Below are 60948 nucleotides of genomic sequence, written 5' to 3'. Positions count from 1 at the left end.
TAACTTTTTTTGAAGTATTTTTTTTAATACAGAGGCCTTGTGCAAGATCTCTTGCATTATTATTAAAGTCCGATGGAAATGGATGCTTGCAAACACACCCCTAAAGAAATAAATAAAGCACAACTCTCCACTCTGTTCATTGTAAAACAACATTAATAAGGGCTGGCATTGTTTGCTCTTGCTGTCTTGCACACTTGAAAACAAATTACAGTGGTGCCTCACAAGACGAAATTAATTCGTTCCGCGAGTTGTGTCGTCTTGCAATTTTTTTGTCTTGCGGAGCGCGGATTCCCTTGGTATTAACGGCTTTAAGAAAAAGGAAGCAAACTCGCAAGACGTTTTCGTCTTGCGAAGCAAGCCCATAGGGAAAATCGTCTTGTGAAGCAACTCAATAAACGAAAAACCCTTTCGTCATGCGCATTTTTCGTCTTGCGAGGCATTCGTCTTGCGAGGTACCACTGTAAAGATACACACTCACAGAGGCAGAAATACCTGTGTGCATGCCGAGTAATATGTTGTGGAGAGAGGGAGCGAGGTAATTGAGGGGAGGAGCCAGAACACACAAAGCTGAAATATTCAATCAACTCCCCACTGATGTGGACAGGAAATAGCAATATAACTGTGGGAAGCATATGACAAACCATGCATGCACAGATACAATCAGAATTAAACATCTCATTTGTGAAATATTGCCTCTGCCTGGAAGCATCTAAAATTAACCTAACAAATTCAGCTAGAATTCCCTCTAATACCATCTTAATATTGAAATAGTGTATTAACAGTATGCTTTCACTCAGAAATACATCTTTGACTCTTCCAGGGGTTTTCTCCCATTGCATGAATATGCAAGCAGATGGTGAGCTGTGCTATCTCAAAATCTTGAATATTGCATTGTGCACATGGGCTAGTCCTACTAAAAGTTTTATTTTTGTGACCTTGTGCATCTGGACTTGGCCCTCATTTGAATCACTGGCACCAGACCAATGAAGAGTCTAGTGTCACCTTTGAAACTACAGGTGAAACTCGGAAAATTAGAATATTGTGGAAAAGTTCATTTATTTCAGTAAATCAACTTAAAAGGTGAAACTAATATATGAGAAAGACTCATGACATGCAAAGCGAGATATGTCAAGCCTTTATTTGTTATAATTGTGATGATCATGGCATACAGCCGATGAAAATCCCAAATTAACAATCTCAGAAAATTAGAATATTAAATGAAATCAGCAAAACAAGAACTGCAAATAGAGCAATATTGGGCCTCTGAGAAGCAGAAGCATGCTTATGTACTCAGTACTTGGTTTGGGCCCCTTTTGCATCAATTACTGCCTCAATGTGGTGTGGCATGGAAGCTCTCAGCCTGTGGCACTGCTGAGGTGTTAGGGAAGACCAGGAAGCTTCAAGAGCAGCCTTCAGCTCTTCTGCATTGCTCGATCTCATGTCTCTCATCTTTCGCTTGGCAATGCCCTGTAGATTCTCTATGGGGTTCAGGTCAGGTGAGTTTGCTGGCCAATCAAGCACAGTAATTCCATGGGCATTGAACCAGGTTTTGGTACTTTTGGCAGTGTGGGCGGGTGCCAAAGTCCTGCTGGAAAATGAAGTTAGCATCCCCATAAAGCTCGTCTGCGGAAGAAAGCATGAAGTGCTCCAAAATCTCCTGGTAGACAGCTGCGTTGACCCTGGACTTAATGAAGCACAGTGGACCAACACCAGCTGATGACATGGGTTCCCAAATCTCTTTTCTAATGAGAGCAGCTTTTTCATCTCATTTGGAAACCAAGGACCCAGAGCCTGGAGGAAGAATGGGGAGGCACACAATGCCAGGTGCTTGAAGTCCAGTGTGAGGTTTCCACAGTCTGTGTTGATTTGGCCTTCCAGCCTCAAAATCCTGGAATACACGAGAGTCCACCATCTTCTGAGGCAGTGTACGTCCCACTGTCAGTCAGGTGGCACAAATCTCCCCTGTTGACCAGGGCTGAGGAACCTCCATATTACCCTCCAGAAACTGTTGAACTCCCACCAGCCCCCACCAACATGGCCAATGGTCAGGAATGATCGGGTGTCGGTGGACTCCAACTCCTGAGGGCCAAATCCCTACAGACCAATCTTCTATCACATACATACAAGGCACACCTAACAGATGACTATTTCTTAACTTCAATAACCGCGACAGTCCCGCAGTTCAACCGTGACAGTCCTGTAGAAAAACTTTTTTTATTTCGATGGGGAAACTTTAGCGCAGAGGGAGATCTTGGAATGGTCCCGATCCCCACCCGCTCGAGTTACAAGTTTCCAGGGAGCAGCCGGACACACTTTCTTCAATCTACCCCAAGTCTTTTCGGGAGGGATGCGTCCTCTTTTTTTCGGCTCCCCGCCCTCCCCCGGCAAATCCCGGGCCCCACTGACCACACGGCACCCAGCAGTGCACAGGATCCTACCTCTACCACAGCCTCACCGCGAGCCCTCCCCGTTTCCCCTCCACGGGTCCCACCGCTCACGTGGAGCGCTAAGAGCTCCCCCCACCGCTGCGCCAAAGCCCCGCCTTCCAGCCGTTGTCCGCCTCCCATTGGCTGCAGAGAGAGGCTGCCGCTCCGGCGGCGGGCGGGCCCCTTTGTGACGCCACGATCAGCTGTTTGAACGTTCTAATTTCTGAGCCGAGATCAACCGGGGATTCAGCAATAACAGAAAAAAATAATACCAAGACTACAGCCAGGGGAGGGAGGGCGTCCGGACGCGAGGGCAGCTGCTTGCAGTTTGCAAATGGTGCATATCTTCTGAGAAGACCTGAGACACCATTCACATCACCACCACCTCCTGCTCTTCCTCCTCCTGCATCCTTTTTTGGGGGGAGGGTCTTTTTTTTATCGTTTCTATTATTGATTTCAATTAAAACTACCTCACAGACTCTGCGTAAAGCTGGTGCTTAATAATAATAATCTTGTGGGTTTTCTTTTTGTGTGTGTGGTGTTGTTTACAAAACAGTTGATGACATTAAAGGCAAGGTAAGTGCTGTTCTACTCCCCCCCTCCGCTCCCCCAATTCCCTTTGCCCAGGGCGGTTGGTTTATTTCCAAACTTGTATTTTTGTGGCGAAAGGGAGCTTGCGAGTTATTTTAATTTTGTTGCTGTCGACGTTTTAAGAGTCCATCCTTTGCATGTAGGGTGTGTATGAGAGAGAGGGACGTTCATCTCAGATATCGATTTCCCTTCTGGTGTGCCATTTGAATTCCCTTTTGTATTTGACAGTCTCTATGCGGCCGGGTGCTTCGCTTTATGTTTCTCAATATGTTGTTATGGACGCGTTGCGATTTCATCCTCTGGTTGGCAGGGAACTCACGAATACATTATATTGAAGTAGGAGACCTTCTAAACCTCAGGAGGGACAGATCTTTGTGTTGAGTTTAGAAGCAGGCTATCTTGACCTCTAGAGTCACCAGGGAGAGAGAGACTGGGGGTCTGGAAGGGGGCGGGCGGCGACGAAGAAAGGCTCCTGTTTACTTCGTCCTTTGCTTCGGCTTGCAAATGAAAAAATGACATATGTGGTGCGTGTATCTATATATCTGTGTATTCTCATCGTAGGTTTTTGAGAGTAAAATATCCCACTTTAAAACCGGACCCCCGAATGTAAGTAATTACAGAATCATTAATGATCATGGTTGCTCTTTTATGATTTTGAAGAGCCTTCGGTAATAAACAAAAGGCTGCGCAAGAGACAGCCAGGAATAATAGGCTGGGGTTCGGGATCTGACTGGTTTGTAACTGACTCTCTTTCTTAGCTTCAAAATGCAGAAAGAGCCTTTTGTCTTGACTGTCTTCGGTTATTAACAACAACCAAATGTTGCAGATATTAATAATACACTGGGAAGGTGATGCGGGTGGGGAGGGAGAGGCGGAGGAGCGGAAAGAAGGCAAAACATCCCCTTGTTTGTGTGGAGCTTGTCTCATTGAGGTCATAACAGGCGAATGGAAAATGTTCATCATAATCAACTGCAGATCAGTGGGGTGGGTTGGCTGCCTGCTTTTTCGCTCAGCTGTTTCCTTGAGAGCAAGCTCTTGTTACCCACTGCAATCCTCCCAGCTACCGCTGCATATGGGCTCCTAATGCAAAATGCGGACTTGATTTGTTGTCCTTGGCGTCACTCCCGCCGGGTGTTTGTTCAAAAATAAAAACGGGAAGAGTTCTGACTTGTGTGTGACTCTTTGCAAGCGAACTACGAACGTGCCTTATTGGATCGCCTCTTGACTTATAGTTTATAAACCGAGCGTGCACTTGTGGATCGGGGTGCGGTGGAGGGCAGGGAAGGCGAGAACCCGCAGCGTCCGGCCTTCTATGGAAATGTATCTCCGCGCCAAGCGCAAAGGGCGAACGGATGCGCTGTTGTGGCGTAACAACAACAAGCTTTCGTGACCTATGCGAGTCCCCCCACTTCGTCAGGCTTGCAGGAGGCAGGATCGGGGCCCGGGTCTCTCCTCTTGACGTAGGTAAAAGGGAACAAAAGGCAGAGCTGTTGAAACGACAAACAAGGCGTCGCGTTTCCTCAACCTGGAGGACCAGTCGCCGCTCTGCGCTCAGTCAGTTTCACGGCCCTGCTTGATTCTTCACATTCCCTTGTCTTTGCCTCTTTTGTTACTTGTTTCTCCACCAGCGGATTAAGATTAAAGGTTGATCTCAACCCCCGCCCCCATTGGCTGCCTGGGATTGGAAGCCTGGGGTGACGTCGCCTTCATTTGCATATGACATTGAGACGTCACCAAGGCCGGCCCTTTCTAATCCTTCCCTCCCGCTCCCCACCCGCGCGTATTGAAGTTGTCCTCTTTTGACCTGCTGTGTGGAAGGCTGCCATATAGTGGAGAGCGCTGAAGTTCGGTGCATTGCATTTCTTTGATAATTCGGTGGGCAGAGGACTGCATGGAGCAATGTCATGTTATTTTGTATTTGCACTGCCGAGCAAGAAGCTCGTAGGGTCGGTGTCACAGCAAATAAAGCACCTAAGGGAAGGATGACGAGGGCTCGGTGTGCCTCTCCTTTGGTCCACTTTACTCATCATCTTTTTTTATAGCTTTGAGTGGTAGTTTGGATTTTGGGCTCATTCAGCATGTTATATTTTAACACACATAATTTAATTGTGGGCGTAGCTGAGAAGAGGAGGGGCAGTAGCTCAGTGGTGGAACATTGGCCTGGCTTGCAGAAGGGCTGTGGCTAAAGCCTCAGCCTCTGAAAGAGATCCCCTGCCTGAAACCTTGGAGAGCTGCTGCCAGTCCGTATAGACAATGCTGAACTAGGTGGACTAGTTGTCTGACTTAATATAAGGCAGCTTCCTGTGTCCATATCTTCCCATTAAAGCAAAATTCTTTACGCACTATTAAAGCAGAATAGCCAAATGTGCAAAAGAATGATGGGTTGCTTGTGGAGAATTCAGGGTGTGAGCCCAACAGAAAATGTGTTGATGTATTTATTATTACATTTATGTCCCACCTTTCCTCCACAGAGCTCAAGGTGTTTTTTCACATCTCCACTTTATCCTCACGACAACCATGTGAGGTAGGGTTAAGCTGAGAGACAGTGACTGGCCCATGGCCATCAAGTGAGCTTCATGGCTAATTCAGGATTTGAACCCTGGTTTTCTAGGCCCTAGTTCAATACTCTAATCATCAAACCACCTAGCCAGCATTTGAAACCATTGTTCATTCCTCCATATTAGTACATGAAAGGCCTTGCTTTGCTATGGAGATTTTTTAAACAGTTAGAGCCCCCTCCATTGTAATTAATGCAGCACACATGCAGTCATGCCCAATAATTTGGTTAGCTTGCTGCTTTTAACATCTGTTCTTTTGGGGGCCTTAGACTAGTGCAGCTTTGGATCACTTGCAAGAGGAGTGATGCTGACACTGACAATATATATGGTAAGGAAGTTTATCACATTCCCTTTTGATGTTCAGCTGGTCTGGTGTCTGTTTTTCACAAGTGATAATTAAACCTGATTTGCAGGGTGACAAAAAGGCCAGAGGCACCAGTGTTGGAGCTGAAGTGCCTGGTCCTTTATTGATTTGTGTGTTAAAGTTGATGGCTGTTGCAATGAAAATGAAGTGTAGTCACCGCTCTGAGTTTTACCCCCTGTAGTCGCATGCTCTAGGGAAAAGATTTAGATGTTCATTTGTATCCATAGGACTACAAGTGACAGACTCCTGCATATCAGCTACTCTGCAGATTAAATGCATAAGCAAACTGCAAAGTTGCAGATACCATATTCATCTATGACCGTTCATTTTACAGCTGTGTGACAGGAAGCTATGATGCAGCTGTGTACACACTCCCATTTACTCTGCATCCAGTGTGCTGCTGCCGTAGGCTTGCGAAATGGTATACAGTCGCAGATGTTAGCTGTATCTGTCCTGTCATTTCTTATTAAACCTGGTTTGTGGGTCCTCAATACCAGGAAAGGGCTATGAGCACTTAGGAAAGGATGCTGTGATTACTAAGACCCAGCATGGGTTCCTCACAAACAAGTCATGCCAGACAAATCTCATTGTTTTCTTTGTTTTTTGACAGAGTTACAGACTTGATGGATTAGGGGAATGCTGTGGACGTAGTGTATCTTGATTTCAGTAAGGTTTTTGACAAAGTCCCTCATGATACTCTTCTGGAGAAGCTGATAAAATGTAGACTGGATGAGGTAACTGTCAGGTGGCTTTGTAGCTGGTTGGCTGACTAAACCCACAGAGTACTCGCTAATGGTTCCTTGTCATCCTGGAGAAAAGTGGGGTGCAGCATACTGCTGCAGAGTTCTGTCCTGGGTCCAGGGTTGTTAAACATTGTTATAAATGACGTGGATGAAAGTATTGAGGGGATGCTAATCAAATTTGCAGGTGACATGAGACTGGGAGGTGTACCCATGCCACTGAAGACAGAATTGGGATTCAATATGACCTTAACGTATTGGAGAACTGGCTATAAACCAGCAAAATGAATTTCAATAGGGGCAAATGTAAGGTTCTGCACTTAGGCATGAAGAACCAGCTGTACAAATATAAGATGGGGAACATCCGGATTGCCAGTTGTACATGTGAAAAGGATCTGGGGGTCTTATAGACTATAAGCTTAACATAAGTCAACAGTGTGGCATTAACAGAAACCTTATACCCTGGTGCTCTGGATCATAGAGTCACAAAGAGTCGGACATGACTTAACGACTAAACAACAAGAAGTGCCCCAATCAAGGGAAGTAATAGTTCTGCTCTAATTCTGTCTTGGTCAGAGCACACCTGGAGTACTGTGTCCACTTCTGTGCACTACAATTTAAGAAGGATATTGACAATATGGAAGGTGTGAAGAGGAGGGCAAACAAGATGATCAAGGATCTGGAAACCCATCCTTATGAGCAATGGTTGAGGGAGCTGGGTATGTTTAGCCTGGAAAGGAGGAGACTGAGAGGAGATATGATAGCCATCTTCAGATATCTAAAGGGCTGTCACATGGAGAATGGAGCTAGCTTATTTTCTCCTGCTCTGGAGGATAGGACCTGAATCAATGATTCAAGTTACAAGAAAGGAGATTCCAAATAAATAACAGTAAGAACTTTCTGACAGTAAGTGCTATTTGACAGAGACTTCCATGAGAGGTGGTGGACTCTCCTTCCTTGAAGGCTTTTATGCAGGGGTTAGATGGCCATCTCTCATGTATGACCCAGTTGAGATTCCTGCATTGTGGTCCCTTACAACTCTACAGTTTTATGAGTCTATAATTCTATGAAACATTGAGGTTTGGTGAATTTCCCTCTAATCCAGCTTCCATCTGTATGAGTACACAGCCACTGTCCTTGAAGGTTATGGGGTAAGCCCACTGCATTAAGAAATGGGAGTTTTTGTGCCTTTATGCATTCTGAAGTTTGGGGTGAAGATTGTGCAATCTAATACTAAACTGTGACACATTAAATCTGCAGTATAAACACCAGTGTGACAGATGAAGCTTCCACCCTCCCAACCACAATGGCCATCCCCTCTTGAGTAGGAGGTGATGAAGATAGCAATTCTCAAGCATCATAAGCACATATTGCCATTCTACAGTGTCATGATGACAGTGGAGGCATTCTTAGATCTATTTTGGAATGTTTTCCTTGGCGAGTCTTGGCATTTGGCTCCAAAGAATTTGGAAAGGGTTTATTTTGGGGGAGCAACGTCTTGATTCTAAATAGGTATTTGCAAAGCTCGTAACAGTTCTGGAAGTCCTGTCCCTGTTAATTACAAAAACAAGAGCAGCCCACTCCTTCCTGCCTATTTTGTAATGTTCTTGTGCTTCATTGGTCTTGGTTTCAATTGTGCTTTCTCCCTCCCTCCCTCCTGGTCTTACCTAACAGGGTTATTATGGAGAGCCAGTGATTCACAAAAGAAGGATAACAATATATGCCAGGTTGAGAGGAAGGAGAATAGCTCATTTTCTTTCTGGTTTTAGTTTCCTTTTGCCAAACAAAAACCTCTCCGGAGTTCACTTGGAATTATCAAAATAATGTGCAGCCACCTGACATCATGAAAGCAGTCTCACTATATGCAGAAGATAACTGAAAAAAATATCCAGTTTCCAGGAAGGAGAAATACATAAGAAGCTAACAAGAGCTTGCTGGATCAGGCCAGTGGCCCATCTAGTCCAGCATCCTGTTCCCACAGTGGCCACACGGATATCTGGGGGATCCCTGCTGCCACATCCACTACCTCCTCACCAAACCCCCAGAATTTTTTTAATAGACTGGTGCCATATTTTAATCCTGGCGCTGGAGGATCAAAATCACACTTGAGTGTGATCTGCTCTCCTTTGGGACTAAACCGATATCTCATAAAGGTTAACATTTGACTTTCAAATTTAACATTTGACTTTCAAACATATTGGTCAAAGCACTGATATTCATTTGGGCATGCAGTTTCATCTTATTTTTGCAGTTATGCTACACACAGACATATATATGTGTATATATGTACACACACACACTATAAATATGGCAAATGGATAAACCATAAGCCAATGGCACAACCTTCTAAGGCCTTGAAGAGCATCCCATTGGCACTGACAGCAAGTAATTATGTTGCAATTCCATTGGGGTAGAGAAGGAAAAAGCACTCAGTACCCGACTGGACTCAGAATTCAAATACCTTGTCCTGTCAACACAAGGATTTTGGCTTGTACTCCCCACCCAGTTTGCGTGCACCCATTTCCCCCTCCCCAAATCTGCTCCAGATGGTTAGGGAAACTCCCAGAACAGATTTAGGGAGCACTGAAAGGCAGGAGATGGGAAGAGCATTATGCTGTGCAAACAAAAATCCTTGCCTTAGCACTATGCTGGATTCAGGATCCAGAGAATCTCAGATTTTTTGTTTTGGTTTTCATCTTCTTCACCTTCTTCAAGTTCCTAGCCCTCATGGCTTTGAATGTATGTTTGAACATATGTAGGAGGTGTTTATTGACAGTCAGGAGTTTTGCTGAACAAGATTTCCAAAGGATGGAGGCCAGGCTTCAGCATAGCTGAAGCATAGCTCTTCACCCATTTCCTAAATTATGCAATATAGCAAAATTTGAAAATAAAACTTATTTTGGCAAGAATTATACAAATTACCTTGCTTTGTATCAGTTACCTAGTATACATCTTTATGTTGCATATTATATTATATACAGTATAATAATTTCATACATTATAATAATTGCTATATTATATATAGTATATTAATGATTCATTATTTATGTGTTTGTTTTTCTTTGTGAACAGAATGAACAATTAACATTATCCTCTTTTCTTCTCAGTCACAGGGCAGTGTGTACTTCGTCATAACTTTTTTTTTTTTGAAACTTTATCTGCCCAGGCAATCTAAACCTATACACACATAGAAATTCTGAAATGTATAATTTTTATGCAGTTCAGCCTTTCGGGTGCAGAATTTAGGTTCCTTAGGCAGTTCCCTCCCCCCAAAAAATACTGTATTATTGCAAAGTACACACAGTCCTGGTAACAAGAAGAAAGATGATGTTAATGGTGTGTGTTTATTTTCCCTTTGTGAAAACATGAACAGTTACCATCCAGTGCAAAGGGTGTGCAAAAATGCAATCCCTGTGCATTGTAAGACAGAGTAAGGAAATTATTATTAACTAGGGCTAAGGTAGATTCCATCTATGCCAATAGAATCTCAAGCTTCCTTCTCAGTACATTTCCGAGCACAATTCAAAGTGTTGGTGCTAAGCTAGATTCCATCTATGCCAATAGCATCTCAAGCTTCCTTCCCAGTACATTTCCGAGCACAATTCAAAGTGTTGGTGCTGACCTTTAAAGCCCTAAACGGCCTCGGCCCAGTATACCTGAAGGAGCGTGTCCACCCTAATCATTCAGCCTGGACACTGAGGTCCAGCTCCAAGGGCCTTCTGGTAGTTCCCTCACTGCGAGAAGTGAGGTTACAGGGAACCAGGCAGAGGGCCTTCTCGGTAGTGGTGCCAACCCTGTGGAATGCCCTCCCATCAAATGTCAAAGAAATAAACAACTTGCTGCCTTTTAGAAGACATCTGAAGGCAGCCCTGTTTAGGGAAGTTTTTAATGTTTGGCGTTTTATTGTGCTTTTAATATTCTGTTGGGAACAGCCCATAGTGGCTGGGGAAACCCAGCCAGATGGGCGGGGTATTATTATTATTAACAACAACAACAACTTTTTGATAGGAAACACCAGCTGATATTGCATTCTCACCACCCTTTGCATATTGTAGCATTTCCCAAATTACTGTAACCGGGACATGCACAGCCCCAGTTAAAACAGGAGGCACACTTCAGTCTTGGATCTAAAAAGGTTTGCTTTTAGAATACATAAGAATAAAAATTACCTACCCTTTAGGGATGTTACCTACCCTTTAGGGAAAAATTACCTACCCTTTAGGGAGTTTTGGGCCTCTAGGTGTTCTAGGTTCCCATCATCCCTGTCTATTGACCCATGAGGATTAACTCTTATTACAAGAGATGTCCCTGAATGTTCTTCCCCCAGCAGAGGCTGTGTGGAAATCTTCCAGTTAAACACTGGGAGAAAGAGCCCTCTGATAGCTGTTCATCAGAAGAACAGAGTACCTCACTGTGCCTTAGCAGTTTCTCCTATGCATTGTTTGGGAATGACCACCCTGTGGCAAGAAGCTGAGATTACCAGGAGTCTTTGTCGGTGAATGGAGAGGGGCAGTTGCACACAGAAGGTTGATTCCCCCAGCAGAGCTTGGTGGCACCAGCCATCTCTTCCTTTGTGCTGGAGGAGGGGGTTGGAAAGGCCTTTGTCGCCTGAAAGTGTAATCCCCTCTCACTGTGAGCAGATGGCCCCTGCTAGGCTTACTGGCATACAGTCTGAGCTGCATCATGTCACTTTCTTATTTATACGAAGGTGGGGGGGGGGGGAGAAGTGGGGGCAGGGAGGTCATTCAGTTACCCCCTATTTCCCACATTATGCTGGGCCAAACTGCTGCAGAACTGGGTCACATCAAGACACACAGGATACAACATCCCAGCATGCTTGCTTTGCTCAGTAGTGAGTACCTCCTCAAGTCCCACTGCAATTTCTTTCTCCCCCGGTCACATTTCCTACTTTTCTGTCAGTTCCCAAAGCAAGTAAGGCTTGCCAACTCCCACTGTTTAAAAGGTATTACTGAGATATTCAAGGGAGATCTGGCATAACGCAATGGTTATAGCAGCAATTCTGTGCACGCTTAATTATTTTCAAGAATAAGGGAGCTTCTGATCCGTGTTCAAGCCAGCCAGTGATATCTGCCTCTCCTCATCCCTTGCCCCACTGGGATATTCTGTTCCATTCCAGTCTCCCTCTCCAACCCCAATGCTCACAAGATAGGACAGGGTGCCGCCACTGAGAAGACCCTTGCTCCACTGACCACCCACCTTTCTGGAGGTGGCAAGGGCACCCAAAGGAAAGCCTTACTTGGTGTTTTCAATACATGGGGAGGTTAATATACATTAGGGAGCAGGGCTGCTCTAAATATGGCTAGGAGGGATAAGTCACTTAGTGCCTATAAACGCCAAACATTATTCTTGCTTTAAAAGCTTTGGTTAATAAAATCAATAGAACTACTAGCCTTCTGTGTGTTTATAGAAGGGCTTTAAAGATGGGTCAGAGTGGTGCAGATTCTGTTCACAGTTCAGTCATTTAGGAGGATGTTGTGAAAAAAGAGCTGGTGAAATTTCAGGGCTATGTTACTGGACATTTCATGATGTAATCCTGTGAACTTCTGCTATGGGCATCTGCCATCATATTTACTACTCTGAAAGTCAGCTTGGATTATTGATGGCTTTTAGTGCCTTTTCTGTGAAGGGTATTAGCCACAAAGGTAAGAAACAGGAAAAGAATTTATTAGTAGTGCACCTTTCATGGACTTACACCAAACATTGGGCACACGTCTTTAGCAGGGATAGCTCATTAGGTAGAGCGTGAAACTATTAAACTCAGGGTTTATGGGTTTGAGCCCCACATTGGGCAAAAAATTCCTAATGAATAAATATAGATGCAAATTTAGAAATAATGTCTATAATTTAAATAGGAATTCAGTGCATCTTCCCATTGTTGGGGATGGGGGAGAAATTTGATTCAGTTCACATTTAAAGCCAAATTTATCAAATTGAATTTTTGATTCAATTTTGATGGTCTGAGAACCGAAACATAGCCATCCTTTAAAAATTGCATTTATCTGAATTTTGTGATACAGTTCTCTAAGTGACCAATGTTTACAAAAAATGCCTATATTAGGTAAAAGTGTGCATAAAAATGAATATATATGTGTGAACATAACATAATGCATTTTGTTAGGAGAAATTGCTTGCAAAAAAATGTATACATTAGTCAAAACGGTATACAAAAATGTTTTCATCTAGAGAAATTTGCACTAAAATAACTAAGAATTTTCACGAGGATTTTTAAGAAAACAAATAAAAATTTCAAATTGCTGCAGAAACATGGAGAAACAAGTTTAAGATTGGAACCCTGAGGAACTGAGAGGATGGCAATGGTCAGATTCTTCCACCCTTAACCATAATGGAGAAGGCTTTGTGAACAGGTGATCTGTGTACCAGCAGCTCAAGAGCTGTTGATGGGCAGCTTCAGCGGCCCTGCTCTCCCTCTTTACAGTTCTGTTTATTTAAACCACACTTGGACTAAACTTGGAGGGCACCTGCAAATAGAGGACTCCCCTCTGTAAGGTAGGACATGCGGGCTCTCTTTCGCACTCTCTCTGAATCATGCCCACAGCATGTGGCTATTCTGGTGGTTCTGAGTCAGTGAAATCTGGGCCTCTGTATTCTGTTTATCGAGCAGTTCAATGAGACTAATGGTTTCTTACTTCATTACACCCCCTGCCAGGTGCCTAGTTCTATAACTGAAGTTACCCCTGCGGTGTTATGCCTTGCAGGGTTGGTGTCTCACCCACTGTATAAATGAGTTAATCGGATAACTAGATCAAATAACATACATTCATACTAATCTGATCTCACCCATGAAATTCAAGAGGTCCTGCAGATTTACACTCTGGCTAGTGTAAAACAAAGCAATGGCCTGTGTGGTGAGAAACAGATAGAAATTTTGTTCATTTCATTTTCTGCCAAGAACGGCAGAGCAGACCATGTTTTTTAGCTCAATAGTAGGAATTGATTTATATAAACTCTTTGATAATTCAAATATTGTGGTTGTGTAAAAATGTATATAATGAAAGGTTGCCAAACACAGATGGTATGGCACACTGTATATTTAATTCAAATGTAAAGCACCTTTGTGACACTTGGGCTTCTCCCACACTAACTTTGAACAGACAGAGAATAAGGCAGTGTGGGCCGCACAACTTGATTTTCCACTAGGAAGTGGATGATGTAGAGATGTGTTTGGTCCATACTGTAGCCTTTCTGAATTGTGGATTGTACTGTGGGAGGTGAAGAAAGAGCTGAAAGATGATGCTGAAATTCGTGATGGGATGGGAGGAGAGATGACTGTGGCCTCTCCAGTTTCAACCAATGCAACTCTTTTTGCCCCCTGAGAAGCTCTTGAAAAAGTATTTGAATAAGTAGATGCTAGGCTCTTTGGTTTCAACAAAGGAAGTGTCAGAATATTCCAATAGAGGATTATTCAGGGATGGAATCTTGTTTACCCATTTTACCCAGAGTGCACAATGCACATGCAACACATCCACTGCAAAAGGCATGGGGGCATGTCTTGATTTCGGTGGTCTTCCCCCCCCCCCAAATCTGATTAGGGAGGTTTGTGATACCATGCAAAATCATTTTGTGCACACAGTGCATTATTTGATAATTAAGACTATGACAGGCCAATCCAGGGATGAGGAAAAGTTGAGGTGTGCAACAAACAATGCATAGGCAGGAAAAAGAATACATACTGAGCATCAGGATCTTTGCAAGTGAGTGAAATACTCCCCCCCCCCCCAAAAAAAAGTTAGGATATAACCCATATAATTTGTAAAACTGGAATCCTATATATCAAAGGTACAGAACCTTAGGCCACATGCACACCAAACTGGATGGATCAGTTTTGATCCAGCAACATCTCTGATAGCTAGTGGCTTCAGGATATAAAGCAAACCTCCACCAATTTGGCATCCTTCCTCCGGAAGCTTTGGATTACACCCCCCCCCCATCAGTCCCAGGAAGCATGGCCAATGGTCTGGCATGATGGTGTTGTTTCCCAAAAGTTCTTGGAGGGAAAGCCAATTCTTCCATCTCTCATGATCAGGCAGCCTCTCATTACTTTGCAGAGATTACATTTCCCCCAGATGAACATCCCGCCCCCCTTAAAGATCCTTTCCCTTCTTGTTTCTGTGATAAGGGAATGGCAAGATACAGGCAATGTCTTATCATGGGCAGACCTGCCAGCTGGAAGCCCCCCAAATATTCCCTGTGCTCTCTGGATGAACTGCTGTCTCCCCGACCCCCACCTCCTGTGTATTTTCCATCTGCATTGCTCACATTTCCTGTTCTCAGCTGTCTCAGTTCTTTGCAACATGAACATACAATCCCCTCCCACTCCCTCCCCCGGCCCCATACAATCCTCTTTTCAATGTCACTAATGTGACTGAATTTCAGGATGGATGTGCTGATTGGTTGAAAGGCAGAAAATCCATCATTGTCCCCCCTAAGAGCACAGCTGAGCTTGTTTGTGAAGGACTCTGCTCAAGGCTGGAGCCGAGTGGGCTTTGAAAGAGCCCAGAGCATTGCAAGGCTCACATTAGATCCCACCATTTATTTATTTACCGGTATTTTAAGTCCCCTTGCTGGTTTTCACATAGTTCTATCAGTAATTCTGTCACAAGGTGGATTACAGACAGAAAACGCAGTACTACAATGAGAATTATAAAAAGATCAGATTCATTCATTCATTCATTGCATTTATATCCTATCTTTTTCTCCAAGGAGCTCAAGGTGCCATACATGCCTCTGCCCCTCCTAATTTAATTCTTACAACAATCCTGTGAGGTGGGTTAGGCGGAGAGGCAGTGACTAGTTCAAGGTCACTCAGTGAGCTTCATGGTTGAGTGGGGATCTTAACTCTGGTTTCCCCAGGCCTAAAACAGCACTCTAACCACTGGACCACACTGGCTCTTATACCAGTAAGAACCATTTGGCAAAGACTCTCAGGTGTGATACTTTATTTAAATGTTGTTGATGGAACGTTCTGGTGGACTCAAAAGCTTGCTTGTCATTTTGCAGCGTTTTGGTTGGTCATAATAAAGTGGCTTCAAAAATTTTACACACCACAATTTAATCCTTAGCCATTTGTGCAAATGTAACCTATCCCTTCCTCTTCTTAGTTTATTTGGTGGGTTCTGTTGGGGGGAAGATCTTATTTATTTGGCATGCAAGAGACTGGCAGATATTAACAGCAGCAGCACTGCTGTGAAATAAATGGTGTGCTTCATCCCTGCCTGTCCCTGCCCCACCTCACCAGAGCTGCTATCTTAGCTTAGTGACAGATAAGACACTGTTGCTTACCAGAAGGAAAAGGGAGAGAGAACGAGGTGGTGAGGATGTCAGCATGGTGCAAACACACCAGCAGTGCCACTAGATTGGCTCCGCCAGTGCATTTACACTGTGCTGACCTCCTCACTGCCTTCCCCTCCTCATCCTGAAAGATGAAGTGACCCACCTGCTGGGAAGCTGGAATAGCAGCTCTGCTCTACCCCATGAGCCACTTCCAGTGGGATCTACTTTGTTTCTAATTAGACCCCCAAGATTCACTGAGAGAGTGCCTGGTGCAAAAGACATACATTAAATAATTCTGAGTCCAGGACTTTGTTTTGAGTACTGGAACCGAACAGAGCTCACAGTCCTTCCACCCAAACACCCTTTCCAGTTTACCCCCAATCTTTCTTCATTTCAAGTAGTATAATTTCAGGTGGAGAGGGATGATTCTGTTGTTGTCAAACAATTCATAAACATAATTCCTTGCACATCTACTGCAAATGATTAGAGATTGACCAGCAGGTCCCAATGTAACAGAAGTTCACCACTGCAAAAGGCAATGAGCTCAAGCAAATTCCATTGAAATAAGTCAGACACATTTCTAAGGAAACAAATACAGTCCCAGCTATATGCTGTGTATGAATGCCAACTTACTTGTCTCACAGATCTCTGAGATAAACTACCCTACCAGGCTTCTCCTGTGCTGCCTGCCATGCCTACAGGGTCCATCCATTGGTGCCAAGTTGTATATGTGTTTGCTGCCATCATAATGGCTTCCACTGCAGCTCCCTGCCTAGGTAATTGCAGCAAGCCATCACTGTCGTGTGTAGGCCCCAAAAGGCATTGAACTAAAGGCTCTGGATAGGAAAGGGGTCATTATGAAGGAGGAAGGAGCAACCATCTGCCTTTGAGCCAAATCATAGTCCTTTGCAAATCCAATTGGACAGAATCAGTGGGATGTGGCGAGATAACTTCTATAGTTAGGCAGAGGGGATGGAGGAAAACCAGGAGAAAAAGGCATCAGTTCAATAAGATGTGGGGCAAGTATTAACCTATTTGGAAAGCTGTCAGGATGTATTGACACTTCTGGCTGGGAAATCACATTCCACCAGCTGTGTTTTCCCTGGATTGACGTTTGCTCTGATTTAGCACTAAAGAGTGGGGGTTTTCCTGGGAAAAGTGTGGGGTAAGGGCAAGGGTACAACTAGTGCCTCTGAACTTCATTTGCTGGGGAACATGAGTGTGGAGAGTGCTGATGTGTTCAAGTGCTGTTTGTGGGCTTCCAATATCTATCTGGTTGGCTGCTGTGAGAACAGGACAATGAGCTATATGGGTCTTTGGCCTGATCCAACAGAGCATTTATGTTCTTTGATATGCAGGGAAAGGAACCGTATAGCATAATGGAGTAAGTAGGTTCATCCCTGAAGTCCCTAATTGAAAGCTTTCCTGGGCACATAAGAAAGCCTTAAGGCTAGCCTCCATGGGCAACTGAGTTGGGGAAAGATAATGTGATATAGTAGGGTTCTGAATTCAAATCACTGCTCGGCCACTCGCTCTCTTCTAGTCTAACGTACGTCACAGGATTGTTGTGACAACAACATAGGAGCACTTTGTTCCTCCATGAAAATGCTGTTTTCTATGGTCTTGAGACTACCAGCAGATCCCTCATGGGGTGGTTGCATGTCAGATTGATTTGCTATAGCCCTGCCCACGGGTCTGACCAGACAGCGCTTTGTAATAAGTGGGTGCAGTTATTAGTGATGCATTGTGCTGATTAAATAGGCTGCGCTGATTAATGGAAGCCCTTTGCTGTAGGAACAGATGGAAGCTGAGCAGATAAAGGCAAAGTGATAGGAAGGAATTTCTCTGACAAACAAATCCAAATGTTCCCTCTTCTAAAGGATTCTTGGAGATCCGATCCATCACAGTCTAAGATCCCAAAAGAAAAACTGGATCTTGATGTCTCTCCTCTGGTTCTGGATGAACGTGCTGCCAGTTTTCAAATACTTAAAAAGACAAAAGGGTGGAATCTACACACATATAAAAAACGGTGTGAAAATGCTTTTTTGAAAAAAAAGTTTTGAAAAATACATTGAATTTGGCAAAGCTCACTGTTGCCATCTAGTGTCACATTTGTATGTTGCACTTTACAGCACATTTAAAACGTTTTATTTGCAGCTGTATAGCTGAGTCCAAGAAAGCAAGCTATTTACCTCATTCACTGAGTTTTGACAAGTTCAGAGCCAGCATAGCACAGGGTTTAAGAATATTGGATAGTATTCCGCAACATGCGCTTGGCACAATGATAGTGTACTGGGCGGTGCATTTATTCTGCTTTATTAACAGTCCTTCTGATGCTTCTTAATGCTACCAGTTATGCTGTCCAGATGGACTATACTGCAGCAAAAGCAAGCCATGAAAACCAGAGCATTTGTTCTTGGGGTGGGGTATGGGTTGTCCTCCTTTAGTTGTGCTATAGCCCCTACAGCAATAATGTGGTGGATTTGAAGAAGCATCACAGAACAAACCAAAGCTAGGCTGAGGGGAGCTGACTGGCCCAAGACCACCCAGTGAGCTTCATGGCTGAGTGGAGATCTGAACCATAGTCTCCCAGGGCCTAATTCAGCACTCTTAACAGCTACACCACACTGGCTCTCCTATAGCTCGTATGGCTCTCGTACAGCTACTCCCATGGCATCAAGAGCACAAATCCTCATGACTGTGCAATGAAAAGGAAGACTGAAGGGCATCTTTAGTTACAAGCTGAATTACAGTGGAGCAAGGGAATGGCAGTGTTGTGCCAAATGCTTTAGAAGAATGGTGGGCTTTGGGGAAGGATTTAAAGAAAGGGAAAGAGCATCACAGAGGTGTTCAGGGATGCTATATCATGGGGGCAGCAAGGGAGGAAGTGCAAAGTCTTTGGAGGGAGCAAGAAACCTCCTAAGATGGTGAGGGATGGAAGAGCTGGAGGAACAAAGATCTTAGGCAGGGATATATCTGAATATAAATGAACCATGCCACCTATCTCCCACTGCTGTGGTCAGGGGGAATATGGAAAGGGGCAGTTGTCTGAGCTGTGACAGGCACACACAGAAACTCACACAATGGTGATCTACTTTTCCTTACAGTATTCCAGACTGGTGCTTAGCACATGCACCACAAGGCTTAGGGCAGGGGTCGACAAAGTTTTTGTGGCTTGGGCCGGTTCACGGTCCCACAGATGCCACGGTGGGCTGGAGTGCACGCGCATGCATGCGCAAATGCCATTTCCTGTGCTCTTTCTGGCGCAGAGGAGGCGTGCGGAGCTTCCTGCAGCCAATGGGAAGCTGGCCAGTGTTGCGGAAGGCAGTCCCCACTCTGTTCTGCTCTGGTTTAGCGTGGCACACGGGAGCCGACATAGTAGGTGATGGGGGTCCATGGGCTGGTTAAATTTTTCCCAAGGGCCACTTGTGGCCCATGGGCCTTAGCTTGCTGACCCCTGCCTTAGAGCCTCCTTCGCCCACCTGGTGCCCCCCCAGCTAGCTGGGGCTGGTGGGAGTTGGCATCCAAAACATCTGCAGGGCTCCAGGTTGGCATAAGAGAAGCCACACTTGTTTTCTTCCCCATGTGAGGGGAAGTAGGTTAACCATAATCAAAGAGAACAGGCTACTCCTTGCCTGGGGCACCCATAGGGTGAGAGAACTCAACTCAGCTGTCTTGCGAGGTGTTTATTTCTATAGTAAAAGTGAGGAAGGCCCATCAGGCAGCCCAGTGGGAATGCAGTTGAGAAGGCACTATGTGTAGGAGGCAGAATAAAGGGAAATGGCCATGATGAATTGGGATGACGGTTCATGCAAGGGTTCCCTTCTCACCCTTCCTCCGGGCCATCTGAGTTCCTCGTGATTCCATCAGTGTTTGGCCTGAATGAATTTTCCCTTTCTTTGGCAGGCCTTTGCACTGAAGCCAAGTGAAGAACCTTATGATTGCACTATCTACGTAACTCAACTCAGATAAGACTCCGCTTAGGAAAACAAGCAGCTCCCGCCCTTGGCAAGGAATCCGTCCACCCAACACTCCCCAACTCGTGCTCCTGCCTCCACACCAGCTTCCACACGCTCAAGCCAGCGCCTACAAACTCATTCCCAAGTCCACCTCCGAAATAATTCTCCAGCCATGTTCCAGCGCTTCACCAGCCTCTTCTTCAGTGACACCAGTGCACCTGAGGACCTTGAGGAACCTAAGCCGTTTGTCTCTAAAGAAGAAGAAGAAGATGGGTGGCTCATTATTGATCTTCCAGGTGAGAAATATGAGAGGGAATGATCAGGGTCAACCCAGAACGGGTGCTGGGGCGGGGCACTTCTGGCCCTCCAGATGTTGCTGAACTTCAACTACCATCATCCCTGGCCGTTGGCCATGCTTGCTGGGGCTGATGAGAGTTATATAGTTCAGCAACATCTAGAGCAGGGTTTCCCCAACCTTGGGTCTCCAGCTGTTTTGGGACTTCAATTCCCATCATCCCTGGCCACTTTGTCCTGCTATCTAGGGAAGATGGGAGGTGTAGTCCAAAACAACTAGACACCCTGGTCTAGAGGGCCAATGGTTCCCTATCCCTGACTTAAGAGCCATAACTCTCAAACTGGAGAATTGAGGAGTTGTGGTTTGTTGCTACTAGATTATAGAGCTCCTTCCTGAGGGCTAGCAGCTCAGCTTTCTTCAACAATAAGCAGTTGTTTCTGTGGGAAGAGTGTGGAGGATCTGAAGCTCAGTCTGGACAAGATTTGCCTGTGGGGCAGCACTGGCCAGGAAGGGGTAGAAAGAGGCCACCAGTCCTGAGCAGGAGCTGTGGGGAGCCTCCAGGCCCCTATTGGTAGGCGCCATGAGGGAGCCATGGAAAGAGGCTGTGGCTGGGGTCAGTACCATTTAGGTGTGTGGTTGCTTAGTGGCTAGAGTCCTCCCCAAACAAGTTTTTAAGTCTGTCCCAGCCTCCCTCTTTGCAGCTTACCATTTGTGTTTGCATTTTTCCAATCCTCTCCCACAAAATAGTACTGGGTGGTATTCAACTATGTTTAACTCAGAGTAGACCCACTGAAATTAATGGGCCAAGCTTAGTCATGTTCACTACTTTAAATGGGTGTACTCTGAGTAAAGCTTAGCTGACTGCCACCCCTAACTCGTACTCTGTCTTCTTCCTTCCCCTGTTTCTTATTGTCTCACACCCACATAGTCTCTGCTTCTTCAAACCTTCAACGCTGAGCACTAAAACTAGAACTCAGCTGCAAGCTGAGCTACCCTTGGCCTTGGTAGTGTTTCCCAAAATTCAGATCAGTTTAAGAGGTTGCAAAGGGTAGATTAAGAGGTTCCACAAAAGGCAGAACTTTCTAAGTAGTTTTGGTTCTCTAGGTTTTGGAATAAAAGGTGTTACTGTGCCCTCCTTGGATCAGGGGATAACTGAAAAATTTCTAAACACACACACACGATGAGAAGGTCATGTGGCTAACTACAGCTGGAGACCAAATTCTGGACTGCATGGCCCTTTGCTATGGCCTAGCAAGGTGAATGTATCCTCATTTTGGCTACACTACCTAGGGTGGCAGGTGCTTCTGTTCTGCCTGGAAGTCACAGCTACCTGCAGATGCTGGAGTGTCTCACAAACCTGGTTCTGAATAAGGCACTCAGGTGTATAGTGCCACTTTTCAACCAAGCTAGAACTCTTGTAGCTCTATGAGTCAGTTATCTTGCCTGTTGCCTGTCTTTTCCTGCTCCGGTGATGTGGCAGCCCAGCTGCCTGTCCTTCTTCTCCAACTATCCTGGCCTTATTGGTTGCATGATACAGCAGCAAACAAGGGAAGGAAAGCAGGCATCTGGGCAGTTGCTTTTCCCTTGGGCTCATCTTATGCAACAAACACAAAACTCCCTAGCTGGCTATTCTTGACTTATCCTGTTCCCAACTTAGCATGTATTTCTCTCTCAGTGCTGAGCCCGTTCTATATGCCTAAAATGGAAGCAGAGAGAAAGAATGAGTTAAGGGTTGGCAGCCAAGTGCAGCCAGCAGATTAGCTCTGCCTTTTGCAGGCAGATCCAGGCTCCAGGGCGGATCTCAGCTGGCGAGTGAGCTACCTCCTTGCTCATCACAGAACAATTGTGATAGAGGCTATCCTTGCCATTAGGGAGCCTTGGCTTTAGGCTGGCTATAATTTTGCTCTGATCTTGTGTTCAGGATTCAGTTGTGCCATTGTTCCTAATCCATTTCCCAGTCCTGGCAATAGCAGCACTTGCAAGAGCTTCACACAGCAAATGCCCTGGCCTTCCAATGAATGGGCTGGCACCAATGAATGAATCCACCAGGCTGATTTCATAAAATCTGAAAGCATCATGTCGTCTTTCTTGAAGTCAAACTGCAGTCAGCATTTTTATTTTTGAGCACACGATTTATGCTTAAAAAAAGCCACAAGTACTTGTTATTTGGTGATGGAATAGCTGGAGACATTTTTTTCCTAGCGGCTAAAAGTATTTCTCTCTCTCTGTCCTTCCTTCTTTTTAAGTGATGAGGTCTATTTATAAGCATCATCTACCTTGATTGAATGCAGCCTGGCTGTAGTTCTTTATTGATTCCTTAATACAGTGGAACCTTGGGTTACCTACTGTCCTCCTTACGAACGCTTCAGGTAATGAGCTCCACTAACCTGGAAGTAGATGCTCCTGGTTGCGAACTCTGCCCTGGGATGCGACGTGTCACGTGCCGGCGACACAGCAGCAGCGGGAGGCCACATTAGCGAAAGCGTGCCTCATGTTAAGAATGGTTTTGGGTTAAGAACGGACCTCTGGAATGAATTAAGTTCGTAACCGGAGGTACCACTTTATATAAACAAAATACACAGAAGTGTCAAACTTCCAGACATGAAACCTGATTCTACATCTACAGCATACTAAGTGAAAGTTGATCCATTTGGGCAAATGAAGCACTGCCCCACCAACCCAGTGGCGGAGGAACCCTCTGGCACCCGGGGCGGGGCAGCCCGTATGGAGTGCGCATGTGCGGTATTCCATACAGACTGTGCATGTGTGGCATTTCATGTGTGCGCAGTCTGTACGGAATGCTGCACATGCACACTCCACATGGGCTGCCACTTGCATGGTGTCCATATGGGCTGCTGCACAAGCAACATCCCATACGGACACTGTGTGAGCGGCAGCAGTACGGATTGTGCATGCCCTCGGCTGCTCTACAGCTGGGGGGAGGCAGGTGCCATCTTGTGTGTCCCCCGAAGTGGCACTTGGGGCGGCCCACCCCTCTGCCCCCCTTCCTCTGCCCCTGCACCAACCTCAGTCTGCCCTCTGACAGCCCCACCTGCCTAACTTCTTGCTTACAACCAGTCCAAGGGATAGCACTGCCTATATCTCCTTCTCCTTAGTCTCAAGTGTTGCCCTTGTAGAATTCAGTAGGAATGAGGATAGGGGGGAAAGTAGAATTATTTGGCGGTGCCTGTTATTGGCTCTGGCTCTCCCTAGTATTTCTCTCCCTGCTTTCTGCCCTTTCAGCCTTCTTCATGGGCTCCAGCTTTGTGTTACCAGCTTTTGAATCCACCTCTGTGGCTGTTCCTTTAAAACTGGATTGATCTGGAGCAGCTAGCAGGTGACCATGTTAACTTTAGCTGCTGGTTTTTGCATAGGTGTCATAGAAAACAGCTTTTTCTGAAAGCAATTCTTTCCAATACTTCTCTAGGAGAACTTTGTGCTTGCTTTTATTTTTAAAAAGATTGGCTTGATATTGTTGATAACTCACATGACATACCACTTTTAAAGAATCAGTGCTAATTCAAGGTCTCCTTCACCAAATCCAAAGAAGTTTATTCAAAACCTACACCCAAGTAAGTGTGTTTAAGGCTGCATCCTTCGCTTTGAAAGTCTTCGTGGCTGCCTAGCTGCTAGTTTCTCAGGCAAGTGAAAGCTCCTCCATCTTAGTCACTGATTTTTGCCTTTGCCATTTTGCTGAGCGGAAGTCAGATGACTCAGCACCCAGTGGCAACCAATCTATGACCCTTTTTGCTTGCAAATTTAGCAGAAAGAACCCAAGTAAACAATGCTCTGCGTCGCACAGATCCACCCTTTTCTGTTCCTGCTGACAATCCATTGCCATGTGGGGGGAAAAACATCCACCAGGCTCATGCTTGTGTTACAGATATTTTTAGATAGCCTAAGAGGGAGCTAAGAATAAAGCTACCTATCAGTTGGAAAGCAAGCCCTGTTTGTTATGTCCTCAAAATGCTTTTTGCCTGGCGTTTGGAGATTGCCTGAGGGTCCCTGCAGACTGAGGTGTTTTGTTTTGTTTTACAGGTGTACTTTCAACATGTCATTGACACAATAATAGTACATTAGTGGTGGATTGACTTGACTATCCACACATCGCTTTGATTTACCAGTTCTGTGATGTTTACCCCAGTGTTTTCCTGCATTATAGCCAAATGAAAGGGCGCTCTTGTGTAACAAAAGTGAGACAAAAAATCCCAGGGATTAAACCTGGCAGGTGCTCTCCCACTGAGCTATGGTCAGCCCTCAATGTGTGAATGTTGAGTTAAGGGGCAGGAAGAGCATTTCTCTTCTCCTAGTTCACTGCACAGTAATAATGAACATGTGGGCATAATCTGACTGTATTCAGTTAGGATTACTCTCTGAGTGGGTTTAACATTCTATCCTTGATAATCTGAAAAGGCCTCGCTCCTTTCTCAAAGCTTTACAGTGATCAGAAACTCAGCTTCTGTTTTTGCTCATCCCACTCCCTCTCTCAGCTTCCACAGCGCAGACTAATAACAAAACAAGGCTGTCCCAAGACATTTGCTCCACACCAAGAAAAACACAATTACCTTGGAAAACCACATCTAGCAATACTGCCGGGCAACAGATGCCGCAACACTGATTTCAGCTTCACTTCCTGTCCTCACCTTTACTGTATGCAGTGCAACTTGTTGCACACAGAGAGGGAACAAAAGAGGCTGGCCGTATTGGAGTGAGAAATACATCTGGTGTATTCATTCGTTGCATGCTTTGGAATACAAAGGTGCCTAGTGCAGAGAAGGAAGGCCTGGCTAGGAAACTGAGATGTGGCACACAGGAGAAGGTGGAGAAACAGAGAAAGCTAGCCATGATGCCTGGGGTTGATGGGAGTTGGAGTCCCAGCTACATCTGAAGTACCTTAGGTTTCCTTTATCTGATCTAGAGCCATAGGAGCCAACTCCTAGGCAGGCCCCCACAAAGTTGATGGGCATTCACATTCAAACAAGGTGTGTGCACTGCATCATGTGATTGAATATGTCAGACGGGGCTTACCTGGGCCCCCCACAATATTTTATTCAAGTTGATACCCCTGTCTAAAGCACAGCTTAATTTGAACCAGGGTTTGGCCAAGGACCTATTTCTAAAACCTGGCCTCTGGGAGGAGAAGCAACATGTTGTCATTGCCTTATAACACAAGGTAATGACAGTCAGTCTGTGCACATCAGGGATTAGGAGAGAGAGAGAGAAAAATTCTGAGGTAGAGGATGTAGCTTCTAGCCTTGACTGATATTCCGCACTTCTATAAAATAGAAGAAAGGAATTGGGCTGGGCCTGCCATTAGACATAGCGAAGGGGACACCTCAGGCAGTAGATGCTTGGGTGGTGGTTAGAGGGCAGAGCTTTGTGTGCCACTCCATGCAGCCCGCCCCTAACTAGTCTGTTGCTCTCAGGTGCGGTGAGGGATGCTGTCCCATTGCCAGAGTCTTGATGCCAAAATCAGAGCCTTAATTCAAGATCTCTTTGAGCACTTAACCATGGGTGCCATTTTCTCCAACTTCTTAACTGCTATGCTGTACAGTGGTACCTTGGGTTACAGATGCTTCAGGTTACAGACGCTTCAAGTTACAGACTCTCCTAACCCAGAAATAGTACCTCGGGTTAAGAACTTTGCTTCAGGATGAGAACAGAAATTGCGCCGTCGCGGCACGGCAGCAGCAGGAGGCCCCATTAGCTAAAGTGGTACCTCAGGTTCAGAACAGTTTCAGGTTAAAAACAAACCTCCAGAATGAATTAAGTTCTTAACCCGAGGTACCACTGTATTATTCCAATAAGCCCATGTTGTTGACAATGATGTTGTTAGCAAAAGATGGCATGATGAGCAGGATTAGTGAGACTGATGGGCACATCAGGAAAATGCTTGAAGGAAAACAGTTTCCTTAATGTATCTAGGTTAGAGGCACATTTTGAAACTTTTAACACAACAACCCCACTCTTTTCTTTTTCCCTTTGTTTCGAAAATCTAAAAATACTTCAGTTCAAGGGATGGGGGACCTGTGGTCCACCAGATGCTGTTAGGCTCCAGCTCCTGTCAGTCCCAGGCAGTGCAGTAAATGGTTAGGGATAATGGGAGTTGTAGTCCAGCAACATCTAAAAGGCTGCAGATTCTCCACTCCTGCTTTAATAACACTTAGCATGCTTGTTGGTATTTTGATCTGTGTGTTCATTCAGCTACAGACCCTGCCAAGAAGCGATGCTGTTTACATTTTCTTTTCTTTTTTAAGATCCTGCATTCCTCCTGTCAGTCAGGGCTAATTATTGCCACCTTCTTCCTGGTACTGGAATTGCACAAGCCCTAACCAAGGCCCCAGTGAACCTTTCACTGAATTATATCTTTGGTGATGAGCTAATACTGCCTAGATTGAGTAACATCCTATGAGACACAGGGCCAGTTAGCTGGACCAATGAGATGCAGCCGTGTTGCCAAATGTTTGAGAATTCTTGCACATATGCATGAATAAGGGGCATCCATAAGAGGAATGAGACACTTTGCATTCTCATACTGAAATATACAAAATTTTCTCACAACAAGCTACCCCCAACTTGGCAACACTGCAAAACTGTGTGTGTGTGCACGCGCATGCACGTGTGCAAGGGTTTTAAAAACTATTAAAACTATTTTCCCCCATGATTAGTCCTCAATTAACCTTCAACAATGGATCTCCCAAGTAACCTTTAACTTTAAAGTAGCTGCTTGGGAGCTCTGATTTTGATCAGAGGAGTTGCTCTGTTAATTGACCTCTCTAGAGGGCCAAATAGAAGCTGGATAGAGGGACATTGTGTTTTTCTCCTAGCAGAGCTAATAGCAGCTTGGGGGCGATTTAGAACAGGGAAACTGCACAGGGAAAAGGGTTAAACACATGTTCCTCCAGTGCAACTGCTAATCTAAACTGGATGGACCTACAACATTGTTCAAGTAGCACCCTCACCCCCCCCCCAAAAAAAAGTTTGGACATCCACTCACAGATCTGCCATATGATGTCATTTTGGCTCTCTAACCCATTTTGCAGCCCTCAGGCAGTACCTCCCCACATATCTAATAATAGTGCCAGATCCAGTGTCAGAGGGCATGATACCCAGTGTGGGGAGGCTAACTCAGGTCTGTCACAAACACTTTGCAGGCATGCCTTTTGACATTTTGGTCATATTTTGTGAGATGACCTAGGATAGCCAGAGTAACTCACACTGGCAGAAAGAAAGAAAGAAAGAAAGAAAGAAAGAAAGAAAGAAAGAAAGAAAGAAAGAAAGGTCACAGTGCACCAGGAGCTTGTATACAGAAGTCACATCTACCAATACATTCAAAAGACTTTATCAGTCATGGCTCCCACCCCCCAAATAATAATAATTCATGGGAGTCTTAGTTTGTTAAAGGTGTCAAGATTTATTAGGAGATAATTCAAATAACTACATTTCCCAGCACCCTTAACAAACTGGAGCTCCCAGGATTTTTTAAGAGGATGCCTGTTAAACTGACATAAGAGTGCTTTAAATGTATGGTATGGTTGTGACCTAAGGCCCACTAAAATGAATGTTATTTGCATATTTTGCCATATTTTGAAGAGCAAAAAAGAGGACACATTTGCCGGCTTCTACTTTTAACTATGGATCGCTGTGACTCTCATTTTACATACCCATGAAAAAGAGGACGTGTCCTGGAAAAAGAGAACATATGGCAACCTTAATTTGCACAGGAGCACACATTAATCTTTGTATGTGATACACATTATCATCAATGTAAACTTTGCTGGATAATGTAAGTTAACACATGGGTCCCTGCTTGGTTTATGTTTCAAGCAGAGGAGGCAATAGAGAAAGGTAGAGGCAAGAGTAACAGGAGATGAATATGTGCAAATATGTTTCTGTGTGCTGATACAGGTTGCATGAATGCAGCGCTTGTGCGAAGGAAATGCCCCACCTTTCCCCCCTGCATGCCCTGCGAAGCATCTCCTAAGGATCAGGGTACCCCCAGCGAAGGCCTGGGGTGTGGAGTAGGGGATTATAGTCTGCATGGGAGAATCAGGTGCTGGTAGCTTGTGCTTACTGCTCTCCCAACTTGATGGACCTTCATGGTATTCTATTGCTCATCACTGGTCTATGAGCTTCTCCGTAGCTATTTTTTAAAGCCAGTTTCCCGTAAGCTAGTGGGAAGTTGCAGAACATGTTCTCCACATTCTCTGAAGGTTGTGCATTTGCAGAACAGGTTACAACAGTGTCCGAGTTACAACATCCAAAGTGTGACGCTGCTGCTGTCTTCTTGACTAGGCTGCTGCTTCATATTACAGCCCCTAGTGGTTAGCCCGTTGCCAAGTTTCCTGAGTATGCCAATGTCCCCTTAATTATGACAGCAGGAAGCAATGATTTGTTGTGCCCCTCATGAACTAGTGAGTTCTCTCCATAGTGATTGGCAGTTGCTCTACATTCCAACTCTACAGATTTTGGTACCCAGACCTGCTTTGCTTTTCCTCCTTTACCTGGAGGTTAGAGATATGTTTTTCTCGCTTTCCCATAATATGAGAACCCAGGGTTGTCCAACGAAGCAGAAAGTTGGAAGATTTAGGATAGACAAAAGGAAGTCCTGGTGGATAATTGTGCTCACTCAAGTGGGTAATATTGGTGTTAAAATTGTGTGTGTGTGTGTGTTTGTGTGTGTGTATGTCAGTGGGACTTAGTGGAACATCACTGTGTGTAGGGTTGTTGTCTTAATGTCAAATGGAGCATTTCTGTTTTCCCTCTGCCCAGTCACTGTGTCTGGATTTGGATCTCTTGGGATAGATTGGAAAGGGAGATGAACTGGTGAGGTCTCTTTCTTCTATCCTTCTCCACTAGGGATGCCATCTGTTCCAGCCTGCCTGTTTCTTGTACCTTATTTATTGTTTTGCCATCCATTTCATTCTTCTGTTACTTCTTTTCTTTCTTCTTTTGAACCAGTAATTCCTTTTAAATATGCATACATTTAAATATATTAGCACATGTGGGTATGATATGTCTGGTTTTCACCATCTTGGGGGAGAGCTAGGCTACTCTTACTATTTGGCAACGCTCTTTGTACCTCCACGTTCCTCTGGCGCTTTGATAACCCACCGTTGGAGGACTTCCTTGCTTTGCTTGTGGGTCGTCACTCTTGTTGATTCCCCTCCTTCAACCAGCATGGCGGCTCACACTTTTGCAAGGCTGGACTGTGTGTACAAGCAACCCCAGGCGTCTCTTGGGGGCCGCCATGTTTTTAGGGGCATTGACGGAGCAACAGACACTCTGAGAGGAGCACTTCCAGGTTCCCTGCCATTGTTGCAAAGGATGCTGGGAAACTAATCTCAGATGGGGTGCAGCTGCAGTTGCAAGTGCTGCTGGGGCTCACCGCTTGGGTGGCAAGGCGCAGCTACCTGGGGTGGCAAAACATCTTGAGCCAGCCCTGACTCCTCAGGGAAGGTTTTGGGATGAATTACAAAAATGCATTTGGGGTGTCATTTGTACTAATAATGCCCCCTTTCTCTTCTCCCTCCCTCACCCCTTCCTTCCCACCCATTGTATATTGAATGTGTGTGCCACCTCTCCCCTCTTAATCCTCTCCCCACCCCTGCACTGCCTTGCACAACCCTTGCATGGCTTTGAACAACGGTAACTACCTTTTTTTTTTTGCTTTGGTTTTGAATTTTTTATTATTATTATTTTTGCTGCCGTTGCTCTTGTTCTGGCTGTCCTCCCGTTTTTGTGTGGGTGGTGACTCTTGTTGTCTCTCATTAGATAGTTACGCTTCGGCCTCCAGTAAGGAGCGGCGGGTAGGTGAGAAGGATTCTGTTTGTGCTTCTCGTTGCCGCCGTGGGTCCCCTCCACCTACCACGTCTTCGCCCCACTCCCTCAGTGACTGTGTCAGCAGGTCCATGCCCTCTCAGCCTGACCCCTGCTTGATGGACGAGAGTTGGTTTGTTACCCCTCCCCCCTGTTTTACTGCAGAAGGTCCTGACCCCGTCAGCATGGAGAGCAACCCCATGGAGGACCTTTTGATTGAACATCCCAGTATGTCCGTCTATGTCACCAGCAGCAGCATCATTGTGGAAAGGGAGAATCCTGAGGAGCACATCCCTGAAGGGTAAGCTTAGATCTTTCAGGGAAATGGGCCAAGACATTGGCTACTAAGAACAACCTCACCCACTATCAGATTTCATTACCATAATAATAATAAAAAATAATTTAGGCAAATGAGTCTTGACTAACGATCTGGGATCATTCTAAAATTAATTCATTAACTGTTGAAGAGCATATACAAATAGTGTCCAAAGTGACAATTGCCACAATGTTTAGAAATACAGATGTCCATGAAATTAAGTATTGTGTGGGTGGTGCTGTGGTCTAAACCATTGAGCCTTTTTGGGCTTGCTGATCAGAAGGTTGCTGGTTCGAATCCGCGTGACGGGGTGAGCTCCTGTTGCTCTGTCGGAGCTTCTGCCAGCCAAGCAGTTCAAAAGCATACCAGTGCAAGTAGATAAATAGGTACTGCTGTGGCGGGAAGGTAAACGGCGTTTCTGTGCGCACTGGCTTCTGTCACAGTGTCCCGTTGTGCCAGAAGCAGTTTAGTCATCCTGGCCACATGACCCGGAAAGTTGTCTGTGGACAAATGCCGGCTCCCTCGGCCTGAAAGCAAGATGAGTGCTGCACCCCATGGTCACCTTTGACTGGACTTAACCATCCAGGGGTCCTTTACCTTTACCTTTTTTTACTTGTGTGGAAAAAAATAGTGTCCCCCCCTGCTCATAATACTATGTGAGAGAGGGGGTTATTGGTTTTTTGTTTTATTATGTATTTTGTGTTCTTATTCTGCATTTTTCTAGTGTAAACTGCCCTGGTATGAAGGGTGGTATACAAATTTAATAAATAAGAATAACTCAGGAACATCCACTGAAGCAGAATGTTGATGAGTTCTGTACTTGTGCCTTTTCTACTTCCTCCATCATTGAACATGATAACTTCATTTTAAAAGAATTGGGTGTGTTATTCTTGCATCTGACTGTTTTGATGTTGTAAATGCAAATGCATTCAAATATAGCTGATTTCCTACACACACTTTTTTTATTATTTAAGCGACTAAGGTGTAGAAATAGTCCTGAGACCTGGAGGATGGCAGTGAAGCTCAAATGTTCCCACCATGTATACAGTGTAATGTGTAACATATTCAAATGCACAGACAGTTCATTCCATCCCTATCCCTGCAGAGAGGAGGGAGATCGCATGAGTTGTCTCTGCATACAACTGGTTCCATGTTTTGTGGTAGGCGCATTGGGAGGGCAAAACTATTTCTGCTTCCCCGCCACACTTATGAGTGGACTGCTTTCGGTAGCTTTGATGAAGAAGGCCTTTTGCAACTTTAGGGGAAGTCTCTTTTATGTCCTCTCAAGTAGGCCTAATCCTGCCAAGAGCCTTGAACCACCCTGAGTCTTGTGTACTTTTGTTTCTGCAGTGAGGTACCTGAACGCCGTTTGCAGCGTCATGCCCCTCACCACTCCACCTCTCTTGCCACCAAGGCCGCCATCTTGGAGAAGGTCAACCAAGTGCGTCGGATTCAGAGGGCAAAGCAGCTGTCGGAGAAGCACAAGTTCAGTCAGAAAGTCATGCAGCGGCAGAACCGCACCAGAGAGTGCCGCCCGCGACGGGCCAAACACCAAGGCAGCTTTGTCTACCAGCCATGCCAGCGCCAATACAACTACTAAGCTACTTCAGGAAGTCTACACTGTGGGGCATTATCCTTTTAACTTTCAGCTTCACCAGTTCCTCACAATGCTTTCTTCAGCCAAGAGGGTCATCTTCGTCCATTTTCTGAAATAAACCCACTCCCCTCACCCCTTTGAGAAAACCTCCTACATTCTTCCTGAACTGGCAACGTTCAATAGTTGTTCTTTTGTGGGCTTTTCATGGGCTTTATATCTCCACCCCACACCCCTTTTTCAGCAAGAAATACATTTTCTGATCTACAGCTTCATTTTCTTTTTGGGTTTAATCTTCCCCATTCCCATCCCTCCATCCACGAGCGTGGATTTTGATTTGGATCTGAAGGTGAGAGAAACCCAACATGACCCAGTAAAATGTCCCAGTAATTAGGCTGCAGGTCTATTTTGAAACTCCAATGTGGGTTGTTGTTGTTTTTAAAGAAGTGTTGGAGAAATAGGCATGCCTCTTAGTTACCAAGAAAGGCCATTTATCTCTGGTTATATTCTTGATCACCAAGCGGCATGAAATCACACACTGGTTATTGTAGAAATGACCAGTGTTAGACTAATTGGTGCTTCCAGTGAATATATCACATTTCAATTTCTTTCCAGTGAGTTACATACATAGTAGGGCCAAATGGCCTTGTCATTTCCTTTGGTCCCTTGTTGTTGCACTAGGGAGCCTATGACATCAGTGCCTTTCTTTATGACATCACACTCTCTACAGTGTGGTGTCACAAATTGAGATACCAGGTTCATGTGCAAACTGGAACACAAAAATAACAAATAAACCAAACAAGTCCCAATGGAACTACTTAAAACTATATCTTATGACAGATGTCTTTCCTTTAAAAATACACAAATTGCATATTTGTTCCTTTCACTGGGCTGATGTAGTGGCTAGTCATGAGGCATTCTGGCATATCCTTAATTTTACTGGGGCTGTAAGACCCATGAAAATCTATGGGAGTTTTGCCATTGACTTCAAATAGAAGATGGATTGTGTCTGAATCTTCAGTTCAGTAGTGTCATGTGATGTGAAATGGACCCTTTGAAAGTTCATTTTGAGCAGCTGTAACTGCCAGCAGTGGTTTGTGGGTGCTGCAGAGGTTCACAGATATTGAAAGGTCAAGCTTGTATTAACGTTGTTTTTAATCACACATGGCCTTTTTGAAATGCAGTGGGCTCTTCCTCCCTCTGATTACTTGCATAAAAGCTATCCTAGTTTTTCTTGCAATATCATTCATGGCCCCATAACTTCATGAGCAAGTGTTTAAACCCATGTGTACAGATCACAGTTGGATGTGGTACGTTTTAGAAGGACATCCGTATGTGTATAAGTGTAAAATAACCTCTAAAAAGGAAAAAAACCAACACATTTTAAAATCCCAAATTTGCATCTTTACCCCATGCATTTTATCCTGAGGCTGATCATGGCAAACTTCCTCTAATGAAAATATTTCCTTGTCCTAATGAAGGAAATTATTAAAAGTAATCTGAATAAAATAAAAACAGATGTTTGACAGAGACTCTTGTTCTGAGGACTTTTATCAGGTTGAGTTCTAAGGGCACCAACCAGATAAGTCCGTGACAATTGCTTTCAATGGGAAACAGATATGTAAATAGTCGCATTTCTTCCATTGATTTCAGTGGGATGGCAGGATCATGCCTTAATATTATGTTTAGTGGGGAAACATCATTTTTCGATCCTTGCCAACAGCAGAGCACTTCATATTCATTCATGTTATCTTATTCTGGTGTTGATGTTAATTCCAAGGACCTCAGCAAAGAAAGGGGCTTACACATAATTTTAGAGGTAATAAAGTATGTTGGAGGAAGTAATGAAGGATGTTAGATAAGAGATTGAATGAGGCTGGAGGGATGAAGTAAGTAGGTCAAAGATAGAAGGTAAAATAAAGTGTCCTATGCACACTTTCTCGAGAGTAAGCACCGCTGAATTCAGTGGATACATAGGTTCAGGCTGCGTGTCAGTGAAGAAGGTATCTGAAGTTGTTGACCAGGTGTAAGCCAAAGACATGTAGGTCTGGACCCTGGAGAGTAGAATGAATACCCTCTAGAGCAGTGTTTCCCAACCTTGTGCCTCCAGATGTTTTTGGCCTACAACTCCCATCATCCCTGACCACTGGTCTTGCTAGCTAGGGATGATGGGAGTTGTAGGCCAAAAACATCTGGAGGCACAAGGTTGGGAAACACTGCTCTAGAGAACAGCATGAGTACCCACACTTTGAAGAAAGTCTTTTACAATCTAGAGCACCCAATAAACATAGATTATGAGAACAAATAGCTTTGATTCGGTAGTCAGATGCATGGAGGAGGTCTCCTCTGATCAAGACCATTTCAGGAATAACTGGGTTTCACTCTAATTATTTTAGACAAGCATTGTCCTGTTAAAAACAATCCCATATGAAATGCCTGCAACAAAACTGTAATTTTAAAAACATTTGTACTGTATTCTTATTCATTTCCCCACCCACCCCTTCTATCAAGTTAATCACAGTGTTCACATCCTGATTATGGTCACAATGACCATTGATTCTTAAACACTTGCTCAGTCTGGTTGAGATCTGCAATTTTTTTGTCATATTTAATCTGCACTGACCTTAGGAATTTCCTATATAAAACCTCATGATGATCATTTGGTACTGTCTATATATACATTTTAAAAAATAAGCTTGATACATGTTTAGAATAAGAAAGCAAATTATGTACTGAAACTCAGCTGAAAGGAGAAAAAGGTAGCATTTCAGTGCTGTGGTTTTATAGGGTTGCCATAAAGTTGTTGAGCAACCCTAGGTTTTAGAACCACCCAACCCTTATACTGTATAATATCACATTCTGCATGTGTTTCAAAAGTGGTTTACCATGTGAAATTTGGAGAAGGGGGCTGCTATTGAAGAAATATAAGCCTAAAGCCTCTTGGCTAAGGGAATCAGCTGTGTGGTCCTGGGGGTCCTGGGGCTGTGTTTCTAAAGGCAATAGCTTTATATTCACATGACACAACTGAATGGAAGATTTCCATCTGAGGTCAAATCAGACTAAAATTGTCTTCCACCTACCCAATACTGGCACTATACCTTGGCAGAACAGCATAGCAGAAATCCAGCTTTGTCAGCCATGTCAATGTTGGGAAAGTTGCCCCTATTGAATGTCTGCCTGTTCCACTGCTGAGCAAAAAAAGGTCACCCTAAATGTTTCTCCAAAATTTAAACTACTCATCCAAACAGATGTTGGAAACTTACATTTACTATACATTTGACCTGCTGGCGAAGAAGGTAAATAAAGACCAGATCTCAACCTAAAATGTTGACTTCTTCCTGTTCTTCTGCCATTCCCACCTGTATTTGCCTATTTGCTGTCTTCATGACTCTTGAATAGCTGGTGTTCATCACCTTGTCCTTATGAAATTGGTGGCAAAACCCCCATATAGGATCAGCCTTTGTGCCTTTTAACTGCTGCTGAAGAGGCATCAGTTTCAGCCAGTTATTGGTACAGAGGACTTGGCAAGCACCTTAACAAGGTCAGAACCTCAAAACTTGGTTGCTGGCATCCCTTGTCACCAGCTGCATGTTACCTCCAGGAGTAGCAGTTGAGAAAGACATGCCAAAATCCTGGTTCTTCATTTCTGAAGATAACACTAGACAGTTGCCCAAATTTCGTTTTATGTGTGAGTGCTAACACTTCTGTAGAAAGCCATGGGGCCGACCTATCAGATAGAGAATGTCAAAGCTAATTGATTTAATTTTAGTTCTGGGGCAAATGCACTTGACCTGGAACGGAAAGCAGAGCAATTCAATTTATGACTGATTCTTCCACTTCTTCTTTAACTTACCAGGAAGGCGATAGAGCTGGCAGGCCTGAGCGTGAGTCCTATGTACCTGTATGGTGGTGGCCACAGATTATGTTGGTTTCATTTGTGTCTGATTAAAATAGGGAGATTAACACTTTCTCTAATCTTGTGAAGTGTTTACATCTTTTTGCCTCTGTCATGTCACATTAAATGCCTTTTACCACTATAGCAGCTCTTGAACAAATCAAGGTGGTTTATTTGAAGAGCTGAAACACATTGGGGGGGGCAGGGAGTGCAAATTCAATGAGTTTTGCATGTGGGAATTATCACACAAATGCCCAGATCCACTTTGAATCTGACAATTCAAAGATATTGAAAGCTGCATCTTGAATGTGATAATTTAATATGGAACATTAGGAGTTAATTTTGGGGTGGATTTCATATGTTGATGAGTCTATATAGCTTAATATTCAAATTTTGGAAATAAGACTTTTGACATCCCCCTCCCCACCCTAAAAAATCAAAAATATTGAATATCTCTGCTTTTTAAATGTCATTTATGAGAAAGAGATTGATGTTAGCGATTTTAGTTTTGATTCACTGGGTACTCTTTATTTTCATTGCTGCAGAAATCAATTTTGGGAGGGGGCATCTCACCAGAATAGGGCCTTTGTCCCTTTAAGTCTGCAGCTCTACAGCCCTGTGACACACCATGATGTCTGGTTGTGATGGGGAAACTACACCTCAAAGCTCTGAAAGGGCTGGAAGACCCGATCCGTTTAAAATGTGGACATCACCTCTTACTAGTCTCACAAGCTGTAGGTGAAATCATTCCCACCATCTATGCTTCATTGTCAGTGAATCATGATTTACATGGTAATTGAACTTTTGCAAAGGAAGAGAGACTTCTGAAAACACCTGTATTCCAAACAGTGGCTTCAAAGAGTAGATGAGTTTGGAGCCTCTCCTTCCTTCTTTCCCCATGTCCTTAAGAATTCAAACTGTTTCATCTCTCTAAAGGAACATTAGAAAGTCCATTTTTCTAAGTAAAAACTGGATTAGGTCACTTATTTACCTTTGCCTCCAATGCCACTTTCTGTCCCCATCTCTGCAACATGTCCAAGAGGTTCTGACACCTTAACACAGAGATGTGGAACCAGTGTTGAACTGTGGCTCTCATAATCCCTGAACACTGGCTATGTTGGCTAGAGTTGATGGAACTTTGAGTCTTACAACATCTGGAGGGCCAGTTTCCTCATCCCTGCCTAAAACCAACACACTTAGAAAAAATTATATTGACTTCAAAGGGATATTCTTGCAGGTGTTCTCGGGGAAGGGGGGCAGTCCCAGTGTTAGATTCCTTCTAGAGATGTTGCCCTCCTATGGGGGTCAAAAATTATGGCAGTGTTTCACTCTGAGCAAAGGGGCCTGGCTTCTTACTTCGCACCCCATTAAAATTAGCATCGTATCTTTGAATACAACCTTAAACATGCTACAGTAGGTTGTGTGAATCCGTCCTCTGGTGATACCGTATAACTGGGTGACTTTATTATGTGAGCACTTGCACCTTTCGATTGTTTCTGCTGGTTTGGTGCCTTAGCAGTGCACACAAAGAAATGCAGTGGTTAACAGGAAAAAGAAGTATTGTACTGGCACAATTTTGCAGGTCTTCCCACCATTTTTCAATTATTCTTGAGCACTTGGCCTTCGAAAAGGCTCCTAGGGTAGTGGCATTCCTTTCACAATGAGTGTAAAATGATGATAATGATGATGATGATGATGATAAATACTTTAACAGCTCACAAGTTGTTGCCCTTTAATGATACTCCAAATCAGCTGCTTGAAGCAGCCGCCTCACTCTGCCTAATGGCAGTCACAGCCCTAACAAGTCCTTATCCCATAATATTATTGCTTCCACTCTGAAGACTATTGCGAGCTCAGCCTGAGCTCAAAATATGCCCTGTGTAGTTTATGTTGACCAGATTCGTGACACCATCCATGCCCCAGGCTTAGTTTAAAAAAATGCTGGAACAGGTTTTTAATGTTTTTAATATGCTGACAAGTGGAGCACTAGAGTTTCATCATGCTAAAGGCAAACGGGGCTATTGCATCATGTCCTGCCAGTGAGCTTCCCTGAGGGATTTTCCTGGCTAACATCAGAGACAGATCGGTGGGTTAGAAGGACTCTTGGTTTGATCCAGCAAGACAGTTCTTACAATGCAGGAGAAGCAAAAAAAAAAAAAAAAAAAAAAAAAAAGGCATTGTGAGGCAACAATGCTACCTAGAAAAATAAATAGCTTTGCTGAAGGGTGAATAAAGAGCTGGATGACATCACCTGTCACCCTTTCAAAACTTGATCAGTTTCATAACAAAAACCATTCAACCATGTTTTCTCCTTCGCATGCTGGCCATGATCCAACATCACTTCAAAGCTAAGGGGGTAATCTCTCAAAGGTGCAGAAATGTAACCAATTTCTTAAGCTCGTAGAACAGTACAAATTTTGGGAAGGAAAAAAGGTGCAATGGTTGAGTGTGCGATAGCTGAAAACAGAAATTCAAGCTATTTTCTCTCTCTCAGATCACCTGGATCTAGTTCCCATCTGTGAAATGGGAGCCTCATAGCCATGTTCTGAGAATAAAACAGAATCTAGTGTTCTTATGGTAAACACAAAAACCTCCTTACTGCAGAGCGAATTCCAAAGTCTAATGATAAAATGTTAACCTGCTCTTTGTCTACATCCTATAAACACTGTAATTTAAAACACCTGTATAATGTCTGCATTGTTTTTGCTGTCACTAGCAGTTCAGGAAAGCCATCTTAACATTCTCAACCTGGCAAGTCAGTGATCAGTCCCAAGAACGGTGTTCAAAAATACCAACTACATAGTGCTCTCCTGTGTTAAGCCGAAGGAAAGGTGCTTAAAATAATAACTTCTGTGAGTGTTTGTGTATGTGGGTATGCATTCACATTTGTAAATATGTTACAACAATGAGAGGATGCAAGCATTTTTTTAAAACTTCAACCATTTAAAAGTTGTGACTAGCTGTAATGCTCCTGAATGAATGGCTGGGAGAGTGTTGCAATGGCATTGTTTATGGGATAGGCCAGGGGCAGCCAATGTAGTGCTCTCCAGATGTTGCAGGATTGCAACTCCCATGATTCCTGTCCATTGGCCATACTGACTCCAGTTCATGGGAGTTGTGGGCCAAAACATCTGGAAAGCACTGTGTTGGCTTGGCTAGTCCTGGGATCAGTTGAGTTCTAACTTCTTTTTTATTTGTATAAGGAAAATTTACAGCATGGACTCAGGGACAAAACAAACAATGTTGTTACCTTAAAAACACATGTTTTAGAACTGTTTGATTTGGATGGGTATTTTGTCGTTGTATGTATGAGTCTGTTGATACAAATTTGCATGTCCTAAAGAAATTTACAAACTTGATAGAACTGCTGTTTTGTTTTTCTTAAAAAAGAAAGAAAGATATACCTTAGCATAATTTGTGAATCATACTCTGCAACTAGCTGCTGCCTTTTGGTCAAGGAAAAAGGACTCGGTTGCCACTGACTTGGCTGTATAACAGAATTAAAGCCAGTCTTTGGGATGTGACCGTTTTTAACAATGGCACAGCCGTATTGCGGTACTCCTGCACGGCACGGTGTGGATGACAAGTTGGAAAAGTGAGAGTGGCCATTTGTAACTCACTTCCTCTTTTAGACCTATTCTCTTGTAAATACTGTTACATACGTACAATTATATAATATAAATATATTTAAGCAATATTTTTGTCGAAGTCCCCAAGTGTTTTGAGGGGCACTGAGGAGGCAAAGTGAGCCAAGGCCTGTGCTCTGGAGAAAACCATGGCCAAGCCTATCACTGAGCTACAAACCATGAGGGAGCTCTTGCCCACCACTGGAAGTCAAAGGGAATGAGGTAGAATTTCACTGGCAGAGAATACTCTGGGATATTTGCAATAAATGGCATAGGAAAGGGACACCTCAACATTCATTTGATTTGTTTAGTAATAATGTAATTAGTCAGTTGCACTTAAAAGCAAAAAGAAAAGCAAGGAAGGCTAAAGCGCTCGATGGCAACCATACATCATGACAGAGATTTATTTTCCCAGTCACATTTAAATGAGTTTTGTTTTTGTGTACTGCTAGCAGCTGTAGACCCTTCCTGACTAAGGCAGTAAAGAAGAAACATACTAACTAGAAAATAAGTCTCATTTAACTGAGAGAAACTTGTTTCTGTTTGGAATGGATGGTCAAGGCCATCTCAAACATTAAAGGGGGAAAAACAGGCCTCCACAGTGTTTCATTGATGTCTTTGCTGTACAATTTCAGAGACATGAGTAAGCCCAATTTAAATAATAGGAAGAAAGGTTTAGTTTGAGATGCCAAACTACATATAATGGAAACCTCAGTTCTACTGCTGTTCTACATATAATGGAAACATCAGTTCTATTGACACAGTAAGCGGCCATCTTTACTGTGAGGATACACAGTAGGATAACTAAATTTAAATATGTGGTTTTGTTATATCCATACATCTTAATTTCAAAATATACAATTGGTGATGCCTTTTAATATTCCAATGGAGTTCAAAGTTCCTACCTCAGAAAACCTTTTCTGTATTGATTTGTTTGATGCAGAACACGTGAGTGTTGCAGAAGATTCTGGAACACATTCTAGGGCCCACAATGGATGCCAGAGAAGCCTGTTTGGCCAGTCAACCTATGCAAACTAAGAGTAAATTCTAGACTATATCCAATAATCCCCACCTGTAGTTATACATTGCAGAGAAAGTTTGGTAACCTTGTCACAGAGCTCATAAGAAGCCTTCTGAAAAGAGCAATCTTTATTTGACCATAATGTCACATAAACCATGACAACTGCTCTGTATGGTCATTTGTTTCATCCCCCACCCCTTTAGAAACAAAATCATGTTAATTTGCAGCCAGATGCACTAAATGGAAAAATGTAGTTTCCCCTTTCACTCTTATTTTCTGGCAGTTCCTAAATTCTTACAGAAGGGTGAATCTTACGTACTGCGGGCAGCCAGCCAATATCCAATTGCTGATTTCAGCACTGATTTGTAGGACACAAAAAAGCTAGAGCAGGTGGCTAGAGATGCCATTCTTTTGCTTACTTAAAGCTTAATACCCATTCATTTCAGGACAGATCCAAGAGAAGTGGATTGTGCTCATTTCAGCTCATGCATAGCTCAGGAGCAAATTGATAGAATACAAAGTAAAGCCAGAGCAATAAAACACACACACAGCCCTTTCCCATTTGCTGGAATAATTGGCTGGTTTTTGCTAGTGACATGATGCATGCTTCCATCTTGTTTTTCAGTCCTCTCTCCTTTGTTTTTAAGAGAAGGTGATTTATTTTATTTTATTTTATTTTAGTTCTTTACATTATCCAGGTCTCCATTTTGAACTGAAGTTATCCTCAAAATTGGTCATGGTCAATATATATATATATATATATATATATATATATATATATATATATAATTAGCTTTCGTAGATTTTCACGGGTACGGGAATGCAGGTTTTGGTGTCCTCGGGTGTCTTCCCGTGTAAAAGTTGGGGTGTCTAGGCGACGTTTCGACGAGGTCTCACTCGTCATCTTCAGGCTGGTGCTTTCGGCCTCTTGTTACTAGTAGACTACTAGTAACAAGAGGCCGAAAGCACCAGCCTGAAGATGACGAGTGAGACCTCGTCGAAACGTCGCCTAGACACCCCAACTTTTACACGGGAAGACACCCGAGGACACCAAAACCTATATATATAATTATTATCCACATAATTTTCCATATCGCCCCTTTTACTATTTAAAGTGACATCTCACTGAAACTAAGAAATAAATCTTAATGTAAATAATAGACTAGAGATGGGAAATGTGGCGCATTGGACATTGTTGCACAACACCCATCATCCCTAGCAACTGGTCATGCTGATTGCAGGATGATGGGAATCAGAGTTCAAAAATATCTGGTTCCTTATCCATGTAACAGTCTAAGGTGGATTGCACATGGCAAATCTCCAGTTACTAATTATGCAGGGAAATCTTACACACCTGATTGAAACGGTTATGCTAGAGGAATGTGCCCAGAGTGTCCATAGTGTTGACATTACAGCACCTTTTTGTGATATGCGATTATCATCACAATTGCTGTACCATGTGTAAACATGTAGTTGCATGTAACATGCTTTTGGATAAAGCATTCAGAGATTTAGAACCACCACTGCCATTAAAAACAACAGCCCTAACCCAGCTCCCTCATAACTTTGTGTCCTGTATGGTGAGGACAGGAAACCTATGGCCTCCGAGATGCTGTTGGACTCCAACTCTCCTTATTTCTATTCAATGGCCATGCTCTCTGAGGCTGGTGGGAGTTGGGAACCCAACAGTTGCAGAGCCATTGCTGTATGGACGTCCACATCAAAACACATTTTCATACTTCGTCTCTAATCTGGAACTAACAGCACACACTTCTGACACAGCATATGTCTTTGACAGTGTTGCGGATGCACACTTCCATCCTGAAGTGCAAGGAAACAAACTTCCTTAGTGATATACTGCATTTCTGATGCCAGTTGGAATGGATGTTTCAGATTCATTAATGTTAACAGGGGTAGAGGGGATTACTAACTTGGAGGCAAGGCCAAAGAAAGGTGGGGAAGGTACCCAGAGGACTCAAAAAGGGTATTCTAGTCTAGGCCCTTTTCCTGAATTTACTAGGGGAATGTTAAGGCAGAGATGAGAGGCACTACTTTCCACATTTGGATTGTGGCTCCAAGTCTCCCAACTGCATTTTAACTCTTTCCTCAGTTGTTCTTCCTTATGATGAAAATATAGTTTATTCACCTAACAACCACATTCCTAGTCTTTTCCTATTTTAGCCTAATTTTACCTGTCAAGTAGCATTTGAGTGGTACAATATTTCCTTATAATCAGCCCTGCTTTCTACTCATATTTCTTCACTTCTGCATTATACATCTTCACATTGTATTTATTATAGATTTGTGCATCTGTCTTTCATACGCCCCTCGCCCACTTTCCCATGATTTGGCTTCACTATTCTCTAAGGAACATATACATCAAAGAAATGACACAAATTGATTCAGGCCACCATAGTTAATGTCCTACTACACAAAGATGGCTGCAGATTAAATGCTACAAATATATGTATGGTGGTTTTAAAATTGCAGGCTTTTTTTAAAGCATACTAAGGGCTTGATTTGATAAATACTGTATTTTACCAAGCTAAGGGCCTTTGGGCAAGGTGCAGTTTTGTTCCTTTGTTCTCAGCATAAGTAATTTTCAGGATGAGAGTCACAAACATGAAATACAACACAACACAACAATACAATACAATACAATACATGGCCAACCTTTCAACATGAGGTCATCTATACCTTTAGCAAGTACATAGGTGGGGATTTCAACAAGTGCAGGTTTTTAGACCCCTTCAGCACTGTGACATGACAATAAACTATACCTGCTGGAATTCCACTTCTACACGACCTTGGAACATACATAAACCCAGATGCTGAAAGGTTAGGCCTCCTCCATTTGTACCCATGTTTTAATCATGCTTCCAGACAAAAGCACACTGTGAAACCAGGAAACTCCTGCATAAGTCACAGAAAAACATTGTGATTTTGGTTACAAAAACGAGTCATTTGACTGCTTTAAAAAAAAATGTAGAAAGCAGCCACCACTGATTTCTGCAACCTGTCAATGGAGCTAGGTACATTTCTGCAGCATAGAACCATAAAGAATATGGATCCAGCCACCTTTCCCATGGAAAATCTTTGCTACATTCTCAAATTCTCACATTCTTACACCAAGCCAGGCTGTTGGGTCCACCTTGCTCAGTATAGTTTACACTGACGGCTCTCTGGGATTTCAGGTGGGGGTCTCTCCCAGCCCTACCTGGAGCTGCTGGGAGAGTGCAAAGCAGAGGCTGTACCACCGAGCTACAGCCCTTTCCCTACCACCAGCTTTTTGTCAAAATCGTATTAGGGTAGCTACCTTTTGTTTCTTTTCTGAAGGCTTTTCGAACCAAAAAGTGCTGTTTTGGTTTTAGTCTTAAAAACCCATTAAAATGTATTAAAGCATTTATTTTATTTTAGACACACAAACACACTTACCCCCTTCTCTGCTGTTATAATGCCACTTCCAAAGGTGTGAGGGGGAACCTTTGCATTTCAAATGCACATGCTAGAGAGGCAAATTCATTTCTGGTTATTCTCTCTGTTTTGTTCTGCTGACGGGGAAGCGGGGGCATGGTTTTTAAGCAATGATCCTTATTGTATGCCTTACAATAAAGGGGTTGACTAGATGGAAGTCTGCCCACCAACCTTTTCCGCATCACTTATATGATAGAACAAATACCTTGTTTAAACAAAATGTGTCCTTATTTGTTTGTTACCTGCTGAAGAAGTATATGGAAGGAGGAAGCCCATTGCTTGTAGGGTACTGTTTAGGCATTTGCAAGGAGTTGACAGAGCAAAGGACACAACTGCCTCAAAGTGTTCTGTGGTGTGCCTGTGTGTATGTAATATGGTTTTGATTGTTAGACTGTAATGGTGTCCTCTTTTTGGGGGTAGGGGTGGGACAAGAAATAAAAAATATATTTAAACCATAACCGATGTGTTTACTGGATTTCTTAAAATACATGACACAGTGATATAAGACTTCTAATTAGTCAAATGCCCCACTTAAGAAAATTTGTTTAATAAAGCCTCCATTCTATCAGTGTTTATAGCAAACTCTCGAGATATCTGAAACCCTGCATGAATGAGACGTTATGTGGTTTTATAAAGGGGATAAACTTGAGGAAACACTTCAATACAAGCCAATTTAATCCTAGTGGCTACAGCTGGAATAAACCAGCTGACATTTCTCTTGTTGGTTTGGCAATTGGGCCATTTGGCAATTGAGACCCAGGAAGAGAAAGCAGATACATACTGGTTAATTTGCGCAGGATTTCACATGCCAACCAAATAGAGATCAAAATGAAATGAACCTTTCTGAATGGGTGGGCTACGGATCTAAAAATAATGGAACCTGAGCTAAAGCTTTCTCTGCATATTTACATGGCCAAGTCCTTGCACACCATTCTACTTCCACATTGCCTCCACGCACCTTCCATTTGCATATGGGCCTCTATTGCTTTGCTATCTTTTCCCATGTGTTGTGAGCTGCCTTGCCACGGAACAAAGAGTACTTTACCATGTGCCAAGCATGAAAATATTCATGAACATTCCTTGATAGTAGCAGATATATGCTAAGATTTCACTTTTTCCTTTTTAAACACACTTCTATTCACAGTTTTAAGAATGCTTTGGGTGGGGAAGAGAGACTTTTTAACTTGCAATGATCACTGCTCAGCAGATGCTCACAACAACCACACACGAGTAGTACACATATACATTTCAAAAATGCTAGTTCTACTTCAGGGAATTTATTTCAGTTTCCCCTAGGAATTGCTTGAAGCACTACAAAACCCAGCAAAATGGAGTTAGACCCAACTGGGACAAGAGACAGGCAGAATTAATGTGACCATGATAATCTACAATTCTGTTTCCAACTCTTGCAGAAGATATTATTTGTATAAAGGAGTAAAGCATAACACATCTACTGCGAGAGTTTAATTTTGTTACATGCATGAGGACAGGAAGATCAGTGAGAGGAGCAGAGGCACATAGTCCTGAAGTGTACTTTTAAGGCATGGTGAGCTAATGTGATGCCCTCTAGACTTTGTTGCACTACAACTCCCATCATTTCTGACTACTGGCAATGCTGGCTGAGAATGATGGGTGTTATAGTCCAACAACATGTGGAGAGTTCCACATTGGTCACCACTGCTTTAAATGTTCCCAGAAAGAAAGGATTCCTGAGAAGGAGCCTCCACTCTCAAAACACGGGATATAGCTCAGCTAGTGTTCCAACACTCAACAACCAACAGAAAATGGTCACGTATACAGTATTACTCTGAAGACCACTGGTCTTGCTAGCTAGGGATGATGGGAGCTGTAGTCCAAAAACAACTGGAGACCCAAGTTTGGGAAACATTCCTCTAGACCTATATCCTTGGTTCCACACATCACAAGCCTGGTTGAAAGTGAACCAAGTAAAGGAAGGAGTAACAAAGACAGTGAAGGACAAGAGATTTGAATAGATCTGCCCTATGATACCAGCATGAGTTTGAACAAACTGCGGGAGGAAGTGGAGGACAGGAGTGCCTGGCGTGCTCTGGTCCATGGGGTCACGAAGAGTCGGACACGACTAAACGACTAAACAACAAACAACAGAATGATACCAAGGAGTTCGGCTGCTTCATATTTTTAAAAAACATAGCTTAACAAGTTACTGAGGTTGCATAACTAGAAAGCACTTCTCTTACTGATGTTGTCCCTGAACTCCCCAGTAACCCATACCCAATGTAAAAGGATGCTGGTGTTAAATAACATACAATACAAATTATAGATCGATGACATTTATTTAGAGCACTAGGTAATCCACATTTCACAAACTCTCTCATTTTTTTCCACTGGTCCTTTTCTACAACAAATACATCAAGCCTACTATATAATAAAACTATTTACATTTCCAAGATTGGGCCATATATAACCCTTTTAACTGCTATTCACATACAGTACTTGACCAACAGCACAATACATCATTTTTATATCTAAAAAAAACATGACAACCCTGTACTCTAGTTTCTCCTATGAAAAGTGAAAACGTAGATAAAAATTTACAATTATCTCCTCAGATTCTTTACAACACGCTAAATCTAGTGTGCTATGTATAGACTTTATAAAACCAGAGAATTTAACAAATAACCTGATTCCCCCAACTCATCATTTAGTCTTCAGAAAAAAGAAACTTTGCATTTACTGGGAACAGGATCATAGTAAAATTAATTACTGTACAGAATTTTTGAGTTTTTGTTTAGGTTTTTTTTTTGTTTGTTTTTATATATAGTGAGAAATCACAGCTCAGAACTGCTATCGGTAAAAAAATTCACACATTTACAAGCCTTGAATATCCACTCAGTACTTCATTTGGATTTTCTTCTTTTTGACTGCATAACACTTGCATTTGTTTCTGTTGGGGGGTGAAAGCAGTTTGGAAGATTATTAATTAAACAAATAAAAAATAAACTAGAGGGAGAAGGGGATCATGCTGTATTACTCATACTAATATTTTCTGTTTTAAGGTTTGTCTAGTCAGTCTACTAAGTTCTCAGAAAATGGTCTTACACCTTGCCTCACAGGTGGACTGGCCCTGTCTGGAGGGCACCAGGCTGGGGAACACCTGATGCAACAGCACAGTTTGCTTTCATGTATACTGATGTCTACAGACAAGCATGAACAGTATAAGTAAATTCATTCATCTGCAAAACCAATTTTGCAGAGAGAGACAAGGTTCTGTCTTCTGCCTTTCATATTTTAGAATGAAAATATCTTCTAATCCTTAAATATTCCATCTATTTAAGATTTGCAAAGTGACTTTTCAAGGTATTTGCTGTGTTAATGGGCACTGCATATAATATTTTAGAAGACCTTCAGAATGGAGAAGAGAAAGGTAAAAAAACAATAAATGGATGCAATAAAATTGTTTCCTTTTCATTCCTAGTTCTATAATTTTGACACCTCATTAAATTAACTCTAAGCCAAAGGGAACATACTGGGTGAACGCAACTGAGCATCTTACCTTTTGCAGTGCTGGATGCTGATGCTGGTCTGGAGGACCTCTTGCGCTGCCCATTCTCTACAGTCTCCTGTACTGCTGAAGATTCCTCAGTCCTTGAATTTCTTCTGCTTGGAGTTTTAGCCTTTTCGCAGCTTTCCTTCGGCTCATTTCTGATAAAAGTGATACAAGAGCTGTGTGTTAACATACAATTCATGGTACAAGAAAAACAGGAAGATAGCCTTGCAACATCAGCACTAAAGTTTCTTGCTTTGTATGCTTCAAGAAATATTAGTAGGTGACAATACAAGGAACCAAGAACAGAGCTACTTTTATAAATAAAAACATAGGTCCGGTCATTTGAACATATGGAACACAGTGCCAGGACTAGTGTCCAGAAACTACATTCCTCTTTAAAAAGAAGGGATGTCAAGTATCATTATTTGGAAACAAAATGCTCTTGCCACAGAAAAGCCACAGAAAAGCCAGGCAAGATGAATTTGGGTCTTTTGAGAAAGGAACCAAAGGGGGAACGTTCAGCCCTTAGTCCTAGATGTTTTGGTCCAGTCTAGGGGAAGACTCTATAGTTCAGTACATTTGACTGAAAGGTATAATTATGAGTGTTAGGCTATTTAACAGAATGGATTCTATCTAGCTAAATTTTACTCGTAGACCTACTGAAATTAATGAACCTAAGAAAGGCATGCTTATTAACTTGAATGGATCTGCTCTGCGTAGGACTAACGTTGGATACAATTAGCACACCCTGGGAAGATGCATTCTTGCTTTCATAGGAGCCCTAACCTATGTCACTAACTGAAATAAATGCAGGATGCTAAATTAGGTTCACATGCAAGTCTTTGCAGGAATCAGCCACCAGTTTGCACTTTTCCTCTGTGTTAGGCAGATTTCTACAAGGCCAAGGAGAGAGAAATTACATAACGCTTTAAAGTTATGTAATACACATTTCTACATAAACCAAGAACAGAAATTATTTCTCCTTTACTATCATTCCATAGTGAATTACTTACGTAACCAGGCCAGAAATAATTGCAGAATTTGCTTCCAGTTCTGAAACAGATAAATGGAGGGGTTACTCTACTGCTGAAGCATATAGAAAAGAAAATGGGTATCATTAAGAAATCTAACTGCTACTCTGAGAATAAGTGATAGGTATAATACTAGCAATATTTCATCATGAAAAATCTAAGTAGATATTAGTAGCCTCATCATGTATCACATAATTCTTGATCTAAGGAAATGGAGGTCACTTCAGACTTCAATGGGCCTGATATGCACAATTCACCAGATCATCTTTGCAACACTTCTGCCCCTACCAACTCCCATTCCCTGTCTAAGTAACTGCTATAAACTAAGCAGAGATCAGATGAAGTGCAACCCTGTCAACTTTTAATCAAAGTGTAGTACAGTAAGCCTGCAACTTATGCAGGCGTTACGTTCCAGGGATCATACCTAAAGCCAAAATCATGTATAGTATAGTCAAAACCCATTGGGTTCAAGGGGAGGTGGGACTGCCAAAGTCATTTTTCCTGAAACCCCCACCCCCTTCCTGATGTTTTAATTTTTTATTTTTGCCCCGCACTTAAAGCTGAATGTGCACTAGTTAAATGTGTGTTAAGCTGACGGTTCACTAGAATACATTTACCTACTTTTAAAGAAAAGAAAGCATGCTTTCAACTTGTAATGTTTTATCACTGTTACATTTAGCTTTGAATTTTGAGTGTAACTGCAATGTCCATATTGCTAGATGCTGCCAGTTTTATTATGGAGCTTGATCACTTGAGATGAGATCAGATAGTGTTCCCCAGATCATCCTCTGAAAAACAGAATGCATATTGCTCCTCACCCCAAACAGCAGACATAACCAACTTAATTCAGGTTTTTCTTTACCTTGTGATAAACTGCTTCTAATCTCATCCCCATAACTCCTAAATTTATTGCTGATTTTAAAATAATTTGTGCATAAACAATCCAAAACTAATACAGCTGCAAACTATTGCAGTACACTCCCTTTGCTCTGACCAGTGTCAAAACAGTGTCCATGTGATACATTATTTTTGAACTCTTCAGTGTAATACTGTGACTACATACAGTATTTCTTTCAATATAAATTAAAACTCCATCTTGCAGGTAACATAAAATACAGGGAAGAGTTTTATGCACATATATATATTTCCCTATAAACATATATGCTATTTAGTCTAAGGGAAAACATACCTGTTCTTTGAACACTACTTTCTGGTGTTGCAATTGGAGTCTGGGATAAAGAGGCTGAAACAAGATAGATAAGAAGCTACCAATGCACTTTTCAGTGTTAAGAAATACAAACAAGGAATACAAATATCTGGAAAATACAGACTGTTCTGTATCACACTGCAAGATATGAATGTCCCCAAAGTGGAAAACCCTATGCCAAGCAGAAAACTAAAGGTATATCATTGATAGCCCAATAAGTCAAGGAGACAAAAGTATCTGAAAACAATAAAACAAAATCCCCCCCCTCAAAGCATTTAAGGCCTTCTTAGTATCTTGTTTAAGCAATGGGGGAAAAAGCTATTGTATAAACATGGATGCTATGGAATGCCAATTCTATGCACTGATTTCACTTTGATCCATTATTATAGTGTTCGGTTTATTTACAAAATTTAGTATAAAAGCAGACATTTCCAATATCCCCAGTATCTATGGAACATTTGGATTAGCTTTCTTCATATGTTACTTTGTTCATCAGAGGTATGTATTTTCAAATACACATCACATTATTTTACTTGTTACAGAGGACAAATGAACCTGAGACAAGTGAGAAACCAGAGGAGTCAGAGGCATTATCTTTCCACTATGCTGCAGAAGCAATAAATTTGGAACGCTCTCAGATTACACTCTAGAACAGAATTCATCATTTGAATAGTGTTGTTCAATACGTTATTCAAATGCTATTGCACTGCTATCATTACTAACTCTCAATCTTTGTTACAGATAAGAAGTGTATCTGAAGAAGTGTGCAGGCACACGAAAGCTCATACCAAGAACTAACTTAGTTGGTCTTTAAGGTGCTACTGGAAGCAATTTTTTTTGTTTTGCTCAATCTTTGATCAGAGGAATTTGCAATACTTTGACTAAAATGCTTTTTAAAGCAATGTTTAAATATTGTATTGTTACATTAACTTGAGAAACAGAGCTTATTGTAAGAGATTCCTTCTTCCAGTTGTTCCAGTTCTACTGTTCTAGGCCTCAACACACACACACATGCCCACACACAACTCCCTCCTCTTCACCATGACCCATCCTTAATTCATATTTGCAGAATTGGATTCTTGGTGACAGAGTGAATGGAATAACAGCTCAATATGTTTATGAGTACATACCCTTATTCTGTGGCGATTCATGATGGTCTTCTGTTTTCTCATCTTCTGGTCCAATCCCAACCTGCTCCGCAGGTAAACTGCAGGTGTTACCATTAGTGCTTGGAATTGTGGTTAGGATGTCAGAGATCACTGGAGTGGTTACAACTGAAAGAACGTTAGTGGATGGAGTGTTACCTGGTAAACTTAGACATACCGAGGCAGAAACAGCGGCAGTAGTACTAGCACTTAAATGGCCAGTTCCGGAAGTGCTTTGTTTCAAAAGAGTGGGACCCGGAGAGGCCACTATATTGTCTTCTAGTTCTACTGGTAACTGTTCCATTTCCAGACTGTTGATGATTGAAATGTCTTGTCCTTGACCTTCCACTTCTCCTTCCACACCGTATTGATCATCCCCTTTGTCAACTGAGTCTGTGACTTTCTTGCATGCTTTGGTCAGTAAAAACTGACCAATTCTGTCCACCTTCCCTTTTCCCTTTGTAGATGAAACTGGACTTCGTCTGTTGACAGAAGATCCAGGGCTCTGATCACCAGATGGGGAGACCACAGCTCCAGGCTGTGAGGTTGCTTCAGCATTTGAATCAGATGTTGACGTCTGAGAACTTAACTCCTCTGGGTTGAAATCTTTGACTTGCTGAATGGAAGGATGCGGAGAAGTGCTTGAAGGAGCCATTAATGAGGGAGAAGGAAGCTGAAGAGGAGATGGCAATGAATTAATAACCACTGGCCGACTTGTTGGTATACTTGAGATAGGAGTATTAGAAGACGAGCAAGGAGGAGCAGGCCCTGATGAGAATTTTATATTCTGGGACAAATGCAAAGGGCCAACAACTGCAACAGACTGTGGTATTAAATTAGAATTAGAAGTCATTGGGGTTGCAGGAATTGTACTTGGCTGGGATCCTTTCATAACCTGAATTATTGAGGATGAATTTATAAAAACTGGCGTAATGAACTGAGGCCGAGCATTGGACTGAACTGTTGTTTGTCCTTCAGAAGCAATAACTTTATTGCCAACACTAGGCATGGTGACGACAGCAGGCATTAATGTAGACTGTAGATGAGAGGGCAATGATGCAGGCGTGTTAGATGATGATGTAATAGGGTTGGAAGTTACAAATACTGTTATCTGATTGGGTGGGAGTGATGTAGAAATAGAAGCAGAGCTAACAGGCCTCTGTATTACTGGAGAAATATTCTGGGAAACACTTGAATTTATGTCACCCAGATCTTGTTGCACTTGAGTTGAACAGGCTTCAGTATTTGCAGGTAAACTTAGGGAACAGACAGAGTCTTTACTAGAAGGAGGCTCCTGTTGGGGAGGAGGAATGGCAGCAATCTTTTTGAATTCATCTGCATAAGTCACTGGTGGAGGCACTTCAAGGCTAGGGAGACCAGGAGGTTTAATGGTAACATTAGGAGCCCCAGAATTGTCAAGAAGTTGACTTAAGGATGTTGGTGCCTCCCGCATAGCTGGAGAGATAAGATTCTTGTTTTCTTCCAGACTGGGAAGCTTGTTGGATTCTATAGGAGGGACCTCCCTCTTCTGTTGCTCTTCATGGACCAGTATTTTAATTTCTTGGCTGGGAACGCCTTTCAGCTCAATGTTGCGCTGATCTTTGTTCACTGGGGCAACCTGCATATTCTGGCACACACTCTCTTGGGGGGCGCTAAAGCCATCTTTATTATCCTCAGGAATACCACTCATGACTGATACAGGGATTGCAGGATTCTGGGCAGCTATCATACCATTATTCTGAAAACCTCCAGGCGTAGGCATTTGCAAAGAGGCTGGACCAACCATCATACTTCTTTGTAAATCTATGTTTTGCAAGAGCCCTGGATTCTGCTGAGATGTCAAACCTAACTTGGTTGCCTTTGAGTTCTGCCTCCCAGGGCTTGGTGTTGTTTTCCTACTGGATCCAGGACTGGACCTTCTGCTGTTACTTGGACTGGCACGCTTTGCCCCACAAGCATTGGTTTGCTTTCCTGAATTAATAGCCATGGAGTCCAACTTATGTGCTTGTGGTGAAACAAAACTTGATTGGCTATTCATTGCAAGATTTGAGGGTGCTTGCCCAATAGCCTTCAAAGTGGTTGGATTAAGACCCTGCTGATCAAATCCTCTATTAAGATGGGGCCTGGGAGGCAAAGGAATATTAATCTGAGGAGGAAAGAGGCCTGCAATAGAAGCATTGAGCCTCTCTGGAGACAAACTTATTTCTGATGGCTCTGTGCTTGGTGGACGGTTATTGGGAGTCTGTGGATAATATGGTCTCGGACTTGCCCTGTTTGGAGTTTTGGGTCTCGATGTTTGTGATGTGGTAGGAACATTCTGAAAATGATGCGGGTGAGGGCCAGTAAGAGAATTAGACTGCTGCTGAGGGCTTGTACCTTGGGGAGCTGACATTGGAGAAGGTCCAGGTTTTGGCCCTGCCATCATTAACTGGTTTTGTGAAACTACTAAGTGGGGTGCTATATTATTTTGAGGCCCAGATGCTAAAGGGACTTCAGGCCCATTTCCTTCTGAAACAGAGGGCACTGATGAAACTTCTCCCAGTGGAGAGCTGGTTGGATTCTGTGCATTATCTGGGTAAACCATCTTTCGTGCACTGTTCACAAGAGGCTGGTTGTTTGGCATTGGGATCCTTTGCTTGTCAGGAGATTGAGGCACTGAACCAGGACCTTGAAGATTAACCATCACCGACATGTTGCCCCCCTGCTGCATTGACATTCTTTGTGAGTCTACATTCAGAGGGCCTCTAGGTTGATGGACACCTTGGGAAACAGGAAGCCTGACAGATTTAGGGTCTTGCTGCATCATGAGCATCATCATCATCTGTTGCTGCTGAGACTGTGTCTGTTGAGGTGTGGGTGGCTGCTGCTGCTGCTGCTGTCCATGCTGCAAAAGCTGAGGAGGTATTTGCTGAAGAGCTCTTTGTTCCATTGGCTGGGCTGGGTAGCCTATAGAGATAAATAGAAACATTCTTTTATCAAAAATCTGCAAGATGTCACTAAAACTGGCCTCTTTTGTATTGTCTAGTTATGGCAAATATGGAATGCAAGTTGTGATACTGGATAACAATGTAATGTTTGTTTTGTTGAAAAAAGCAATAAAATAAGTTTGAAGTGGGTGAAGGTATGCTACATGGACCCGATTAACTAACATGTGATGCAGTTCCTGTCAGTGTACCTACAAGTAGTAGGAATACCAAATTTAGGTTCAGTCTTAATAAGCAATGAGTGAAGCACAGTAAATGATAATATTGTATATAAAGAGTACATTAAAAATAATGAAAACATGTTCATCACCTGGTGGCCTGTTTGTGAAGTCCGAAAGCTTATGTCCAGTGTTATCCAAATTTATACCTTGCTCTCCTGGTAATGGTGGCTGATCTGACTCCTCAAGGCCTGCCGGGCGTGGTTCTGAAGCACTAAAGACAGAAATGTGTATGACTAATGCAGTTTGAGTTCTTTTTTACAGAAAAGAAAGCAAGCTGAAATTCATTACATTATACAATGGGGGAAGCATAGCACATTCATGGCATTTCTCTTATACCATACTTTTGATATTATAGCCAGCTGTGTGTAACCAGGGGCGGACTTTGGCTGAATATTTATTTGGTGCCTTCCCCACTCTTTCCTTCCATTCTGTGCATGTTCTCAAGTGCACTACACATAGTGGGAACTCAAGTGCCGCCTCGCCTCAGTGCTCTGTGTAGAGGAGTCACCTGCAGCGCCCTAAATATGTTGCTGGTGTAACATACAACCACCTCTGGACACAAGTAGTATTAACAACCAAGGTCACTGCTTATTTTGTTCATTAGTTTAAGGCAGAGTTATTTTTCAGCCCTAGATCTCAAAATACTTATATCAGGTAAGAAGCAAAAAGGACTCTTTATCTACCTTATAGCAACCTCAAGCCTCAGGATTCCCCTCAAGCCTCAACTGTGTCTCCCATTTTTAGGCCAAAGCACAAAAAATGTAATGCAGAATATGGCAAAAGCCTGCCCAACTTTATTCAGAAGCAACTTTCAACATGTTCAATGGTGCTTAGGCCCTGGTAAATGTGTTTAGGATTGCGGCCATAGTCGCTCAGGTGAAGCAGGGAGGCTGATACCACTTCAAATTAGAATTACTGAAAGCTGGTTATCTTTAAGAACCTTCCATCATGAGACAAATGACAAAGATAAAAATATTTGGTTATCAAATATGACTGAAAGACTCTGGACTAGAATCACCATGTTTAGTCAGTCTTGAATCAGAAAATGGTCCATCTCGGCTAATATTGCCTATGAAGCCAGCAGCTGTCCAGTTTCAGGCAGAAATGTTTGGTGTTTTCCAGTTCTGCAACCCATGAGCATTTAAGATAGCTTTAAGCAATCCTTGGGTCCCTAGATGATGTTGGGACTACCATTCCAATCGTCTCTGCCCCTTGGCAACGCTGACTGGAATCGACAGGCATTTAGTTAAACATATGGGGACTCAAGGTTAGAGAAAGCTGCTTTTAAGAGATGTCAGATAAAGATAATAGACCTGACACCTTGAAAAAACACAAGCTCTATCCACTGAGCTGTGGATCTTCCCTTTGAAGGCCATTCACCACATATGAAGCTGTTATTTTTAGATTTGGGAGTGAAGTAACAATACACACAACAGAATCACTGTAAGCCAGAGATCTCCTGCCTTGTACGCTACAGCAATACAGTTTCCGACCCAGTGTGATATGGCCTGCAGAGGACATGATTAGTTTTTCCCAATTAGACTTTAAAAGCCAGTGAGACAGAACCACTGATATAGCCTTTGATCCAGGGGAAGGGTGAGGCCTGAGAATTCCCCACCTCTCACCACCAAATTTCCTGTTCACTCTAATCACTGCCTATTTCTCTGCAAATAAAACAGCTGCTGTTGAGCCCTGCCTCTCCGCAAACTGATCACAAGCCCTTTGATGTAGCAACAGGGATGTTGACTCGCATGTCAATGTTACACGTTACAAGCTTTCTGTAAATTTCACTTTTAGCGTGTCTATTAAGAGAGCTAGCTCATGTATCCCCAACTTTCTACATCCTTTGTAGCTCTGCTTTAGAACTAGGAAATTGGATAAAGAAGTTACCCAGGGAAGTTACAATTGAGAAGTCTTATCTCTATGGACAACTTCCCTCCTCATTTCATGCAAAATACACAAAAAAGTGGGGGGGGGGGGGAGACACCAGGAAATTTGTTATAGCAAGAAAAATGCTGAGCATTTCTAGGGTAAACACAATTACTGAGAGTGGCATATACTCTATGTCTTTTATACTCCTGCAACCTTGGAAATCAGTGGTAGAGATTAGCACTGAAATCCCTACTTGATACTAGCCCCAAAATTCCACATAAATGACTACCCCAAGGCATGTGGAGGGACCAAGAGGAAGTGGTTTCAAAAGGAAAACCAGCTGAACCCCACTGAGAATGAACAGAGTTATCAGACACTCTGTGACATACAAACACAATTGCACAGAAATCTGCCCCATTTCCATATCCACCACGGATTCTTCCAGAGTGCCACTATTTTCAAACACATACTGACTAGGAAATTTAGGTTGCACAATTAAAGTGGATATGTTGTTCTTGCACAACAAACCTGCTTTCTCACCCCCAAAACTGAACTTTTTGCAATAAGGAAAGTGATGGGAAAATGCACTGGGAATTGTGCAATAAGATTTGCTTGACATAACAGTATCTAACCTCCCTACCTGGGCTGGCCCAGGATGTTTTGCTCCTTGAGGCAAAACTGAATATGCCACCTGGCTCTTCCTCCTCCTCTGCCACCCCCTACGCTGAATGCAGTGGGGGAGTAAAAGGAGGCTGGAGAGGAATAGGTGGTGGCACACTGCAGTGGCACGCTCCTTGGAGGTCAGAACTGCTGCCTGAGGCAACTGCTTCACCTCATCTCATGGGTGGGTCGACCCTGCTCCCTGCAAACAAATCAGAATGAATGCTCAGTAGACAATTCTGAAACATGGGATAATCCAGGGCTAGCAAATGCAGTGACCACTAGATGTTGCGGGCTAAAACACCTATCAGCCTTAGCCAATTGTTGCAGTCCAAAATGAGTACCATGTAGGCTATCCATGCATTAATAAATGTAACAGAAATGTACTGCCAGTTCTACATGAATTTATTGGATAAAGTATCTTCCAAGTTTAAACCTGAACAAAATAAAGTATTTGTCTCAAAGGAAGGTTCCAGGAGACTAACCATATTAGTCTGCTGTAGCAGAGATTATAAACAGCCTTACTACACCAAAAGAGAGGCTCTTATATTGCATCATCACAATATTTTATAAGCTGTTGGGAGCAAGTGTTTCTTCATCATGCCTCTGATGAAGTAATACTCTCACTTGCGAAAGCTCCTGCTGCAATCTATTAGTTTTTTAAAATGCTTATTCACATATCATTTCCAGAAGCAAACAAAGCACAATACAAACATGAGATGTTTTAAGGTGTTGTTAGATTTAAAAGCAAGCAATGGGTGCCAATCTCTCAGCACAAGAGGGATTGTGCAACAGGACTTTTTTGCTCTCCTGCCTCTCGAACTTGGCACCATGCTCCCCCAATATTTATTTGAGGATTGAGAGACCTTCCAGAGCACATGGGAATGCAGAGCCATGGGGAAGCAGACATGCTGTCATGTGAGTGATGTTAGATGTCACCAAATGGATATTTTGTTTTGTCTTCCCCAAATTCCCTGCCCTAACATTAACTGCAGTGCTCCTGTCCAAATTCCACATGGCTGTCAAGCATGGGCCCTCTGAAAACTGAGTCTCAGTACTCTTTGCAACTTTGCATCACACTGGGGCTGGCATTCACTCACGTTTATGCAGAGTTTGACATTAATACACCTAATTTAGTCATGGTTTAGTTTCAATGAGTCAACTCTGAATGAAAAAAATAGTTGAGTATCACCCCATATCTTTAAGGCTACTGTGCTGGACAATGTTCCTTGCTTTTTCACATTTAATCTGCCCTAATCCATATGGGTTGTGTCTAACAATGTTCAAGAAATTTTTTTGCTGACACAATGGGACTTCTCCTTCCTCTCCCCACATGCACATCCTAAATCTGCTCCACAGGGTCCCCTAACCCATTGAATCAGATTTTGAGGGTGTACAAGGGGCTGCAGGAAAGCAAGGGGAAGTTCTGTTAAACACATGGAAGTCTGTTTCATGAATGGCTATAACCCTATAACTTTAATGAACTCTAGGTTTTTTACCCATGGATTTCTATACTCTGTCAGAGTCCTAAAATCACACACTTGCAAAATTCCAGTTAAGTGTTTTCAACTTATTTGTGGTTAAAACTGGACATCAAACCTGCTCTACTGTTCTATCTCTTACCATCTCCATTAATTGTTTTACTCAGTAATACATACCAGTAAATGCATTCTCCTTTCATTATTAGTGGGCTATACATCGGACATTTTTGGTCATGGCTTAGGATTTGCTTAAAAAACGAAAGAAGACATGCCTAATCAGTACATAGCCATGTGATCTTACTGAAACTTAACCTTGCTAGGTTTGAGGTTGCTTTAAAAAAAAAGTGACAGAAAGTCCTTTGATTCTATGGATTGCCAAAAGGACAGGGATAGAAAAGGTTTAGAAGACAGGGTATGTCCATAATCTTCTCTTCCAAAGTCAGAAGGGAGGAAGAGTTAGTAAAAAGTTAGTGCCTCCATAAAATTCTTCAGCTAACATTTTTTTTGCTGAAGAAATCCTAAGCAGGCTGAAAAGGGAGAAGGGTGCAGAATTAGATGTGGGTGTGCTGTATTTGCTAGTAAAATTAGTTTCTTCACATGCACACCATCCTATATCAACTGTCATCATACACTGAAACATACTGGTTGAGATATTCTCTCTCTTACTCTTTCACTTTCCTCTAGTGATATTTTTTTTCACTTCTGCCATACTCACCAAACAGAAAGTTGGCCAGCGGGGTGGGTATAGGGCACTTTCACTTTACATTTACCTATGTATATATCTGCACCATGTTTCCCGTAGTAGAAATCGCAGCCAGGTTTCTGACCAAATGGAAAAGTTTTGTTCTGGTAGTTTTCCTCCACAATCTAAAACACACTATTGACTTCTTAGGAAACATTAAACAAATAAAATAAAAAAAGGGATCATATGCTTCAAAATAGGTTTTTTAACTTTAAAACTAATTTAATCTCAATTCTGTGTATGGTAAGAACTCCAGTGAATGTGCTATCTTCTGTTCAGGTATATTTAAGTGTGGAAAGTATTAGGAACTGGAAATTGTCAACAGCTTCATACATATGCTCTAGCTTTCACCTGTATCCACACAATCTTTTTTTTCTGCCACCACCAAAATCATTGCCAATGAATTCCAGGGGTTTTTTTGGGGGGAGGGGATCAAATTAAATTCAGAACAAAGTGTGAAAATTTAACTTTATTCAAGTTTATGACCTCTTCTTTCGTTGCTCAGATCTTGTTGGGGTCACTCTCCGATTCTCTGTTGTCTCCCTCTCAGCCATTGTTCCCAGAAGCAGTAGAACCAATTCTGGACTGAAACCCATTAGGAGAGTAGGTGTAAGCTGCATGGCTGGAAGTAGAGGCTGTGTGTGCCTATATAAATGTGTGGTAATAGAATGTGGAGCAACTTGGTTGCTTATTTTTTTCAGTAATGTTTTACTTCGCTTCAAGTGTGAGTGTTATATTTATTTATTTTATAGTATTTCATCTGAAGCAGGTACAGTGGTGGTGGGAGAAATTTCTTTCCCCAAACAGCTATATTTTTTGCCACTAATAGTCACTGTGCTACCCTCTCCAATCCAGAAGACATGAAGGATATATATTTAATAAACAAACAAACATGCTTATCTTAAAAACTCGGAAAAGAGACCTCTGACTGTTTTCTCATTCTGATTATACTTATGTTGAAAGGGCAGCATACAACCTCTGAGATAATTGTTCAAATCTTGTCAAACTTGCTTATTTCAGGGAAACATTTGTGCATCTACAAAAGCAAACCTATCCAATAAGCTTTAGCAATGTCATCTACTGTTGCCATTACCAGTTTGCAGAGAGAGGCACAAAGCACTATAGCTGTTAACACCCACAAATATATGTTCTAATGCTCTCATGATATATCAAAATTTCCAGTGTACCAGTGAAATAAGAAAGCAGAATCAGGAGACCCAGAATGTTAACAATCAGTTATAAGGGGATGGGTTTCTTGGTTTAATGCATATTAATCAATAAATGAACTGTACAGAAGTCTCAACTGAAAGGAGAAATCACTCTGGAAGTTTCTTACTCCATCAACTGTACTTCTTTACCTCCAACAACATCATATCTATGATGCCTGCCACAGATTATTGCTCTTTATCAAGTTATTTTAATAATCTCAATTACTTGTACCATATTTTTCTTTTGTCTCAGAATCTACAAACTGCTAATCAATTCCCTCCAGATAACTGTTTTGCTATGTTCTGCTTCAAACAAGTTTCCTAAAGGAGTGAAAAAGCTTGATAAGCTACTTTTGTATTTCCACCCAGAAAGAACTTACAGAACTGTTACATATATGCTACGCTAATTTCATTAGCACAGCGTATTAGCAATTAGCAACAGGATATTAAAACTACACAATTTTTGTATTGTTTACTATAAGCTTGATCCAGTGCTTTCACATTGGCACTCACCTACGCTAGACTGCTACATGAAATAGGAGGCCTATGCATACCTTTCATATCTTTAGTGACTAAAAAACCTGCTTTTGCAGCTCATCTGTGACTGGGGTTATTCTTGAGTGCAGTGATACCCATAAAATACTGAGATTGGCCTGTGGACTGAAGGTTCCTCACCCCTGCCTTAAGTATATTCTTCTGCTGTGCTCCTATTCAGTCAAGGAACATGAGCTGCAAGTTTGCATTCTGTGATTAAGCAGAAGGGAACTGATAGGGGATATGGGAAATGCATACAGAGGTCTCTGAGTGATATCTTAACACAGCTATGTAAGAAGTGCAACTTATATTGTTCTTGTGATGTCATTCTTGAGAAAGCAATG

General features: G+C 42.7%; 2 protein-coding genes across 13 annotated transcripts in view; one reads left to right on the top strand and one right to left on the bottom strand.

The window, feature by feature from the left end:
• The first annotated feature begins 2592 nt into the window (after positions 1 to 2592).
• TP53INP2 (tumor protein p53 inducible nuclear protein 2) lies at positions 2593 to 39233 on the top strand. 5 transcript variants are annotated; one of them, XM_083745977.1, is made up of 5 exons: positions 2593 to 3002; positions 19898 to 20246; positions 30230 to 30365; positions 31731 to 34059; positions 34200 to 36011. In XM_083745977.1, exons 2-4 carry the CDS (start codon positions 20123 to 20125, stop codon positions 31978 to 31980), a joined length of 510 nt encoding a protein of 169 aa, XP_083602103.1. In that variant the 5' UTR covers positions 2593 to 3002; positions 19898 to 20122; the 3' UTR covers positions 31981 to 34059; positions 34200 to 36011. The 5 variants fall into 5 exon arrangements, with proteins under 5 accessions (XP_083602103.1, XP_083602101.1, XP_083602105.1 ...); XM_083745975.1 differs by having other exon boundaries at positions 2619 to 3002; positions 30020 to 30365; positions 34200 to 39233; XM_083745979.1 differs by having other exon boundaries at positions 2669 to 3002; positions 30233 to 30365; positions 34200 to 39233.
• Positions 39234 to 46286: 7053 nt separating this feature from the next.
• Positions 46287 to 60948, bottom strand: part of LOC310847893 (nuclear receptor coactivator 6-like) — a 38024-nt gene continuing 23362 nt past the window's right edge. For all 8 annotated transcript variants that reach the window (XM_083746081.1, XM_083746086.1, XM_083746088.1 and 5 more), the window contains exons 12-17: positions 54197 to 54318; positions 50888 to 53848; positions 49740 to 49793; positions 48533 to 48572; positions 47526 to 47674; positions 46287 to 46916 (exon numbers count right to left, since the gene is read on the bottom strand). In XM_083746081.1, the coding sequence (XP_083602207.1) occupies positions 46870 to 46916; positions 47526 to 47674; positions 48533 to 48572; positions 49740 to 49793; positions 50888 to 53848; positions 54197 to 54318 (3373 nt within the window). In that variant the 3' untranslated portion in view covers positions 46287 to 46869. The remainder of the gene's footprint in view (positions 46917 to 47525; positions 47675 to 48532; positions 48573 to 49739; positions 49794 to 50887; positions 53849 to 54196; positions 54319 to 60948) is intronic.

Source organism: Podarcis gaigeae (assembly GCF_964106915.1).
Source record: "Podarcis gaigeae genome assembly, chromosome: 6".
In the NCBI taxonomy this organism is placed as follows: domain Eukaryota; kingdom Metazoa; phylum Chordata; class Lepidosauria; order Squamata; family Lacertidae; genus Podarcis; species Podarcis gaigeae.
This window is presented reverse-complemented; position numbering and strand designations above follow the sequence as displayed.

Bases quoted from the DNA above. Each gene is read 5' to 3' on its own strand.
- TP53INP2 (XM_083745975.1), top strand. From the start codon at position 20,123: ATGTTCCAGCGCTTCACCAGCCTCTTCTTCAGTGACACCAGTGCACCT. The intron at 20,247-30,019 runs GTGAGAAATATG...GTCTCTCATTAG, and splicing joins GCTCATTATTGATCTTCCAG to ATAGTTACGCTTCGGCCTCC. The intron at 30,366-31,730 runs GTAAGCTTAGAT...TTGTTTCTGCAG, and splicing joins GAGGAGCACATCCCTGAAGG to TGAGGTACCTGAACGCCGTT.